This window comes from Arachis hypogaea, chromosome 19 (genome assembly GCF_003086295.3).
Source record: "Arachis hypogaea cultivar Tifrunner chromosome 19, arahy.Tifrunner.gnm2.J5K5, whole genome shotgun sequence".
Classification (NCBI taxonomy): domain Eukaryota; kingdom Viridiplantae; phylum Streptophyta; class Magnoliopsida; order Fabales; family Fabaceae; genus Arachis; species Arachis hypogaea.
Window position 1 is genome coordinate 158434358 of NC_092054.1, and position 72089 is coordinate 158506446.

A 72089-nucleotide genomic window follows, 5' to 3' on the forward strand; every position below is an offset into this window, starting at 1 on the left:
CATTTAATTTTGATATAAGTGCTTGCGCAATTCATCATGCACCATAAATTATCTATATGCACGAGTAGTAAGATCTATTTTGTAACATTAATTAATCTACTATGTTAGCTGCTAGACCAAATAAAAGTTGATAACCCCATGTTTTTGTTACTCACAAATCACAATCTACTAAGTACTAACTTCCCAACAACTCGGGCATGATATATATGTGTAACTAAACTAATTCCACTAACTGTAACTAACGCGAGCTAACTAGTTATTACAACATATGATATTTGAATATATGTCTCTCTATGACTACGAGCTGAAGCGTTGACCTGGGTGATATGTAGCATATATACGAATTATGGTACCATGCAAATTTGCTCATTACCATAGCTTATAGTACAATTAATAACTGGTTGAAACTTCTTATTTAACTGGTTGATTCCAAACATACAAAGAAAAAACACGGACCGGTCTTGGTAATTTCTGACAACATAAGCCGGCAGGGTGGATCTAGCAGCTAGTACGACCGTGCCCTTTTAACAGAAATAATAATGTTAGAAAGACAGGAAAAAAAAATAAATTTATTTTATTTTGTATTTATTAATTCTAATAATAATTAATAAATATTAAATAATATAAATTTTAATTATTTATACTTAATTTTTTTGTTATAAAAAATTAAATATTTTTGTAATAAATAAATATTTACATTGAACGATTTATATGTTTATATAGAGTATCAAGTCAATTAGCTCACATGTGTTATATGTTATTTTCTAAGATAAAATGACATGATCCACAGAAAAAAAAAAAAACCCTTCATCCTTCAAAATCAAACAAAATTATAGTTCAAAACTAATTAGTAATTACTTACCATTTTGCTTAACTTACGGATGGATTTTGAACTTTTGCTCTTTGATGCACAACTCTTTCCTTGAAAATCTATTTTGACCGCTAAACGAAGTGTTAGACTTTTTCTACATTTATCATATCAAATAATGGCAGGAGTACTTGATAATATTTCTATTGAAATTTAAAAGGGTCTTGTAAAAAAACGTATCAACTAATTAACCAAATTCTTTTATGAAATTTTAAGGTTAAAGAAGATATTTAATGAGTGGAAAAAGAGTATTTTAGTACATATCTACAAAAATAAAGAGGATATTTAAAGTTACGAAAACTATAGAGGAATCAAATTCATGAGCTATACTATTGTTATGGGAAAGGGTGATAGAACGGAGGTTGAAAAAAGAGACATAAGTAACAGATAACTAATTTGGATTTATGCCAGACAGATCTACTATCAAAGCGATATACCTGCTAAGAAGGATGATGGAAATGTATCATAGTAATAAAAGAGATCTACATACAGTGTTTATTAATTTGGAAAAAGCGTATGATAGGGTGCTAAGGGAGGTCTTATGGAAAGATTTAGAAAAGAGAAGAGCAAGGATCACATATATTCGTGCAATTAAACACATGTATGATGGGCCACAACTAGTGTGAAGACTCAAGGTGGTGTGACAGAAGAATTTTCTATTGGTATAGGATTACACCAAGGATCATCCTTAAGTTCATACCTTTTCACATTAGTCTTGGAAATACTCACAGAGCACGTTCAAGAGCCCGTGCCATGGTGCATGTTTTTTGCTGATGATATCGTCCTTATGGGAGAGTCAATGGAAGACCTAAATAAGAAGCTAGACTTATTGAGAGAAGCTCTAGAAGTGTATGGTTTGTGCATAAGCCGTAGCAAGACGGAATATATGAAATGTAAGTTCAGTATGAGAAGGAAAAACCCTAATATAGATGTGAAGATTGGAGAAAATATCCTACCAAAAGTTAAAAGTTTTAAGTATCTTGGGTGCATCATATAGGATAACAGAGAGATTGAATAGGATGTAAATCATAGGATCCAAGCAGGTTGGTCAAAATGGCGGAGTGCATCTGGTTTTATATGCGACAAAAAAATGCCTTTAAAACTTAAAGATAAATTCTATCGCACTGCTATAAGACCGACTATGCTTTATGGGACGGAGTGTTGGGCGGCTAAAGGGGAGCACGAACATAAGTTGAGTGTGGCAGAGATGAAAATGTTGAGATGGATGAGTGGTCATACGCGATTGAATAAAATAAGGAATGAATATATAAGGAGAGAATTAGAGTAGCACTCATTGTGAAAAAGATGGTAGAATCGCATCTCAAATGGTTTGGACATGTGAGAAGAAGATTGACAGAATATTCAGTTATGAGAGTGGATGAGATGAAAGATAGATAAGAGGTGAAAGGAAGAGGAAGACCTAAGAAGACCATCCATGAATTAGTCAAATGAGATCTATATGTAATCGGTCTCTTTTTAGACATGATACGTGACAGAATTTAACAACATTATTTGATTCATGTAGTCAACCCCACATAGTGGGACAAGAGTTTGTTGCGGTTATTGTATCATATCAAATAATAGTGTGGTGCACTAGTGCTGCGCTTGGATTTCACACATCAGACAATGATCTCTACTTAAAAAATTTTAATTTACTGAAAGTGTACATTAAAGTAAAATTATTTGAATTTAATAAAAGTAAAACGACTAATAATAATTGATTATTTTAATGAAAAATGTTATGATTATTTACATCTTTTATAAATAATAGTATAAGAATTTAATTTTAATATCCAATATAAAAAAATCATACATAATCATATGATTAAATTCATGAATTTAAATATACATATTAAGAAATTAATATATTTTTTATATTTATCATATATATGAGTTGACACTTGGACATTAGTTAGTCTTTCATATCTTTTATTAAAAATATTAGCTCATATATAGTATTTTTTAAATAATAAGTTAAAAGTTAATTAATTTTTATTGATATAATAACATACAATTGATATCAGTTTAATTTTTTTTTTCACTATAAATAAATTTTGTTACCACTTTCACATTGTGAATAATCTTACTAAAAACATCACTGGCGCACTGCTACTGATAAATAATAATCACTGCCAGCAGCCCAGCAAAGCCTAATGGAATTTTTTTAAATTAGTGCATGTATCATGTATGTATTCAGTATTCACGACAAAGAGATGTATGTATTTCTATTGTATTGTAATCCCTTTTGCATAATTGGAATATAGTATGATACAACAAAATATTTTTTTATTTATGTATGAATGTAAGACAATAATATCAACGTTGGCACAAAAAACATATTAAAAATATATAAAATATAAAAAATATACAATAATTAATTTTTAGTGTTTAGCCGCATTAGAAAAAATATAAAAAAATAATGTATATAATAAACAATGTAAATAATAGATTAAAAAAGTAAGATAAATGAATTTAGATTCTTAATTAATTAACAAATTATTATTAAATTTTAAAATTTAAAAAATAAGAATTTGCATGTAACTCTATTGTTCATTCATACAGTTATTTTATTGTCTCACGTCTGCTATTTACCATACATCTTTAATATTCGGTTCACCAGTCACCACCACAACTCGACATTGTCGCCAGAAATAGCTGTTCAGACGCAACAGAACGCTGTCGTCCCTCTCACGTCGTTCAGACGCAGCAGAACGCCGTTGTCCCTCCACTCCTTGCAGACGCAATCGAATGTAGCTCTCTCTCACACACGTGCCGTCGCAGTTGTAGTCGTTGCCTCCGCACCGCTCTCAGACGCGGCCATAGCTGCACCCCTATCCGTTTCCTTCATTGTTCTGTTGTTGTTGTCTCTTGATCACTGTTCACAATGGCTGCTGTTAGAAGTTCCAAGTTCATTATTGTGGTTGGTGTTGTAGGCGTGGTATTGGTATATGGATGGTTATTTTTATTTTAATTTGGATGTTTAGTTTTTTAGATTGGATTTAAGTATATATAATTAAATCATACTAGATGTTCATTTTACTAGATATGCGAATAGTCAATTTCATTTTTAATTATATGTTTAGTTTTTTTGCCGATGAGAGGGCTAGGTAGAGAAAAAGCGATGACGTTGATCCTTGTTGCGAGAAACGGATTAACGCCAACTAGTGCGACCAATAAAAAATGGAGTGCCTCCGATAAGAGAGTTTGAGAGTGTAGTGTTGCGATGGTCATCAGGATAAAAAAGGGATGGTTAAAGATTAAAATGTGAAAAATAGGAATTTCCAAGTTACAGCTAGTTGTTTACATTGTTCACAATATTTATTGTCTATCTATTAGAGCCGATAACATGCAGTCAACTTTACGTGAAATTGATACTTGAGAACCGTTAAATAATTTGACTAAATTTTTATCTAACGACTCTCAGCTTCACATAAAGTCGACTTCACCTGAGTTTTTACCTCGTTATAATTGTATGTATGAGAATCATATGATCCATGTGGGTATATAAGCAAGGTTGAGGCCAATACAAATGGGCCCCAAGACGGTGGGTTTTCACTCTCACCTGAATGCTCCGCACCGTTTTCAACTGGCATGTGCAAATTACAATTGTATTATTATATGGAGGAAACGGCGTCGTATTTGCAGTGCAGTTAGTGGACGGGGTCCAATTATAAATAGCGGTGCACGTGGCGGGACACTTGACGGCGACGCAACCGCAAACCGTCAAGACTGAAGACACTTGGTAAATGGAATTTCTCTCGAAGCTGCTTTCATGCTCCATCACCGATAACTGCGCCTCTCTCTCCGGTCCCCTTCTATGCAACCCTAACGTGATCACATGCCACTTCACCTTCACTCCCCCATATTAACTATGAAGTATTAACCCAAACCATTTACTCTACTCTTCAATCTTATTTTATATCCAAAAGCGAGGTTAAAACAGGTTTGGTACAGTAATACTGTAATAGTAGAATAGAGTAGTAGAATGTTATGCAGGGGTAGAGAACATGGATAGGCAACTCAATGGAAGCCACATGTCAATGAATATCTGGCATGATGAGTGTCGGTTGCCCCTGGCACCCAGTAAAAGTCCTTGACACGTGTCTCTCTCTTCCTCATCAATCAACATCATCATCATCCACCATATGTATCCTTTATCTCTGCTACTTTCCCTCAACTCACTGCATACTAGACTAGCAAACTCCACATACAAGCCCTCCGCCACTAACAACTCATTTCTCATGCTTCCCCATTCATCGGAACCCCACAGAAGACCCAAATCTCCCGAACTCTCCGATCCCAAATCCACCTTCTCCGCCCTCACCGCCGCCCTCATACACCTCCTCTCTCCTAGAAACCCTCGTTCATGGATTCTCTACATCATCCTCTTCCTCCAGATCCTCCTCCTCTCCAACCTCCGTAGCTTCCCCTACCCTGACGCCTTCCTTCACCCATCTACACTTCTCCATAACTCAACCAACGCCCACCATCCCTACCTCTCTATTCCTGCAAACGCTGTCGTTCAACAACCCACACTCCCCCAAAACGAAGTCATCGAGAACACCTCACTCGACCAATGCGGCTCCGGAAGGGTTTTCGTCTACGACCTCCCCAGAACCTTCAACAAAGAAATTCTCGAGAATTGCGACAACCTCAACCCGTGGAGCTCCCGCTGCGTCGCCCTCGCAAACGATGGACTCGGCCAGAGCGCTGCCGGTCTTGCCGGAATCGTGCCGGAGGATCTCCTTCCGGCGTGGTACTGGACGGACCAATTCGTGTCGGAAATAATCTTCCACAGGAGGATGCTCCACCACAAGTGCAGGGTAACGGAGCCAGAATTGGCTACGGCATTTTACATCCCCTTCTACGCTGGACTCGCGGTTGGGAAGTACCTATGGTCAAACACATCAACAGCAAAGGATCGCGATCATCACTGTGACATGATGCTGACGTGGCTCAATGATCAACCCTATTACAAGAAATCCAACGGCTGGGATCACTTCATCACCATGGGGCGCATCACATGGGATTTTCGAAGGTCCAAGGACCAAGACTGGGGTTCAAGCTGCATCTACAAGACAGGGATGAGGAACGTCACGCGCCTCCTCATCGAGCGTAACCCTTGGGACTACTTCGACGTCGGTATTCCCTATCCTACCGGATTTCACCCCCGATTCGACTCTGATGTAACTCGCTGGCAGCAGTTCGTCCGCGATTGCCGCCGCAGCTCGCTCTTCTGTTTCGCCGGCGCGCCACGCCGCACTTTCCGCAACGACTTCCGAGGGTTGTTGCTGAGCCAGTGCCGAGACTCCGGCGAGTCGTGCCGCGCCGTGAATTGCTCCGGGAGCCGATGCTCGAACGGGACGTCTGCGATCATGGAGGCGTTTCTTGAGTCGGATTTCTGCCTTCAGCCGAGAGGGGACAGCTTCACGCGGCGTTCGATCTTCGATTGCATGGTGGCAGGTTCGATTCCGGTTTTTTTCTGGCGGCGGAGTGCTTACTTTCAGTATGAGTGGTTCTTGCCGGCTGAACCGGGTAGTTATTCGGTTTACATAGACCGGAACGCGGTTAAGAATGGGACCTCGGTAAAAGCGGTTCTCGAAAGCTACAGCAAGGAAGAGGTTAGGAAAATGCGGGAGAAAGTGATCGAGTATATTCCAAGGTTGGTTTATGCCAAAAGTAACAATGGGTTGGAGGGAATGAAGGATGCTTTTGATGTTGCCATTGAAGGGGTATTTAGAAGGTTTAGGGATCAAGAAGATTTGAGTTTCAGTAAGTGGAGATGAAAATGGAGCTGGGTGTTTCATTCAGTAAAGAAAAGAAGGGGGTAGATAAATAAATAAGAAAATAAGAACACCATTTTTCTTGTAAGTTTGGTAGGATAGCGTTTTTCTTTTACAGGTTTTATTTATTTATTTATTAATGTATAACGGGATGTACCATATACCATATAATATAAAATGATTGATATTGGCATTCTTTTTAAACATAACTATGGTGATTTATTATCCACTTGATTGAGCAAATTAGGGTACCAGGGCATACATGAATGAAGGAAACGAGGTTGTTAATTACATTGTCCAATGGCATGTAGGATGCATAAATAAATGAATGAATGCTGTTACTTGTTTCTTTCTTTTCTATTGGTTGAGATTGGTGGACCTATCTGACTCTCTGATCAAACTCTTGCTCATAATAATGCTCTGACGTGTGGCTGTTAATGCTTCATGGTTTTCTTCTGTTCTTTCTCTTTGGAACGAGCAATCATTGGATGTCCACAAAGAAATGTAATATCACACAGGAAATTGCATTAAAAAAAAAAACTCATATGTTATTATGTTGACATCAAAGTCAAACAATATTGTTCATGAACTTGTTATAAACAATTGCAATTTTTTTGACTTGGGAGTTGTGAATGATTGCATGAATTTCACCAGGTGGCAAGGAAAACAATGGTAGTAAGAAAGTGATTACTTGCAGTAGCAGAATAGATATGAACAAAGGAGGCCCCTAAAAGGTTAAAATGTGTGGCCTCACCTCTTTCGAAAGACTGCTTTTAATTAATTAAGTGGGGAATCCATTCAATTTGTTGCAGTGGCCTTGTGGGCCTTCAAAGGGTAAATGACGCATAAGGTTAAGAATAAAGTTCTCCTAGATCCACATTAATTAATTTAAGAACTTTTAGTATTACTAAAGTCACATTAGGAAAATATAAACAAAAAGGAATCCAAGTCCAAAAAAAAGGAAAAAAAAAAAAAAAAGAATCCAAGAAACCTTCCTATTATTTTCATGGTATCGCTTTTGGGATGATGGCATCATGGTTAGTTGGTTACGGCAACAAGTAGGAAGGGACACAAGTTAAGGACATGCTAAACAAGAAAAGCACGGCGATGAAAATGACACTTTCTCTATTAAATTTTCTTCCTACTGTTGAAGATTTCTTTGGTAAAAGACTTCAATATGTGTTAGGTCATAGGTAGCATTTTTGTTTATGTCGTGGAGTTTATAGTTGTTGGATTTATTAGTGGAGAAAAAGTGCCTAATTTTTTTATCTGTATAAAATAAGGTGACACATTTCAATTATTTTCTTCCTTTAATTGACACAAAATAACGGATGCTAAGTCGGCACCATCGAATTATTTAACTAAGGTGCAAAAAACTCTTCTCAAATCTCAATATTGCAGCACACATTGACCGAAGAGAAATATAAACAGAAGCATACGCAGTGAACACATGTAGAAAATCACATGAATGGCATAAAATTCGACAATGTAATACATTAACTGCACATGAACAGAAACTAAAGCAAAAATATAGATAGATTAATTAACCTATTAGCTGCCAAGAACTATGATGCATCCTTGGAGTATAATAAATTAATAATTAACCATAGCGGGCATAATCAAAGCTGACATTATTGCTCGATAGAATCAACAGTAATATTACCTCTATGGCATATAATAATGTAGACATTATAGATTTCTTAAATGTTGATGGCAGAAACCGACACTTTTATCGTGTGCATGTGAATATTTTTAATTAAATTTTAATAGATGTAATTGCTTGGTCTATTAATTTGGTATGTGTTGAGTCAATAGTAAAAGTTATAAATCCTACACATAAGTAGCAATATACTAATTAAGATCATCAAATGAAATATTTTCACTATTTAATATTCTAATAGTGATTTTAATTTGGGTCTGACATGGTATTGAATATTGAATGAGAGAAACAAAACATCACATTTGAATGATTTTTTTGGACCGAAGCTTTTTGGACTATACATTATTGGGCTGAATTTTTTGCAGTATCTGTTGCTAGTAATGCTTATTGGGCCTCTAAGGTATCTGTGAATTACAATCCCCACCTTCCGGCCCCAGAAAAACAAAAAATCAACTTAATTTATAAGGTTTTTGGTGTCAAACTTAATTCATAAGTTAAGGAGATGAAAAAAAAAAGGTGAATATTTAATTATTTATAGCAAAATTAACCTTGGAAGTTTCTCGATATCCGTATATATATGATTTTTCTTGTTAGCTAAGTTTTTGTGACCTTCCTCTGTTATTTTATTCAACCTTCTTGAAATATGCTTATTTAAAATTGACATTTATAGTTTTCAATAATAAGAATAATATAGCTAAGAAGCAATATCTCAAATGACATAGTCTTTCCATATTCAATTAAGAGGTTGAGGGTTCGAATCTCCATATCTTCGGTTAAAAAAAAAAAAGAATAATATAGCCAATGAGTAATAACTCAAATGACATAGTCTCCTCTTATTCAATTAAAAGGTTATGAAAAAAAAAATAATAATAAGAATAATACGGGCATTTATGGGATACTCGCTCGCGCATCTCGTGGAAAAATAATCATAAAGACATGTTTGCCCTTCTCAACCTCGGCATCATAACTTGGCTTTGTCTTTCTAGACATAATACAATCTTAGTATCTATAGCATAAATTGGGGTTGGATTGCATATTCGTTGACACATTTTGTTTTTGTTTTAAAATATTCATATTTTTTGTTCAACAAGAGAGTGACACGTGCATAGGAAGAGAGAGAGAGAAAAGGTTGAATTTTTTTAGCCGAAGACATCTATTTCCAGTTTCCACACCACGCTGTTCCTCAACAACTCCACTCCTCTGCTCCTGTTTGATTCTGTTGTCTAAAGTTTCAGCAAAAAGAGGGGGAAAAAAATTAAAAAAGAAAAAAAAAATGAAGCATCATCATCATCTTGTTGTTCTTCTGCTCTTGTTGGTCTGTGGAGTGACCCTATCAGTATCTGAGTCGGAGTCCTATGCTCTTAAGCCTCATATTGCCGAGTCTTTCAATGTCAGCTATCTTCAGGTACTACTTCTAACTTGTAAGTTGTAACTACTGCTTCACTTGAACTAAACAAAAATTTAAAACCCCTTTCTTCTTCTTATACTTTTTATTTTTTAGAATATAAATAAACAGGAGACCAAAAAATATATGAATGAATATGTAGCTGAAATCTTGCTTATTTGTGTATTTATTTGTTCTGACTTTTGAGATTATTGCTTTGTTGAATAGCTGAAGAGCCAGGGGAGTTGCTCTTACACGGTGGTTATATCTACTAGTTGTTCTTCTCCTTCTTATACAAGGGATCAGATCAGTATTTCTTTTGGGGATTTTTATGGCAACCAGGTTTTGACTTTTATGCTTTTCCTTCATCCAATTCATTCACTTCTTTTCATATGCTTGTCTGAATTATTAGAGTCGATTAGGGAGGTGGATTTTACCATCTTTCTTGAATTCATCTATTTTGTTAGCTTCTTCATAAGTTGGTTCTGTATATTTTCATCATTTGTCTTTTTATGGAGGCTTTTATAGTGCATGAATTGATTCTTATATCTGTGTGTAGAAGAGAAAGGTTAGAAAGTTTTAGGCTGGAGATTGGAGTCTATATGACAAAACAATGTAACCTTATAGGCATTAAAATGTAAGAATAGAAACTTGGTCAAAAGTGTAATGAATATATTTCAATAGAAAAACAAGGATTTCAACTGTGATATCCACAACCACTAAGGGGTGTTTGTGAGTTTTCATTTTGGAAAGGAAGGGTTTGAAGTGTAAACTGTAAAAAACCTCCAATGTGCAAATATACCCTGAATAGATTGATGGCTTTTGAAGACATGCTTTTAAATGGCTTCAAACATGTTTGGTGTTAACTAATTAAGAAAGTGAAATTCATAGTTTTGTTTCATATGTTAAATTATATCAGATATACGTACCGAGATTGGACGATCCGGCTTCAGGTACGTTCGAGCGCTGTTCTTCAGATACCTTTCAGATAAAAGGTCCTTGCGCGTATCAGATATGTTATGTGTACTTATATAGATCCGGCCTAGACGGTTGGATGCCGGAGAGTGTGAAAATCAGTGGTTACTATGGCAAGCCTATTACTTTCTATTACAACACATTCATCCCCAGAGATACATGGTATGGTTTTGATTGGTGCAATGCTGCTTCTTCTTCATACCACCTCTCTTCTCAGAAATGGCTTCTATTTTTGGTTCTGGGATTTGTTCTTCATTTTTGGTTGTAATAAGCATCACTTGCAGAAGAAATAGTGAACCTATATATGAAAAACCTTTAGAGTTTGGACAATGCAGTTAGTTATATTGGCTTTCTTGTTTAAATTTGCATTTGATATGTGACCATGTGGTAATGTTTTTGAATAAAGAAGTCTCTATAGAACATTGAAGGATTTTGATAGTAGTAGAAATAAACTATCATTGTTACTGATAGTAGTAGAATTTGTAACCAATCAATTTTGTTTAAGCTTCTTCTGAATTTGTTGTAAGCAACCAACAACTAACATTAACGAACCAATTATGAGAATTCCCGGTCTAGGATACATAATAATAGTAACGAAAATATTATATAATCCAAAGTTTCGTGTTAAAAATTAAAATGATAAGATATTGATTAATGAATAAATTGTTTTACTTTATTTAGTGTTTAAATTAAAAGAATAAAGAAAAAGGAAGGATGTCCGAAAAGCGACAAAAGAGTTGTCTGTTAATATGATGAGATGACAGTTGCGAGAGTTTAGGAAGCATTGAAGGAGGAGAATGTTTCATAGAACCGAAAAGCTCGACACTCCTCCGCATCTTGTACACTTCACTGCCATACACCACCCGACGTCGTCATGGGGACCCCCAACGGGGATGTGAGGAAGAAGAAGGAGGAGGAGGAGGAGGCGGCTAAGTTGATGGAACAGGAATACCAAGACAAGAAGGAAGAGGAGGAGGAGGAGGAGGAGGATCTGAATGCAGTTTGGAGGTTTAGGATATCGGAGCCATTGAGGGAGAGGCTGAAGGGGAAGGGAATAGAGTCACTGTTTCCAATTCAGGCCATCACCTTTGATACCATTCTTGATGGCTCTGATTTGGTTGGCCGTGCTCGAACCGGTCAGGGAAAAACTCTGGCCTTTGTGTTGCCCATATTAGAGTCTTTGACAAACGGTATAGCCAAAGCTTCAAGAAAGACTGGTTATAGAAGGCCTCCAAGCGTTCTGGTTCTTTTACCAACAAGGGAATTGGCATCTCAGGTTCACTCTGACTTTGAACTTTATGGTGGCGCCGTCGGATTAACATCTTGCTGTTTATATGGTGGAGCTCCATACCAGAGCCAAGAAATTAAGCTCAAGAGAGGTGTTGATATTGTTGTTGGCACACCAGGCCGGATTAAGGTTCATTCCGAAAGTACTTAATTCATTGCCATTTTGTTGATTTAACTTTGAATGAATTTTCATGTTGCTTCTATTGGTATTGGTGTAGGATCATATAGAGAGGGAAAATATTGACCTAAGCCAGCTTAGATTTCGCGTCCTGGATGAAGCAGATGAGATGCTGAGGATGGGTTTTGTTGAAGATGTTGAACTTATTCTTGGTACTTTAATTGTTCCCCAATTCATTCATTGAGTTAATTTCACTTTCATTTGAGTAATATCAGATATTCATATTGGATTTGTCTCACTCTCTTGTAGGTAAGGTAGAGAACATTAGTAAAGTCCAGACACTTTTATTCAGTGCTACTTTGCCAGACTGGGTTAAGCATGTATGCTTCTATTTCTTTCTTTCTTTCTTTCTTTCTTGCTTCCTTTCTTATCATACTTGCATTGCCTCATTGTTTCTATGTCTATTATTGCCAGATTGCTGCAAAATTTCTGAAGCCAGATAAGAAGACAGCTGACCTTGTTGGAAATACAAAAATGAAGGCAAGCACCAATGTTAGGCATATTGTTCTTCCGTGCACTACTTCTGCCAGGTCCCGCCTTATTCCGGACATCATTCGCTGTTATAGCAGGTGAACTTCGTTGTGTTATGAGTAACCTTTTCCATGTTCATTTTGCATATCAAATTTGGATCCCTACTTAGTTATTGATACATAACATGGTTGTTCTGGTTCAGCGGAGGACGGACGATTATATTTACTGAGACAAAGGAGTCTGCTTCACAACTTGCAGGTTTCTTGCCTGGAGCAAGAGCTCTCCATGGAGACATACAGCAGGCGCAACGTGAGGTCAGCCATTCATGAATTTTCTTGATATCCTTATGTCTCAAGTGTGATGTTCCCCTTAACTACTCCTTCCTCTTTGTTGCAGGTTACATTGTCTGGCTTCAGGTCTGGCAAATTCATGACATTAGTTGCTACAAATGTGGCAGCTCGAGGTCTGGATATTAATGATGTTCAATTAATTATCCAGGTACTAGATATTGAACTGGACAATTCTTATTTTCATCACAATCTGCCATTGTGATATTTGTATTTTGGTTTATAGTGTGAACCCCCAAGGGATGTAGAAGCCTATATCCATCGTTCAGGGCGCACGGGACGAGCAGGTAATAGTGGAGTTGCTGTTATGCTTTATGATCCAAGGAGGTCAAGTATATCCAAAATCGAAAGAGAATCCGGTGTCAAATTTGAACATATATCTGCTCCTCAGCCTCATGATATTGCTAAAGCTATAGGTAGGGAAGCTGCTGAGATGATCAATCAAGTGTCTGATAGGTATGCTTGTAATTTGCTAATTGTAATTGTGTTCACTGCTCTCATTCACTGTTAACATATATATGAAATGAATGCAGTGTGATTCCGGCATTCAAGTCTACTGCTGAGGAGCTTTTGAAAAACTCCGGTTTGTCAGTTGTTGAATTACTTGCAAAGGCTCTTGCCAAGGCTGTTGTGAGTTGATTGAAAATGTCAAATCCTTTCTTTCTGAGCTGGAAAACTCTCTTTGGCTTATCATGTAATAATGTACAGGGTTATACTGAGATGAAGAAAAGATCGCTTCTCACTTCCATGGAGAACCATGTTACATTACTTCTTGAGATTGGGAAACCTATCTTCACTGCAACGTGAGAATTTCACTATAAAGCATGTCTATGAATTGTGACAATGTTTTTACCAAGTCATTGTTGGCTTTTGTCAGTTTTGCATATGGAGTGTTGAGGAGATTCTTGGCCGAAGAGAAGGTTGAGGCAGTGAAGGGTCTCACTCTCACCGCCGAGGGAAGTGGCGTTGTCTTTGATGTACCAGCTGAAGATTTAGATACATATCTTGCAGGTGCAGTTCTATTTCAAAGGAAATTATTTTCCTCTCTGCATTCTTTCAACACATTTCTTTCATACTTTTTTCCAACAGGTAAGGACAAGGCCTCAAGTGTGAGGTTAGAGGTGTTGACAGCGTTGCCACGTTTGCAAGAAAAAGACCAATCAAGAGGTGGAAGATTTGGTAGTGGTGGCCCTCGTCGTGGTGGTTTCGGAGATAGAAGTGTTGGGAGCAGGTTTTTGGGTGGAAGAGGTGGCAGTGGCAGGAATGTTAGATTTTCCAGTGACAGATTCTCTAATAATGGTGGCATTGGGAGAGGTCGTGGCATCAGGAGTGGAAAGAGATGGTGAAACAGATTGAGATAGGGACTTTTAGACATGATGATCACTACTCCATTATCATTGCCAATGAACCTGAACCTTGGTGATCCATTCATGAGTATGTTGAAGCTTTGGAGAAACTAACTGCGAGTGAAGCTCACTCTGATGTTTTGGAAGATACTAGTTCAAAGACTCCGTTTGTTTCTGAAAACAGGATAAGACAAGACTTAGAATAAGACATCAAACACAGAGATATAAAATTTTGTGTTCTTCTATTCTGTTTGGTGATAAATTAGAACAAATTATGAAAATCTAATTTATTTTCATTTTTTTTCATTTAAAAAATGAGACGAAAAATATAATTATGAAAAATTAACAAGAATAATAAAAGAAAAAATAAAAAATAAGTTGTGTCTCTTGTTAGTGTCTTTGTGTCATTCCTGTCAGGATGGACACAATGTCTTTGTCCATGTCTCTTTTGTGAAACACAATCTTATATCTCTTTGTTTTTGTCTCAGTGTCTTGTCTCTGTGTAGCTAAATAGATTCAATGTGATATATCCTTTTTATTTTTTTTTGGGTCTAGTGTTCTTTTTTCTTTTTTCTAATTGCTTTGTTTTCTATACATTTTTTTTAAAGGATAGTTGGATTAGATTTCTAAATGTATATGTATGGCTAAATATGAAGTAGTTTTTCTTTCCTTCTATATCTTTGATCGTCTCTCATTGATTCATGTCATGTATCTCATATCACATGTAGTGTACAAACTATAAGGCCTTTGTTAGGTGTAAATTTAGTGAAACTCATCAAGAAGTATTCATCTTCTTTTAAAGCAAAAAATACTTTAATGGTTCACAGGACTAGAGTAGACCCATGAACTTGTTTTCGGAAGCCATCATTAATACTAATGAGTAAAGTATCGTTTTTGTCCCCAACCTTTGGGGTAAATCCTATTTGTATCCCTAACGTTTAAATCGCCTTATTTGTATCCTTAACGTTTGTAAAAGTGATTCAATGTTATGCTGCCGTCAATTACACATCATAAACGCTTTAGTTTGAATTTTAAAAATCTCTTCTTGAAGTTAGAATACAAATGTCTGGAATAGAATCGATGATCTACTCCGAAAAATAACTCATCAAATGTTGAAACTAATTCCTATAATATTTACATAATTCACTTTTCTAGATACATAATTGAATCTAAACATAAATAGTAGGTATAATATTAAAATCGAACACATCCAAGTGAGATCTAATTGAGAATGAATACAGTGAGAATAATTGAAAAATATAATCTGATTTGTTAGTATAATTGATAGTAGGATAACATTGAATCACTTTTATAAACGTTAAAGATACAAATAGGACGATTTAAACGTTAGGGACACAAATAAGACTTACCCAAACGTTGAGGACAAAAACGATACTTTACTCAATACTAATTAAATAGATTTTGCTGGTTCAAAGGAGAGAGATATTTAAGTAATAGGTTAAAGTGATATTTATACCCAAAAAATTCTTGTCATATTTATACTAACTTATCAAAGATTTAGTGGAGATTAGTAGCATACTAGCATGTATATAAAGGAGATTAATATGATATCGAGTATCATATAACTTTTTCAGAGAAAATTAGTATAATTTGCACTAAGATGTGGTAATGTGGCTAAAATAATAGAATAAGATGGTACTAGTGCAAAGTAATGTACGCATATGCGTTCAATTGTTTTCTTATTGTTATTCAAATTTCAACAGCCTATGACAACAACATTGGAACTTGGAAGGTGCAGTTAAAATAATAAAAATAAATTGAAGCACATGTTTACATTGTTCTCCAACGTATTCATTCATTCTACTATGTTCTAGAATCTGGCTTTTCAGTTGGCAGTAAACTTAGAATGCCAATAAGGATCAAAATGCAATCCAATAGAAGAAATTAAGGGCAACCCTCTTGCCTTTGTGATCTTAATCCTCACAAGACGTGCTTGCACCACATCTACATCAAGCCTATGAAGCCTCTTGTATCCCACAGTTGTCCCTTGGATCATCAATTTACCATCCACATAGATTTCGTGCCGTTGGATCCGCTGACCAAGTCCAATTGCTTCCTGCACCCTAATCACATTGAATCTCAACCCTCCATCATTGGTCCAAATTTCAATCCAGTGATCCTTTTCACCATCATCAGCACTTGGTGCCCAATATGACCATAAGTGGTCCTTATCTAGCAACTTTTCTGGCCCAAATTCTGCACTCCTTTGACTACTAACCTTAATGTAAAAATCCTCAGCTAGATTTTTATTGAAGATTGTGTTAATTGCATTTCTAAACTCTTTTAATCTATGAGCATCATCATCAGATACAAGGCCAGTTGTATTTGGAGGTACATTTAGAAGTAACACACAGTTCCTCCCCACTGAATTGTAATAAATGTCAAGAAGTTCACTTAGCCTTTTTGGTGATTCTGATTTGTGCCAAAACCACCCTGGCCTAATTGAAACATCACATTCAGCTGGTAGCCAGTCTGTTCCTCTTGGATCACCAGTGCTTAAGTATCTGCATTGTTCATAATTAAGCAAGTTGAAATCATTTTAGTTCTAATTAACTAATTGATTATGGAACAAATGGGGGTCCAGTCTGTGTCTAAAAAAGAAAAAGAAAACCAGTAGTACTATGACATTATAGGTTTGGTAAGCCACACCATTCATGCTTTGGAAAATTTGGAAGCATTGTCATCTTTTTATTGTTGATTGAGACAGAAACACGAGCAAGGCTCACAAGTAATGCAGCTCCATTATTGTTTTTGCCTTTTTTGAGAGAAAGTGCACATTATTATGGAAAAGCTAGCACTCATGCTTCACCTTTCATACCTTATCATATCTTACAAGTTATTTACTACTTAGCTTAGCTTAAAAGGAAAACTTACTGAGAGATGTTTGGGGCTCCAATTGATAGAGAAGTTCGGTTAATGGTAGACCAACAAGTGTAGCCAGCACTTCCTGTTTCATCTCCCACCCACCTAACATCAGGACCAGCATCAGAGAAGATATTGATGGAACTCTGCAACTCCTTCACCATTGAGAACCAATCTGAGAAATAATATGACACATTCTGTGACTTTGGATCCTTTGCTCCATCAAACCATATTTCTCTAACATTTTTGTACCTACCAATTAAAAATCGTTGCAATGCATAACATTAAGCTTAAAAATTGAATCCATCAAACAAACAAAGTATAGTCAAAATCCAAAAGGAAAAGTCTAGAGACCAGCAATTTTATTGAATTTTGGCCAGTATGTAACCAACAGAGAAAGGTGAGTTATTAGATGAAATCTCATATCAATCTCACACCATTAAATCATCATTGATGGCTATTTGATGGCTACCAATCACAAAAATTGCTGGTCCCTATCATTGCTCAAATCAAAATAGAGTATGGAAGAGAATGAGAACCAACTTGTTGAGCAACTCTTGCAGTTGAGCCAAGTAGTATTCATTGTAGGCAACATCATGGCCGTAGCGCGGTTCGTGTCGATCCCACGGAGAAAGATAGATCCCTACATCGATTCCTTGCAGTGTGGCAGCATCAACAAATTCTTGAACCACATCACCATTGCCAGATTTCCAGGGACTGTTAATGACAGAATGGTCAGTGTACTTTGAAGGCCAGAGGCAGAATCCATCATGGTGCTTTGCAGTTAGTATCATCAATGAGATTCCTGCCTCTGCTGCCACCTTGGCCCATTGTTTTGTGTTGAGTCCAGAAGGGTTGAATACTGTAGGGTTTTCGTGGCCTGTTCCCCATTCTCTATCTGTGAATGTGTTGACTCCAAAGTGGAGGAACATTATGATCTCTCTTTGTTGCCATTTTAACTGTGAATATGATGGGAGTGGCAGAATTGGCAATGGTGGTGGTGTTGGTAGTTTATGAGAAAAAGAAGAAATAATGCTGAGTTTGATTAATAGTGTAACTAAGAAAGAATAGCACCATGCTGTTCTGTTTCTAGGCATGGTGATATTGATGGTTATGTTGTGTTTGTTTTTTGTAGATTTTTTTATATAATTGTTATGGTTGTGAGGATGGAATTGAAGAATCTTGAAGATGAAGGTAAGTAGCTAAGAAACAAGTGAAGAAAAAGGTGAATGGGATTTTGTTTTGTGATTGTCATCATCAATGATAATAGCATTCATCATGCATTCCAATAATAATTCACGGGTTGATTTTTCTGTTCCCAATTCCACTCCTAATGCAGCAGAGAAAATGTGTTTTCTACACGTGGATTTCACTTTCTTCCGGGAATTTTTGAGCTGCCATAAACTGTATTCTTTTTCACTTTTTTCTTTTCTTTTTCGTCAATGAATCTTTTCGTTCAATGTATCAATTTCGTTCAATAATATCTCATTTAACTCTGTTTATTGGATCTTAGACTGCATTTAATTACTAATATGGGATAAGTCAATATCCTGAGGATCGTTTGGATAGGTTTATAACTGACTTTTTTTTAACTTTTAATTTATGAAAAATGTATAATATTAATGTCTGGTTCAATTTTTAAAATAAAATTATAACTTTTTAAAAAGTTATTTTGGTGTTTAAGAAAAAATTTAAAAAAATTACTTTTCTCATAATAAAATTTTTTTTTATCAATTTTTTCTTAAAATAAGTACTTTTAGAACTAAAAAATCAAATACAAAATAATTTATTTATAAGTTACTTTTAATATAAGCATTTATTGTTTAACCTATTTCTTCAAAAGTAACTTAATTAAGTTGTTTATCCAAATTGGGCATTAGAATGAGATATCAATGGTAAATATAAAAATTAATGTTTTTTATTTTATTTAACAATAAATTAAATATAAAAAATAAATTATAAAAATTTAATTTATTATTTTTTTCATACAGAAACTTTAAGAAAAAAATATAATTATAAAAAATTAATAAAAATAATAAAAAATTAAAAAAAATGTGTTTTTATTAGTATTTTTATGTTATTTATTTTTATTAAAAAATATAAAATATATTAAATCAATATTTTTAAATACACAATATTTTTAAATACACAATATCTGTCTAATAATCTGTAAATAAAAGCAACCTTATAAATATTCCTTTATAATAGAGATTTAGTTTTGATATTTAGCTTCACATATTGTAATTAGTTATTCATTGCCATGTTATCTACTATGAAAATAGATAATAGAAGTTTAAAACGTAAGAAAATCCTTACGACTCAATGATATAAGTGAAATTAAAAATCAAAGATTTACTAAATCAAACTTTAACGATAAGAACTAAAATAACAATAATGATCATTCTTAAATATGTAGGGGAAATATATATAAATCCTCGTTATTATTATTAGTACGGTATATATTTATGTTTTAGTAATAATCTTGTGACTTTATTGGCATACTTTTTATGTGTCGTTTGATTTTAATAAATTTAACAATTTTGAGTGTCAATGGATTTATTGCTTAATAGCTTTCTTCCTTTGAAAATTTTAACAAATTCTCTCATAAAACTTATAAATTTCTAAGGTGATAATTATCCAAACCCTAAATATAAAGCCAAATAATTATACATATTAGATGCTTATCATGCTGATGATGATAAGACTCTAAATAGTTTACAAAATACCCTATAAATATTAAAATAATTGTCCCCGGTAACACACACATACACACACTAAAGTTATCATTTGAAGATATAGGCTAAAGATTAATATATAAAATTAAGGGTAAAGTATTAAATTAATTTTTTATATTTGAATGTAATTTTGTTTTGATTTTTAAGGTTTAAAGTGTTTTATTTGAATTTAAAAAAGTTTTATTTAGTTTTAATATAGTCTCATGGTGAGATTAAAGTTAAATAATTAATGGAATATTCTACATAACAGTAGTACAAAAATAAAGTCGATAATCTGGAGAACAAGTACAAGCTCCAGAGATACAAAATCAACCATAGATATATTAATACATTTATTTATTATTTTTTTTACAATTTAAATGAAATATTTTCTGTATAACTAAAGAGAATGATAAATAAATAAATTGATGCATCCACAGTTGATTTTGTGCCTCTAAAACTTATATTTGTTCTCCACATTATCGACCTTGTTTTTATACTTCTGTGTAAAATATTTCGTTAATTATTTAACTTTGATCTCACGACGGACTACATTAAAATTAAATAAAAAAAATTTAAATTTAAATAATACACTTTAAACTTTAAGGACCTAAAGTCTAAAACAAAATTAAACCAAACTTAAAATTAATTAAGAGGCATTATAAACCAAACTATACCCCATTGTACTCATAAGTCATAACTCATAAGGATGGTGGCATACTAATTAAACAGAGAAGAGAAAAATGGTTGTTTAGTAGCACATTAAAATTCTGGTAAGCTTATCATGAAGTACTACTATAACTGGAATTTGCACTTTCCGATCAATCCCACATTATTATTTGATATCCAAATAATCCTAAATGAATAAATATCTCTGTCCTGTTCTAGAACTACATATTATTACTAGCTTACCAGAATTATTCATATGTTATGTTTTTTCCATCTATGTGATGCTTTGATATAACATTTTTAATTATATATTCTAAAAGATGAACCACTAGACTATCAATATGGATTGATAAAGCTGCCATTTAAGTGTTGTACTATTAATATGAAACACTAGTATATATATGACGGTGAAAGTTCAGAAACTTCAAGAACTGTTCATACTTTATCTAAGTTGTTAGTTATCAAATTGGATTTAATTAAAGAGCCAATATATAAAAGTATAGTTTGTAAACCTTGTATTATGAAATAGATGAAGTTAGGCTTTAATTTGCGCCGCCTTAGTGTATAGTATACTATATAAGTAGGTGGGCGCCTCATTTGTTATATAGCATTGTAATTTCATTATTTAATTGTATTATTTTTATTATTATCAACATTAATTGATTCAATTTCACTATTTTCTGGTATACAAATTTTAATTGCACTACTACTTTAAATTCTGGTACCAACCTAGATATATCAATTGTTTTGAGTCATATTTCAGAAAATATGTAGAGACATACAATTCCCTTGGCTCAATGCCAAAATGAAATTACCATTATCATTAGTTTATTTTGTAAATTTAGCTAATATATTTTTAGAGTATAAATATTAACTAATACTTTTATAAAAGGAATAACGAAATTTAACTTTTTTATATGTTTGTTATATCTTTACTAAAATAAAAAATTAAAATATTTTATTAATAATAAGTTTAACATATGCTGTAAAAAACAGGTACGGCATTGATTATTAAGCTGCTTTGTGGACTCACTCTACAATACCTTAGTTTATAGATAAATACAGCATTAATTATCAGACTTGGTTTCTATCGGAATTATCATTTTTCTTTAGAAAACGTGTATCATAAATAACACCTTAATCCTTTATCGCCGTTTCATTTATGGTTCATTTGTACTGTCGCTTAAATTCTGTCTATATTCTACAGTAGTGCTGATTTTCACTTTGTTCCTCTTAATTTACAAATTACAATGCGATTTCATTCACATATATACATTTTTTTATTATTGAATCATATTTTAAATATCAAACAGATTTAGCTAACGAATATTTTAAAAATATATATTAAAATTACTATTAATAAAAAAATTTAAATTTATTTATTTTGTATTTTAATAATATATTTCATATTAAAAGTATAATAATATAAAAGTTTTAACTTTTTTATAAATTTAATATAATTAAACAAAAATATTAGATATATATCAAAATTAGTCACAGTATATATATTTTGTATAAATATATATATTATTTAATTTATTTTTAATGTATTATATATATAAATTATTAATATATATTAAATATTAGTGATTGATTTTAATATATATTTAGCATAGTTAATATTTAAAAAGTAAAAAAAAAAACACTCAGATAACTGTGAAATTAGAAAATTTACTGTCTTAGTAAAAGAGTTAATTTTATGGTATCTTTGAGTTAGGTGTCTAAATTTTATCTAATTTATCTTTTGTGGTAAGTTTTGATTTTTTAAAAATTATTTATTTTTGAGAAAATGACGAATAGGTCCTTGACGTTTTGATCCGTAGATATTTAAATCCTCGAGTATTTGAAAATAAATTTAAGTTTTTTACCTTTTTAAAACTTGGACATATCGATCTCTCATGTTCACTTAGGTTTATCAACCTTAACAGAAAAATTAAATATGACTCTTGTTGTATTGACTTGGTTAATACAGATGGATAAGAAAGTTTTTAAAATTGAATAAATTAGACTTAAAGATAAATATGTCTAAATTTTAAAGAGATCAAATACTTAATTGTATTTTTAATTTTTCAGAAATTTAAATGTTTATAGACAAAAAAAATCAGAGATTCGATTTATCTTTTTTTCTTTATTTTTATATCTTTTAAATTAAATATTAATTTTTATTTTTTTTTCTAGTAAATAAACACCACATTTTAAGCATCGTAGCATTTATCTAGTGAGAAAGTGGTTATTTCAGTTCGTTGGTAAATTAACTATGACATTGTAATGGAGGAGCAGCAATGTAGGTGAAGAAGGGAATACTTCAATAATGTTCAGAGTTGAATGTTGAAACCCCCTTCTACTTGTGGATTCTGAATCCCATTCACATCACAATCACATGCAGGAAACCGTGTAGTCATTAATTAACAGCACAATGCTGTCATTTATTCTTGTCTCTGCTTAAAAGCCCCAACATATACACTGACTAATCTTTGCGCATTTTTGCTAATACAACAGAACTTAACCTCTCCTTCATCATAATAATATATATCAGTATCATATTCAAATGTAGTAATACGTCTCCAACTTGAATTCCATTTGAGGTGATGCTATAGTATTCAATGAACTGTGTGTGACAACTCACTTCCCTTCTTTACTTCTTACTGTTTACTCTACTTTCCCAATGCCAGTATGATTTGCTATTAGGGAGAAACCCGAGTATAATTAATTTAGTGTGAAGTTAATAACTAAAAATTCTTAAATAATTTCACAGATTTAATTAAATTATTATTTAACGATTTTTAATTATCAATTTCACATTAAAATAATTATCAGTTAATTTTCATCTTGCTATTAATCACATATGTATACCCTTTCAACTTTTTTATTTATGATTTTAGAGTGATGAAGCATTAACCGTTTCAAAATTGATACACACCTATCTATAGTTATCTTTGTATGAAATAAATAAGGTAAAAACTTAGGTGAAGTCGACTTTATGTGAAGTTGATACCTGAAAAGAGGATCCACGGGCAATGAAAATGAATGAGAAGCTCGAAAAGTTGGAAGAAGAAAAATTTTTTTGGTTCGACGTATAGAATTAGCTAAACATTTTATCCGAACAAATATAAATCCGGAATGGATGGTTTTATGTCTCTTACCAATTCTTTTCCCCGAATTGAGACCCATTATTCAAATCGATGGGAGAAAACTAATGAGCTCAGATATTAATGAACTCTATCGAAGAGTCGTTGAATGAAAATTTAGTCAAATCAGTCAAATTATCTAACGGCTTTTAGATATTTGAAGTCGATTTTACCTGAGTTTCCACTAATAAATAATTAATAATTAATTAAATAATTTAATATATTTAATTAAATTATTATTATTAATTTTTAATTATTAATTTTATATAAAAATAATACATATAGAAATAATTGAATATAAATTTTTACTCAAAATTTTAAATTCTAAATAAGATGAGTTTTCACATTCAAAATTATAACATAACCTGCATAATAACCCTTGCCATTGTCAATAATGTTGGAAAGTTGGGGTTGACTAAATAATCTTTTTTAGTTACTTTGCTCATGTAACAAATAATAAATTACATGATGAAAAATTCCTCGGCTCTTCTGTTTCTGTATCTATACATAAGACCAAGGCATGCTTATATGTTTGTTTTAAAAATGGTACAAATTGATATAAGCTGCAATAACTTCAATAATAATCATCACTGAGTTTGTTTTCAAAAAGATACACGCTTGAAAATTACAGCCACAAAATTAATTAAAAAACCGTGCAAGTGTGCAACCCCTTTCTCTGTAGAATGCAAGAGACTATTCATTAATGAATCGAGGGGTCCATTCATATTGTGATATCTTAGCTTTGCAAACTCTAGCATGATCGTACTTTATGAAAAGAAACCATAAAAGGGATATGGTGGTCTTTTTCTTTTTCATGGGATTTATTACCACTGGAAAGAGTTTGGTTGAGTTACTTATGACTACGACCCATTGTGCTTCAACAGTATGGTTATGATTATGACCCTTTGGCCACAAGAAAATATACGAAGAAAAAGGATATATAGGCATTCATTGATTCTTTCTATGAGGTCAATAACTGTGTTGGGGTAAACCTCATCTGCCAAACTGCAAAATTTGAAATTCTTCACGAAAAATGTGCACACTAATGCTACATAATTAATACAATTTTTTATTTTTTATTAATATTTGGTTAATTTAAATGCTAAAATCAAATTTTAAATATATATGATAAGTTTATTATTAGTATAAAATTTTAAATATTTTTATTTAATAAATATAAAATAAATTTATTGAAAACTTCAAATTTTTATATTAATAATTTTTTTTAATTTTATAATCTTAACATGTGTACTAAAAATACAAGATAGATAAACTTTAAATTTTACTAGTATAAAAAATATTAATTAATATTAATAAAAAAATATATTGAATATATATTGTAAAAATAATAAATACACAATAAATATAAAATAAGATGATGAAAATTCAGGTGCAATCAACTTCAAATGAAGTTGATAGTTGAAAAACGGTTAAATAATTTAAATGATTTAACTAACAACAATGCTAGGAACCAAGAGGGTACCAGTCAAAAACCAACCAAATGTCTCTGGATGAATCCAAAACCTCTATGTGGATGGTGCTTATGCTAGGTATTAGGATGTTTCTTCTATTAAGTATCAGAATGTTTTTTTTTCATACTAAATAGATGTTCTTTTATATATTTTATAAATTTTTTTATATACTAAGAATCGAGATTGTTAGAAATTTCGTAATTCCCGCCCCTATTTCTCTAACGTATTATTCAAAATTTTAATTTGGGGTGAGAAGTAATTATAAATTAAAAACAAATAAAATTAATAAATATAATAATAAATTAGTTAAGTTGTTTATTTTTTTATTGATTACCTCTTGGTTTCATATACTTTTTCTTTAACTAAATTTTTATCTGATTACTCTCAATTATCAAGTTAATGTGAAGTTCACTGCATTTAAATTCCACCGAATAAGATCCTAAATAATTTTTATGGTTTTCTTCTTCTCCCACTTTCTATGGTCTCTATTTATAGCTAGTACAGTTTGGTTGTGTTAATATAAGGAGCGAAGGTAACTATAAGCTTAGGCCTCGGCACCATTGCTGAAACATTATTATATAGAATCATCATCACACATCACACATATCACACATGATAATGGAACCTATTTCCAAGCCAAGCCATGATCCTCTCTTATCAGAGCTTCTCTTCTCAAAACTCTCACACTTCCTTTGGTCTTGTATTCTCCTTCTTGTTGCATCTTCTGAACTGTTCTTACTCTTCCAAAACTCAGAACCAATGTTCCATTTTCTTCTTCTATGCTTCCTCCTTCTCTGTCTCCTTCTAAAGCACATTCTCTCAAGGTCTTCTCCTGTTTACCTTGTTGACTTCTCATGTCTTAAACCGCCGGGATCTTGCAGGGTGCCATTTGCGGCATTCCTTGAAAACGCTTCCATGTTTGAAGTCTTTGACGATGAAAGCTTAGCCTTCATGGCCAAAGTTCTTCAAACTTCTGGTCAAAGCGAAGAGACTTCCCTCCCTCCTTCACTGCACTACATTCCTCCGAAAACAGACCAAAATGAAGCCTTAACAGAGGTTCACATGGTTCTCTTCCCCATCCTTGATGACCTCTTTGCAAAAACCAATGTTTCACCCCTTGACATAGACATACTCATAGTTAACTGCAGTGGCTTTTGTCCCTCTCCTTCTCTGGCCTCCATTGTCATCAACAAATACTCCATGAGAACTGACATCAAGAGCTTCAACATCTCCGGCATGGGGTGCAGTGCAAGCGCACTATGCATAGACATGGCACAGAATCTTCTGAGAGTTAACAAGAACTCAAACGCCATTGTTCTCAGCACAGAGATTCTCTCAACAGGTTGGTATTCAGGGAACGAAAAGTCAAAGTTGGTCATCAACTGCCTCTTCAGGATGGGAAGCGCCGCCATTCTTCTCTCGAACAAGAAAGAAGCAAAGAAGCACGCAAAATACAGGGTGCTTAGGACGCTAAGAACACAAAGAGCCTTCGAAGACAAAGCTTATGTTTCTGCCATAAGAGAAGAAGATTCAGAAGGGAAGCTGGGAGTTACCCTGAAGAGGGACTTGCTTCAAGTAGCCGGTGAGACCCTTCGTTCAAACATCACGATTCTTGGCTCTGAGATCTTGCCTTTGTTTGAGAAGTTTCGGTATTTTGCTTCCCTGATGAAGAAGAGGTTCTTGTTGACAAAGTCTGAAGGGATCTACGTTCCGAACTTCAAGACGGTGATACAGCATTTCTGCATGCCGTGTTCTGGGAGGTCAGTAATCATGGAAGTGGGGAAAGGCTTGAAGCTTGGGGAGAGAGAGATGGAACCGGCATTGATGACTCTTCACAGGTTCGGGAACCAGTCTTCTTCATCTCTCTGGTACGAACTTGCTTACTTGGAAGCCAAGGAACGGGTTCACAAAGGTGACAGAATATGGCAACTCGGTATGGGTAGTGGGCCCAAATGCAACAGTGTTCTCCTCCAATGTGTCAGGCCCATCATTGCTGAGTCCAACAAGGGCCCATGGGCTGACTGCATCCATCGATACCCCTTATGGGTTAATGATTCTTCAACACCTTAGTGTCATTTATATTTATCATCATCTTATTATTAATGTTCCTATATTATATGACTATGGGTGATACTGATACATATAAGGTAGACCCACCTTAAATACTTTTATAATGTTTAGCATTTTATGTGTTTATTATTCATTAATTGTAGCCGTAGCGAATCAAAGAGGGGCAAGCTAAGTGGGGGGAGTGAGTATACATTTACAATGTCAAAGTAGTATTTAATTTTCTCATCTGTAGTACAGTAAATGAAAGGGGGGCCCTGAAACAGGTTTGAACTTTGAACTAAGAAGGTTGGTTCCTCATATTAATTGCTTTTCTGCATGCATTAATGCCACTGTTTTATGACTGTCTCCACTTTCCGGGTACATATATTCATCTTCTCACCTCTACCCCTATGCCAAATTCATACTTCTTTTTCTTTCTTGAAGTGTTCTATAAATACTTTTTAAGGATATTTCAATAAAAAAGCTTAAATTGAAAATATAAGTTGAATATAATTTTTTTTTATTTTTCTTACTTATTCCTCTTAATATAAGTCACCAAAGAAAAAGAAAAGGAAAAATCCTATTAATATAGAAAATAGAAAATCCACTTAATCCTATCTAATGCTTTTAGAATTTTTTACTTAAATATTGTTTGTTTTAATTATTAACTCAATATATCTAAATATAAATTGTATTTAAATGTACTAATACAAAATCTCAGCTAATATATATATATAAAAGATTAAATTAAGAATAAGTTTTTGCATCTGACAGGATCCTTGACATAGAATAAAATTACAGTAATTCAAGAAAGAAATATTTATATATTTAAAGGTAGAATAACAAAACAGTAAACAATTTTATAAAAGCTAGTCTTTTGACAGTGTTTACAAAATTTATAACTAAAAGTTGCTTGTATGCATCTTTGTGCATGGGATTATCCACATATTAATAGGTGGATGTTGAAATTCTTTGTCGAATGGACAAAAAGTAAGATTATGACTCAATTTTTAGTAATCCTAGCATTAATCAATTTTCAAAGATATGCAATTAAGTTAGTATCCTCTCTTCTGAGTGGTTGAGGAGAAGGTGCCGGGAACGCTAAATTGAAAACCTCACTTAGGCCTTTAAGAAGCTATTTTTTTTTTTTTACCAAAGATAAGAGATTCGAACCTGTGACCTCTTAATTGAGTATGAGGAGATTATGCCATTTGAGCTATAACTCATTGGCTTCTAAGAAGCTATTTAGGAGTTTATAGAAAAGTTAAAAAGAAATGACTTCTCTCATCATACTTCTACTTTTCATCACATTTCTATAAAATAAACACTTTTAGAGTTAAAAATCTAAACATAAAATAACTTATTTATAAGTTACTTTTAACAGAATCATTTATTGTTTAAGTTATTTTATCAAAATGAGCTTAATTAAGTTGGTTACCCAAACTGAGCCTTAGTCACGTTGAATTAAGTGTGAAAAATAATTGTTTAACCTTTTTTTTTAATAAAAAAAATTCAACATAACAAGGTGAAATAAAAGAAAAAAAATACATTTTAAAATTGTGTTGATTTTCCTACAATGTTAATGTATTTCACACTCATTCAAACCAAAATTGGGTTGATTTTTCCTACAATGTTAACGTATTTCACACAATTAGGTTGCACTCAAACACAGACATTAGCTTTTTGACAAGCATAACTTCCTCTCTCTGATCTTCTTTCTTTCTCACTTAAAAAGATGGAATACTTACCTTGACATTAATTAGTATATTTAGAAACAAGAAGTTCATCCGACTTCCTGATGAATAATAGTAGCATGGGAAAGAAACCAAATAAAATTTGTCCATGAAAAATTGAAACCTAACTTAGCCCATGAAAAAATTGATCTAACCCAAAATTTTATTATATATCATTGTTACGATGGGTAACCGGAGATGGTGGGCTGGACTTGCTAGGTTGGCCCAATCGTCTGAGGAAGGAAGTCTTCGAGCGGGTCTACGCCTTGAGGGCCTCCGTCCGATTTGTAATTATGAACGAGCGGGGGATGGTACCTGCAAAGACACTCCGATGCCTAAGTCAGCAAGGGTGTGAGCAGGTCTAGAGAGTATTGGGACTTAGAGATACCTGATAGGTGTCAGTGTATTTATAGTGGTGAACCAATAACCACCGTTGAAGTAGTGCCATCTTTTTAGGGTGATAACCGTCCCTTTATCTTAGGGAGGTTAAGATATGGCTCCTGGAAGTGGTTAGAGAGATTCTAAGGGCAGTTACTCATTTAAACGAGTGATTATCTGCCAGCTAACCCTCGTCCCCGACTTCTTTAGGGCAAGTCGTGATAAGAACCGACTTCGCAGGAAGAAGGTCGGTGCTAGGCGAGGCTCAACCCTTCGGATTAGACCTTTTATTTGGACCTGGGCCTTATCATTGGGACAGGGTATGAACAATCATTTTTTTCCATCCAACCCAACCTAACCCAATAATATTTGTCCAAATAATATTTTATTTAATATATATTCAAATTATTTATTAACAATACTGTTTACTACAAAGGCAAAAAAAGTTTTACTACAAATTATACTATTAGTTAAATAATGAAATAGATATTTATCAAAATTAAAAAAATGCACTCTAACTTAAAAAAAATTATATTTATCATTTTAAATTATTTTTGAGAGGACCATTGTGCATAATTTATATTAAAATGGAAAAAAAATGGAAAAACCCAATCCAAGTATGATTTATGAGGAGTTTAACAAATTTAGTCTATATATTCATTACAATAATTTTAAATATTAAATTAAAAACATGGTTTAACCTATGAAAAACTTAGCCTAATCAAAAATTCATTATATATATTATTTTTTTACCAACACAACCTTACCCAACCCAATAAAAATAGTGTTCATTGGAGACAAAAAAGTGTTTACTATAAAAATTATACTATTAATTAATTAATAGATTAAATATTTATCAATATTTAAAAAAAATACATTATAACTATCAGTATAACGTAACAAGTTTGAAGTAAATGACATACTAATGTGAAGTAAAACATAATGAATAGTGGCTTGATAAAAGCTGATATTGGTGTTGCCTTAGAGGATGGCACCTTGTTGATACCTCCTATGGCTATTCAAGTCACTATCTTTCCCAACTCTGGCTTCACTATATGCATCAATTTCAAGTGCAGTTTGGAATAAACTACGTGTAAACATTATGTCTCTCTTAAAAACATAACTGATAACATATTAGAAAAAAACATATGAACTCTTATATGAATTCCCATCACATAATATGTTTAATTTTCAAGAAATCGGATGGTCCGGATTGTTTATCTGAAAGTCCTGATGTTGATTGAGTGAGTCCGGGATTGTTTATCTGAAAGTCCTGATGTTGATTGAGTGAGGTTGAGTTTGGTAAAATTTTTTTATAGAGTGTTTGTACTTTTAAAAGTACAAGCATCTCATTTTGTTTTTGATAAATTAAAAAGTTCAAATACTTGTGCTTGCGAGCTTTTCAAAGTTAGGGGTGTTTTTAAAAGCACGTAGCGAAAATTTTTTAAAATTGGCTTGTGCTTATCAAAGTTTATTTATTTTACTGTACATATTTCCCGCTATTATATTGCCATTAAAATCCTCGTATATTTCTAACTTCTCATCCTAACTTTCACAAATTTTAACACAATCTTCATGTATTTTTTATTTTTCAACCTAATCTTCACAAATTTCAACACAAATATATCTATATCATAGGTATAAACTTCTATCTATTTATATTATTTTTTTTGTGTGTTATTTTTGTATTTTTTCAGTAGATCTATTATATTTGTTTGTTTTTTATGTGTTCTTTGAAATGTGAAGAGGTTGACTTGGTTTATGAAAACCAATCATAAAATTTTCCTTGCATGAACATTAGTCAAAATTATAATAACAACATGTATATACATATATAAATATAGATATATAATCATAAGAGTAGTTTATTTGAGATATGTGTCTCATTTTTTGTGATCTGTATATATAGGTGGGTAATTGACGGTACTAACATTGAATTACATACAAATTTTATTATTGACTAATAATAACTCTATTTATATTAGTACAATCAAGTAAATATTTAAACTATTAGTCTCTAAAATTTGAGTTAGGTAATTTAGTATTTTTAATGATGATGTTTAGAATAAAATAAATTTTTATGATACTTATATAAAATTTTAAAGTTAAAAAATAAAAGAGTATATTTATTATATTTATGTTTATTATGAATTTTTTATTTTAAAATTATTTTATTTTAAAATATTATATAAAATTTTAAAGAATTTAAAAAAATAAATTTTTCTTCGTTATAAACATGTTTATGTTGGAAATGATATTAAGCTGGTATCTAATGACTCACAAAAGCAAGCTGTAACTGTAACTGATTATGGTTGAATAATAGTAATTACCTCATAACCATAGTTAATTTATTTACCATGAGTTAGGTTTTAGTAAGGTTAATTTTTTAATAGCTACAAACAGTGGATAACAATATGTACTCTGATGTACTCTGTGGTTTTTCTTTCAATTTTAGATTTTGTATTTATTCATATGACAAATTCACTTTCTTTGAGTTTTCTTCCTCCACTTCAATCTTATTTTCTTCAATAAATTATATCCAGATAACGATTTTATCAGTTTATTATAATTTTTTTAAGTTGTAAAAGTTGTTTTACCAAATACAATTGTGGTGTTTGTACTTATTAAAAATCATTTTTAAGTTGATTTTAACAAACTCAAGTGCTGCAACTTTTAAAAAGTTGTCTTCTAAAAGATAACTTTCATAAGCTACTTACCAAATCAAGACTGAGTTGTCTGCTACCTCCTTGAGACGTGAAGAGTGGTCGATGAAAACAACCATTGCAGTAATGTCGTCATGAAATTCATGTCTTGATCCACCTTCAAGACGAATAATGCGATCATAAAGCTTCTTCAATCGCATGTTGAAGCAATTTCCTGGCCGCCCCCTATTAATAATAAGAGGAGTGTTTAAATATATATTAGGGAAAATTGTGTATTTAAATATATATTAGAGAAATTAGTTACCCTTCCATTGCGGGCTTCATACACAATTTATTAAACCACTTTTTCACCTTAGTCTATGACAACAATAAAGACGTTTAACAGCTTACAATTTTTCAATCAAACAACAATTAATAAAATTTTTTTACCTTCATAGTTTTCTTTCATTATTCTTTCACAATTTTATTATCTTTGCGTACTCTTTGTGTACTCTTTTCGTTTTATTACAATTTTCACAGCTTTCACCATTGATATAATATTCCATAGACTAGCGGATGCAAAAATAAAATTCAGCAAGATCATTGTGTACACTTTTTTTTAAGAGCCTCGGCAGATGAGAGAAGTATGGGCGTGCTAATCTTTTTTTCTGGTATTTTTCATAAATACCAGACTTATTCAATTTGTATACAGGTGAAGTAGGATAGTATGATGCTAGAATTTTTATTCTAATTGTGGTCTAATTTGTTAATATAGAAATTAGTTTGGATGATGTTGTAATTATTAATTAATTATATTGGTAATTGGTCTGTTTTTTTGATGGAAAGAACACGACTATTCATAAATTTTATAAAGTTTGGATCCCCAATTCTGATTACATAATAACAAACAAACACACTTTGATTCCATATGAGTTTGTGATTCAAGAATTGGAAGTTTCCAAATTAAATCAAAGGATTTATTGGTGATGGCTGGAGGTACGCAAATTACTGATTTTATAAAATATCTAACATATGGTATAGAGCCAAGTTGTCTCTGCCTTGCCATTTCAAAATTTAATTACTGTGCATTATTTTGATAAATTATTTTCAAAGAAGTAAGAAAAACCATTGAAATTAAAGTTGACATACCATAAAAGGAGGGAATAATAAATAATATTCCAAAAATCTTCTAAATTTGTGTCGTAGTTGTTCTTCATAATAGTATAATTTTCCATGATTCACATAAGTTTTCTTATTTTTGAATATATAAAAAAAAAGAAAAAAAAAAGAGAGAAGAAAAAAGAGAAGTCAGTGGAAGAGAGAAGACAGAAAGAACTTATTTCAATTGATGGATTTTGTTTGTTATATAACAAAATTTAAATTTGTTATAAAAATTCAAATTTTGGTTGGAGTGAGGTTTAAACCTGGATCTTCTAAATATTGGCAAAATAGTTGTCCACTAAATCATCTTCACTTTTAATATTAATCATGTTATTGAATTTATTTATTTAATGATTATATTTGCATGCAATATAAATTCTTCCGTTGCATGCATATCATATTGTAATTAATATATGATTTATTGAGGAGTAGCCACAGCATCCTTGATAATAATTATATTTGAAGAAATCACATAAATATTAATATGATAAACTTGTAATTGTTGTGAACTATATAATAAACTTACCCACAGAAATTTATTATGTTATTCACATATAATTAGATTGAAATAGAAAATATTTCTTACTTTTTAATTAGCCTACAGATATTAAGAAGTAGTATTTTATTTTCTAGTTTCAATACTTTAGTTAATATAGTGAATATTATGTGTGTTAAAATCTTTGCCTACAAGTAAATTTTAATGACACTATGATACATATTTATTTTGATATGACTTGCATTGGCATGTATTATCATATATTATGGATTTTGATGTCCCTATTTAAAGTTGAATAATGTTAGCATGATTTATTATTTGTAGCAATAATGATATCTGAAACTGTATCTGAAGTTCATTTGTTAAGTGGTGACAACTATAAAGAATGGAAAGATAAGATTCTCTTTCACTTGGGGTGTGCAGATCTTGACTATGCTCTTCGTAGGGAAGAGTCTCCAACACCTACTGATGCTAGTTCTCAAGCCGAGGTAGCATTATACGAATGGTGGGAGAAATCCAACCATTTAAGTATGATGTTTATTAAGTCTCGTATTTCAGCTAGTATCCGAGGTTCAATTCCTGATTGTAGGAATGTCAAGGATTGTATGAAGGCTATTGATGAACAATTTGAGTCTTCTAGTAAGGCACTTGCAAGCACCCTAATGGCACAATTGTCATCTATGAAGCTTACCGGCATAAGAGGTGTGCGTGAACACATCATGAGGTTGAGAGACATTGCAGCACAACTGAAAGCTTTAAAGGTTGAGATCTCTGACTCATTTCTGGTGCATCTTATTCTGAATTCTCTTCCTGCCTAGTACGGACCATTTAAGATTTCTTATAACACACATAAAGAAAAATGGTCCATTAATGAATTACTGGTGATGTGTGTGCAAGAGGAAGGAAGGCTAATTCAGGAACTTGGTGAAAGTGCACTATTAGTGACAAATGAGGGCAATAAAAAGCAAGTTCATAAGAAGAAAGGAAAGGGTATTGTATCCCATCCTATGAAGAAAGAATGTGCACGGTGTTTCTTTTGTAAAAAGAAAAGACACATGAATAAGGAATGCCCAAAATTTCAAGTTTGGCTTGAAAAGAAAGGTACTAACCTTTCTTATCTTATTCCTTCAGTGTGTTTTGAATCTAATTTTGTTGAAATATGTCATGATACTTGGTGGATTTATTCTGGTGCTGAAATTCATATTTCAAATACCATGCAGGGTTTCATAAGAAAAAGGAAACTGATAGGAAGTGAACTAAGCATCTATATGGGCAATCGGATGCGTTCACGTATGGAAGCTGTTGGAACATTTAGACTTGTATTAAGTACTGGTTGTATTTTAGATTTAGAAAAACCTTTTATATTCCAGATTTTTCTAAAAATTTGATTTCTTTTATCTAAGCTTGTAAAACAAGGATTATGTATAAATTTTTATGATGATTCTGTTGACATTATTAAAAATTCTAATATTATTGGACGTGGTACTTTAATTGGTGATTTATTTAAAGTCCATTTAGCTAATATTGTTCCAGCTAATCTTATGGTTATGCATGGTAATGGTATGAATGAAAAATCCTCCATGTTGTGGCACCGAAGGTTGGGACACATCTCCATTGAGAGAATAAAGAAATTAGTAAGTGATGGAGTTCTTGAAACTCTAGACTTTACTGATTTTGATACTTGTGTGGATTGCATTAAGGGAAAGTAAACCAAAAAGTCTCAAAAAGGTGCTAAGAGGAGTTCTGACATATTAGAAATAATTCACACTGACATATATTGTCCTGATATGTCCTTAAGTGGTCAGAAATACTTCATCTCATTTATTAATGATTATTCACGATATATGTATCTCTATATGCTTCATAATAAATATGAGGCATTGGACGCTTTTAAAGTTTATAAAGCTGAAGTAGAGAAACAATGCGGAAAGAAAATTAAGATCGTGAGATCAGATAGAGGTGGAGAATTCTATGGGAGATATACTGGAAGTGGACAAGCACCTGGTCTATTTGCAAAGTATCTTCAAGAGCATGGTATTGTGGCACAATACACCATGTCTGACACACCAGATCAAAATGGTATAGCTGAAAGAAGAAATAGGACTTTGGTGGATATGGTGAGGAGTATGTTTAGCAACTCCAATCTTTCTTTATCTTTGTGGAGTGAAGCCCTTAAAACAGCTGCGTATATATTAAATAGAGTTCCAACAAAGGCAATTTCTAAAACGCCATTTGAGCTATGGAAAGGTTGAAAATATAGTTTGAATCATATACGTATTTGGAGTTGTCCTGCTGAAGTTCGGGTTTATAATTCACAAGAAAGGAAGTTGGACCCAAGGACGATAAGTGCCTATTTTATCGGCTATGCAGAAAAGTTTAAGGGTTATATATTTTATTGTCCTTCCCATTCAAGTAAAATAGTTGAATATAGAAATGCAAGGTTTTTAGAGCATGATATGGAAAGTAGGAGAAATCATCCTCTTAAAGTTGTTGAGAATGATAATGTTTATCAAACCTCTCTATGTACAAGAATGATTGTTCAATACAATGCCCATACAGATAGGGTCAATGTAGAACAACCTATTACTAATGTTCCACATCATGAAGATAATGTTCAAGTAGATCATATGGTGGAGGATCAAACTCTTCATAATGAAAATGTTATTCAAGAACATATTGCTCAAGAGCAACTTCAAGAAGAGGGAGAACCTGTTATGCCACTACCTTTACAAGAGGTTGATGATGCAACATTAAGAAGATCAACAAAAATAAGAAAGCCTGTAATTTTTAGTGACTGTAGTGTATCTTGCTGAGTCTAACTATGATGTTTGTAATGAAAATGACCCAACGACGTTTTCACAAGCAATGGAAAGTCGTAATTCCAATTTTTGGCTAGATGCTATGAAGGATGAAATAAATTCTATGGCGGATAACCAAGTTTGGGATCTTGTAGAATTTTCTGATGGGAAAAAGGCCATTGGTTGTAAATGGGTCTTTAAGATCAAGAAGGATTTCTCAGGCAATATTGAGCGCTACAAGGCTCGACTTGTTGCTAAAGGATTTACTCAAAGGGAAGGAGTTAACTACAGGGAAACCTTTTTTCCTGTTTCAAAGAAAGTCTCTTTCCGTATCATTATGGCATTGGTAGCACACTTTAACATGGAATTGCATCAAATGGATTTGGAAACGGCCTTCCTTAATGGAGATTTGGAAGAAGAGGTCTATATGAGACAACCGAAGGGTTTATCTCAAGTGCTGGTAAGGAGTTAATTTGCAAGCTTAAGAGAGCAATGTATGGTCTTAAGCAGGCTTCCCGACAGTGGTATTTGAAGTTTCACAATGTGACTTCTTCATTTGGGTTCATTGAGAATATTTTTGATCAATGTATATATCACAAGGTTAGTGGGAGCAAAATCATATTTCTCATCTTATATGTAGATGATATTTTGCTTGCAACAAATGATTTAGGGTTGTTACATGAAGTGAAACAATTTCTCTCTAGACATTTTGATATAAAAGATATAGGCGATGCATCTTATGTCATTGGCATAAAGATTCATAGAGATAAACATAAAGGAATTTTAGGTTTATCTCAAGAAGCCTATATTAATAAAGTTCTTGAGAGGTTTAAAATGCAAAATTGTTCACCAAGTGTTGTACCTATTGTGAAAGGTGACAAATTCTGCTTAGATCAATGTCCCAAAAATGAACTTGAAAAGAAACAGATGCAAAATATTCCTTATGCTTCAGCTGTTTGAAGCCTAATGTATGCTCAAGTCTGTATAAGACGTGACATTGCTTTTGCTGTTAGCATATTAGGAAGATATCAAAATAATCCAGGAATTATCCATTGGAAAGCTACAAAGAAGGTCTTAAGGTACCTTCAAGGGACCAAGGATTTCATACTTACATACAGACGAACCGACAATTTGAAAATGGTTGGATACTCAAATTCAGACTTGGCGGGATATGTTGATCCTAGGAAGTCAACGTCAGGATATATCTTTATGCTTGCTGATGGAGCAGTATCTTGAAAGAGTGCAAAACAATCACTTGTAGCCACTTCTACCATGGAAGCCAAGTTTATTGCTTGTTTTGAGGCTACATCACAAGGTGTTTGATTAAAGAATTTCATCTCTGGGTTTAAGATTATGGATTGTATCTCTAAGCCATTGAGAATATATTGTGACAATTCAGCTGCTGTATTTATGGCTAAGAATAATAGAAGTAGTAGTCGAAGTAAGCACGTCGATATTAAGTACTTAGCCATTAAAGACTGAGTTAGGTCTAATGAAGTACAGATAGAGCATATTAGTACTAAACAGATGATAGCGAATCTTTTGACAAAAGGTATGCCACCAGGATTGTTTAAAGATCATGTTACTAGTATGGGTTTATGTTATGTAACGTCACTTATGTGACTTATGTTATATCATAAGACATATTTGGATATGAAATTCTTATTATTGTTTGTTTCTCATTCGATTAGTATATATGCGCATATATGATTGCGAATGACAAATAAAATTCAGTGAAGGACCTAGAATAAGCATTGGGCTTATTCCTACAAAAATACCATATAAAGAGTTTATTCACTTAGAAGATGTTACATTGTAATACATAGAAGGTAATACTCGATTAATGAGAACCTACCGCGATGATTCGTGTAATTTATTTTAATTGTTTAAGCATAATATGTAATTACAAACTATATGTAACAAATGTTGGACCAAGTGTGAGAATGTTAGAATTTTTATTCTAATTGTGGTCCAATTTGTTAATATAGAAATTAGTTTGGGTGGTGTTGTTGTTCTTTGGTGGAAAGAACACGACTGTTCATAAACTTTATAAAATTTGGGTCCCCAATTCTAATTACACAATAACAAACAAACACATTTTGTGATTCAAGAATTAGAAGTTTCCAAATTAAATCAAAGAATTTATTGGCAATGGCCGGAGTTACGCAATTTTATAAAATATCTAACGTATGAGTGTTGAAATAGGGTAATTTAGTGTTGTGAGGAAAAAAAATTAACATTCTTTTGACTATGTAAACCACTTTAAATTATAGCGTTTTATTAAATTACAGAAACAGCTACAAACTGCAGCACACACAATCTCAGTCTGAATAGTGGTTTACAATAAAAACAAAAAACAAAAAAACAAAAAAAACTACTACAAAGTATAGTGAAGTACTGAGTTGAAAATATCAAAGGGTTAAACTGCTTTGAGTTGTAATGAATTAGATGAAATTTGGTTTGGGAAGAAAAAAAATAATTTATTTATAGGAGATAATAATGTGATTTTTATTTTAATAATGTCATTTTTTTTTGTACAAATTCATATAAAATATAATGAAAAAAATCATGTAAAGAATGACTTTATAAAAAATACAAATTTAATTGATTATTGATTTTTTATATATATAATTTTGAATGAGTAGTAGGTAGATAGTGTGAACATGCTAATTGCAATGATCAATTAAAAATGGTAGATAGTAGTCATACTATTTAATTGATCAATTATAAATGGGAGTTAGTAGACATGTTATTTAATTAATCATTGTCTACCTTGCGAGCGGCTTTTCTTTTTTTTTTCAATGAAATTTGAGGCCTTAAATCTTAGTTATCCAAATCTAGTTTCGCGTATTGTTGATTACTCAGCCCATGGTCCTTTGTTGGGTCACAATATATAGGTCCAAGACGTTTGGGCACAGTATCACGCTGACGAGTCAAAACAAAAAGCAGTGTATGACAAAAACAAAAAAACCAGGGTCACACTGTCACCTTTGTGAATCATTTCCTTAGCTTCAAAATAAGCAAGTTCGCTAGGTCCATTTGACGTACCTAAGATTGAAGGTTGTCCAATCTACCGACAAAAAAAAAAAAAAAAAAACAAGTTCGCTAGTCCAATAATAATAATAATAATAATAATGATAAATTGATAATAATAACAATTGTTTTTTTTTAAGCTGTGTTAAGAGACTAGGGTTCTTCCTTATTAGCTTAGAAATGGTTTCCATTTTTGTACATTTGAATCCCCTACTTACAAGTTAATTAGCAATAAATAAAGACTATATAACACAATAGAAAATATCAAAGAGAAGAACATAAAGGCTTTTCATGAAGATAATGACCGAAAATGGTTGGATAATATGATATGTTTTATTAAATTATTTAATATAATATATGTCTATATCTTAAATTGTCATTTTTTTTAGATAAATAGACATATGGGTCTACTACAAGAATTATAACTAGTGGATAGATGATATTATAATAATTAGCATGATGTACATTAGTTGGTAGTTAATAAATAATAACTTAGCATTTATGATATAGTTGATAGTTAAAAACTTAGCATTTATGATAGTAGTTTATTGATAATGCTAGAAAAAAAAAGAGAATTTATTTTATTTAGTATTTATTAATTGTTATAATAATTAATGAATACTGTTTCAGGAGTTACCTCAAACGTTGATTTGAGCTTGAACGCAGCGTTTGACTGATGCACTGTTCGAGTTCTTCGTAAAGAGATAGGGGTGGTACTTGCAAGAAATTCCGATACTTAAGTTAGCAATGATTTTGTCAGTGTGTATATCATAGAGTGAGTAACCATTTTTAGGAGAGTTCTACATTTGTAAGAGATAATCGTTTCAGGTAGTTACTTATTTAAATAAGCAGGCTTTGGACCTCCTTATTGTACCGACCTTATAGTAGAAGATGTCACTCATATTCTTTGTCTTTATTAGGCATGGCTTTATGTTTTTGAGTTAAGGTACGAACAAATATTAAATAAGTTAAGGTTGATCTGTTTTTGACTAATTTATTTTTGTTATATATTAAATATTTTTGATAGTTTATAGATATTTTTAAATATATTGTATTATATCACGCACAATTTAATTACACAAAAAACCTCTTCTCTACTTCTTTCTTTTTTTTACAATAACTTTGATTCTATTATATCATGCAATTTGCAATTTGTTCATGTTTATGTGCATGGCTAGTAATAACTTTTTAAATCGCCTTTTACTTTTCATATAAAATTATACTTTTCACCTTTGATGAGAAGAATCTCGCACTAAAACCATCACGTTATAATTTTCAGTCTTGCAGTACTATATCGACGAATTCTTCTTTTCATAGTTATAGATTAATGAACATATATTATAAGAAAGTTTTCAAGTATACCGGTACACCGGTGTTTCAGTGATTTTTAACTGTTAATCTTAATTATATATATTATATATACTTTTTATAATTATAATCAACGGTTAAAAATTACTGAAACACCAGTATACCAGTACACCTGAAAATTTTTCTATATTATATACATGAATTCTTCGATAAAGCAAAGGCTAAAGGTAATGAAAAAAGGTCTTGATGGAGTAGGGTGAAGGAGGGGCTTGTTGCCTTTTTTCTCGATTAATTAATTGAGTGCTAAAGTGATTTTCACAATCAAATAAAAAATATTTACTTTACATAATTAGTGAACACTTTTATTTTTTTAAAGAAAATTATTGCACATCTGCTACTTTAAAGATCATAGGAGTGGAACAATCTTAAAATTTGAAAAAGTTCTAAAAAAAAAAACATGTCAATTTGATGGTGTCCAATCAAATTATTCAAATTAAGTATGTCATTCATTGAATATAAGTTTGTAGAACCCCCAACGTATATCACCATATAAAAATATCTTTTTGGGTGGTCATTAGTATAAAATTATTTTATGCAAAAATAATAATAAAAATTATTGGATAATAATTTAATTAAATCATATAACAATTTTATTTACTATTTTCATAAGAATACAATCTTATAAAAGCGATATCATGTTTTAATACAAATTTTTTTGTGAACAATATATTCAAGGTGTCTTTCTTGTTATTATTTACCATATGGGTGAGTATAGGTCGGTTTGGTTCGGGTTTAAGATAAAATTAAAATCGAATCGATTAAAATATAATTAGTTCGATTTGGTTCAGATTTATATTTTTTTGTGTATGTATCCGAACCAAACCAAATCGATTAAGAACGGATTGGTTTGGTTCGGATAATTGGGTATCCGATGACTTTAAAATTCATAAAAAAGCTAAATTTTTATCTTAAAAATTCAATAAGTACAATAAACATATAACATTAATATAAATAATCTAAACATGTTAAATACTAAATACATTAAAAACTAAACTCATTAAAATTCAAACATATTAATAGTGAATAATCTCACTAAAAGCCACTAAAAGCCATATATATATTTTTATTTTTTTATTTAATTAATATATGATCGGGTTTACGAGTTGTTTCAGATTCCGCACCCCTAAAATCGATATCCGAACTAATCACTAACAAAGGCCATTAGTTTGGTTTAGATTGAACCCGATTACCCGTTGGTTATAGAACCAATTTAATTAATTCGGTTCAAGTTCGGACAAGTAGCTACCCGTGCTCCCCCTAATTCACCATACGCTACAAAGTACAAACCAATTTATTGCTATCTGTGCAACTGTCTCTCTGACTCTACGCTCTCATTTAACTTTTCTTTTGGTTCCATTCTACCATGAAAATGTATACAGAGAGAGTGACTTCATCATAATAATTCCACTTTTAAGTCCCAACCGTTATACAAAAAAAAAAAAAAAACAATTATTTTGATATGTATCTATAAATAAAATTAAATAATCAAAGGTTATGCTTTCTTCTTTTGAAATCCACCAAGAGATGTCCCCTTCTCTTTTCAACTGCTAAGGCCACTTAGCACTAAATAAATCAAAGATGCAATTTCCTTCCCCTTCTGCTTTTTTAGATAGTAGTGGATACATACAATACTATAAACATTAGCAATAACTGTCTACGTACAGTACTATACATTCAGTTATGATATGTTACATTCGTTCGAATTTATTATGTGCCAACTACTTCAACTGTGGGTAAGTTAGGTAATAAGTAATAACTCCTTAATGAAGGCAACATAATATTTATTTCTGTAACCTTTAATTATGGGACCAGTACTATCCCACAATTTACTGCTATTATATATTTAAATAAATAAATAAAACAAGCTAAAGTTGAAGTGTTGAACATGAATGTAACGAACAGAATGCAAGTTAAGTCTTGATTGATCTAAAGTACTTAGTGTTTAGAAGTGAGAAGATATTTTTTATAATGAATTCAAAATTACTGAACATATCTTGAGAGATATTCGATTTCACATAAAAAATTAGATTTGTTTATGTTAAAACAATCACACGAGCAACTTGCCTATGCCCCGTAACTTGTTCTTAATAAAGAAGATATATATTTTGGTGAAGTCTATCATACTTTCTCTCTAAAATAAAGGATAAATTACCCCTCGTGACATATACAGTAATTATTGATAAATTATTCTTTCATCATAACTTTAAGATTCACATTATCTTCTTGTTTTTTTTTATGTTTCTCTTAAAATTTAATAACAGTGTCATTTTCATTATCTCCACCAAATACATCTCTTCCCTAATTTAAAAAAAAAAACTAATGTATTAGTTGGAGCATATTAAACTATTATATTGTCACAAAAATATTAAATTATTATTCAAATAACAATAAGATAAAATGGAATAAGTATTTTAATATTCACATTCGTCTCAAATATTAATTAATTATTTTATTATTCATGCCATTAATTACTTACAAGAATTTTATTTATGGTGCAAATTCATATCTGTCATACAAACTCATACCCTCTTGCTTTTCTCCGAACGTAATATCTTCTAATACGAAAAAAAATCTTAAAAAGAAGAGAACTGACAAATTGATAGTTGTGCTCGTTGAAATTGGAGATTAAAAATATAAGAACAAGTTCAAAATTCTAACTTAATTGATTGAAAATGGTGATTCAATTTAAAAGGAATTAGAATTTTAAAATTGAAAAAGAAGAAGTGTATTTAGTGAAATGATAAAAATGACATTGTTATCAAGTATCAAGAGAAACATAACGTCAATTGAAAATAAAAGAAAAGATAACGTGAATCTTGAAACTCTGGTAAAAAGATAATTATCAATAATCACTGTATATATCACAAGGGGTAATAATTTACTCTTTATTTTAGAGAGAATATAGTAGAATTTACCATATATTTTAGGTAGGTTTATTTGATTATTTTAAAAAAATAAATTTCCCTTAAATTCATTTTTTAAGCATCATTTTTAAGAATCACCCTTCATTCACTAGCTTAGCTTTGCATATTCTTTGCATTTGATAGGACCAAGTGTTTTTGCTACTTCATTTGCTGATTATTCCTTATTTCATCTAATGGAGCAAAGAATTATCACGAGGAGTTACATTCATTAGACATTTCCTTTACTTAGTTAAAAGTCATGAGTATCACATTAAATCTAGAGTGAGAAAATTTTATCAGAAAATGAAAATGGCGAAGGTCACACCCTGACCCTATACATTTTGCAGAGACGAGTAGTATATATATATTTGTACTACAACTACAAATAATTGAGTTAAGTGGACGAAAAAATTGACCACTTTGGGAATCTGATCTCAGCGGTGCTCAGATTTATTACATGCATTCTGTGAAGGTGGGGACGACCCGGGAGTAGGGACCCCATAAGCAGATATTACTACACTATATATACCTTGGTACTTTGATCATTTCATCAAATATTCTAATAACCAACACTTCTTAGTTCATTGTTAAGACTTAAAGAGTAATAATGTGAAATAGAGTAACTCTACGAAGCCCTCAATAAGTCTTTAAAAGGACTATCATTTAATCATGTCCTCTAGTATTGTACTTTTTGTGTTTAACTTTATCACAAACTTGATGCATAAGGAAAAATGAAGGTGAGAATGATAGTTGTTAATGTTATATATATAGTAGTAAGTATTATTACATGACTGTTATTATTCTAATTCGGTGGTTTGGACACGTGGAAAGAAGGTTAGAAAATATCTAAGTAGGAAAGTGAATAAGTTGAAAATTAGACACGGAAAAAAAACTCTAAAAAAATTATACATGATGCAGTAAAAAAAAAAATCTACTAATTTTACTGTAAATATAATAAGGAATAAAGTATCATTTTTGTCCCTAACGTTTGGGGTAAGTCCTATTTTTGTCCCTAATGTTTAAATCGTCCTATTTGTATCCTTAACATTTATAAAAGTGATTCAATGTTATCCTACTATCAATTATATTAACAAATCAGATTATATTTTTCAATTATTCTCACTTGGATGTATTCATTCTCAATTAGGTCTCACTTAGATGTGTTCGATTTTAATATTATACCCACTATTTGTGTTTAGATTCAATTATGTCCTAGAAAAGTGAATTATGTAAATGTTGTAAGAATTAGTTTCAACATTTGATGAGCTATTTTTCGAAGTAGATCATCGATTCTATCCCAGACATTTGTATTCTAACTACAAGAAGAGATTTTTAAAACTCAAACTAAAGCGCAAATGATGTATAATTGATAGCAGGATAACATTGAATCGCTTTTACAAACTTTAGAAATACAAATAAAACGATTTAAACGTTGGAGACACAAATAAGATTTATCCCAAACGTTGGGACAAAAACAATACTTTACTCAATAATAATACATGACAAGACTTAATAGTGTTGTTTAGTCCATAACTCCATACAATTAACTTCATCTAGTGAGATGATAAGATGATTAGAGTTAATAATATGAGGCGATAATACTAATACTTCCATAATACACCCTAGCAAGAAATTAAAGGGGTGGTAATAAGAATTACCCTAGCATGCATAGAGACAGAGAAGCACACACTGTTGAGGATTAATTTCTATGACCAACCACTAAGGTAAACTCTTTTAACCCTCTCATTCGACTTAGCATGCACGAAACAAGTCACCTTTAATGCCCTGCTGGAGTGGTGACAGAGTAGTAACCTTCACTCTATCTCTATCTCTATCGCTACCTCCCATCCTCTTAAATATTTCAATTCATGCCTCAGAATACGCACTACACAATTCAATATCAATAAAAACAATGTACCCTTATTAAATTCTCTTCACTTTATAACCTATACTATAGACTATATGCTTCAAATATCTTAGCCCTTCTTTCTTCTTCTTCATCATTCCTAGCACAGCAAAAAAATGGCTAACAAGCTAACAATGGTTGGATACTACATTATTCTAATAACAAACTGTGTTCTCTTGAGCACTCTCTGCTTATCATCATCTGCAAATGCTAAATTTGCAAAGAAGACTTACATCATTCAAATGGATAAGTCTGCAAAGCCAAACACATTTTCCAACCACCTTGAATGGTATTCATCAAAAGTGAAATCAGTTCTGTCCAAATCTGATGATGAGATACGCAACGAAGAAGAAGAGAGGATCATATACACTTACGAAACAGCTTTTCATGGCGTGGCTGCAAAGTTGACCGAAGAAGAAGCAGAGAAGCTAGAATCAGAAGAAGGAGTAGTGGCCATATTCCCAGAAACAAAGTACACGCTTCACACAACAAGAAGCCCAGGTTTTCTGGGCCTTGAACCATTGGATAGCACCGACAAAATCTGGTCAGAGAATGTTGCTGATCATGATGTCATCGTTGGAGTGCTGGACACAGGGATTTGGCCCGAGAGTGAAAGCTTCAACGACACAGGAATGAAACCGGTTCCTTCTCACTGGAGAGGAGCCTGCGAAATCGGAAGAGGATTCAGGAAGAGCAACTGCAACAAGAAGATTGTGGGAGCAAGAATATTCTACCGCGGGTATGAATCCGCAACAGGAAGAATGGACGAGAAAGCAGAATACAAATCACCAAGAGATCAAGATGGTCATGGAACTCACACTGCAGCAACAGTTGCAGGTTCACCGGTGCGCGGTGCTAACCTTCTCGGCTACGCTTACGGCACCGCGAGAGGGATGGCACCGTCGGCAAGAATCGCAGCGTATAAAGTTTGCTGGACCGGTGGATGCTTCAGTTCTGATATTCTCTCAGCCGTGGACAGAGCCGTGGCTGACGGAGTAAACGTTCTATCAATCTCTTTAGGTGGCGGAGTCTCCTCTTACGACCGAGATTCTTTATCCGTTGCCGCATTTGGAGCAATGGAGCACGGAGTTTTTGTTTCTTGCTCTGCCGGAAATGCAGGCCCTGACCCTGTGAGTCTGACCAATGTTTCACCATGGATCACCACCGTTGGAGCAAGCACAATGGACAGAGATTTTCCTGCTGAAGTGAGGCTTGGAAATGGAAGAACCATAGCCGGTTCTTCGCTCTACAAAGGAACAAGCGTTCTCTCGTTGAAGAAGCAGTATCCTCTGGTGTACTTAGGAGGCAACTCATCATCCCTGGATCCAAGATCTTTGTGCTTGGAAGGAACCTTGGATCCTAAAATAGTGAAAGGGAAGATTGTGATCTGTGACAGGGGAATCAGTGCAAGAGTTCAGAAGGGGCAAGTAGTGGCATCAGCAGGAGGAGTTGGAATGATTCTAACAAACACCGCCACCAACGGCGAAGAGCTTGTTGCCGACTGCCACCTCCTTCCGGCGGTGGCAATCGGAGAGACAGAAGGAAAAGAGCTCAAACGTTACGTGTTAACAAAAAAGAACGGAAAAGCAACTGCAACTCTGGCTTTCATGAACACAAGATTGGGAATTAGGCCTTCCCCTGTGGTGGCTGCGTTTTCTTCAAGAGGGCCTAATTTCTTAACACTTGAGATTCTGAAACCTGATCTGGTGGCTCCCGGTGTCAACATTCTTGCCGCGTGGAGCGGCCTCATTGGTCCATCTAGCTTGCAGACAGATCACAGAAGGGTCAAGTTCAACATACTCTCCGGAACTTCAATGTCATGCCCTCATGTTAGTGGTGTTGCCGCATTCATCAAGTCTAAGCATCCTCAATGGAGTCCTGCAGCTATCAAATCTGCACTCATGACAACCGCTTATGTTCATGACAACACAATCAAGCCTCTCAAAGATGCATCTAGTGCTGTTCCTTCCACTCCTTATGATCATGGTGCTGGCCACATTAATCCAAGAAAGGCTCTTGACCCTGGCTTAGTCTATGACATTAGTCCACAGGATTACTTCGAATTCTTGTGCACACAGAAGCTAACTACACCACAGTTAAGAGTTTTTGGCAAATCCTCTAACAGAACTTGCAAGCACTATCTTTCAACTGCTGCTGACTTGAACTATCCAGCAATATCTGTGCTGTTTCCTGAGAAAGCTTCTGTTTCTTCTTTGACTGTTCATAGAACTGTTACCAATGTAGGACCTGCTGTTTCCAAGTACCATGTGATGGTGTCACCATTCATAGGTGCTTCTGTGAAAGTTGAGCCTGATGTGTTGAATTTCACAACCAAGTATCAAAAATTGTCTTATAAGGTTACGTTTACTACAAGGTCTAGGCCTAAGGAACCCGAATTTGGAGGTCTGGTTTGGAAGGATGGTGTGCACAGGGTGAGAAGCCCCATTGTCATAACATATATGCCTCCAATATGATGAACAATGATTATGAACTTCTCTGGAACTAGTTCCAAATTTTCACCTGTTTTTTATTTTTATTTATTTTGTTTTTTTTGTAGTAAGCAAACTTTATGTACCAAGAAGTGCATGCAGTTTTATTACAGAATATGCTTTGATGATGTTGGCTGCATCTATCCAATAATGACCTTTCATTTCATTTCATCATTATTATTCCACACTTCAACCAACTTATAGATCAATCTATTCCAGTTGTGAATTTCATTTCAAATGTTGTTGTTGTAGCATGAGCTCTATTGTTTCCTCAGTCACATCTATTATTAATACTTAGCTTTCACAAACAGTCATCTTAAAAAGTATTTTTTGGCTATGATACAATACAAGAGTACAAAGCTTAGTCCACTTAGTGAAGGTCTTAGCATAAGTTAATCATTTCCAAGAGGAATTAAAGTAGTATTAGACAAATGTAAGAGGATCATGTGGATTGGTGTATGCTCCTCCAAAATTCATACACAGATTAAGGAATCTTGTCGGAATCTTGTCTTGGAGACAAGAATTAAGGCAAGCGTGGTCCGTGTTTAATTTTAATTTGATGAAGAAACTGTACTGATAAATTTTAGAAAATTAATATTTTTATTTTCTTTTATAAAAGTTTTGAAAATGTAAACAAAATAAAAATATTTTCTCAAACGAAAAAGGCTTTAGAATTTATTGACTCATACATCCACGATACATCTACAAAATTTTAACACACAATTATAATAAGGAGTGAAAACTCATCCGGCCTGACAATTATCTCGAAAGGACAACAAGGCTCCTAAGAAAAAAAAACACCCAATTCGGTCCCTGATAATTTTTTTTGGGACTGATTAGCCCCTGTGCTAAAAAAATAACATTGATTTTTTTTTTGCACAGGGACCTCGTTGTCCTTTCGAAGTAATTGTCAGAGACTGGGTTGGATTTTTTTTTTGTCAGGAGCCGAGTTGAGATTTTTTTTTGTCAGGAGCCTCGTTGTCTTTCAAGGTAATTGTCAGGGGCTGATTTGTGTTTTATTCTTATAATAAGTAATTAATTTTCCTTCTTAGTGAAGTAAGGATGACCCAAACGGATGATAAATAAAATAAGAGTACTCTTCAAGAATCCTTTGACCATTTTGAAACTCTAAATTGATATTACACGAGAGAAATGGGAAGCATTTACACAACAAATATCTTCATATTTATTTTCTAAATTTTTTTTTTTTTTAAATATCTATCTTATTCTATTGAATTCATTTTGGGCAAGACAGACACAAGGTAGTACTCCTTGCATGTGAGTATCTACAGAAAGCTGGCCCCATCAATAAATATATAGTGGTCCAACTTTTATTACAGGTGTTGATATTTTTCATTCTGAGTCACAGCAACTTTCTATGAAGAACCACTATTTAATTGTTTTTCAAAGACAGGAACATTGCTTATGATTGTTTCTGATTGCCGTAAGAGTAGGGGTGAAAACAGACTTTACTCTCAATAGATTAGATTTGTCATTTATAGATTTTTTTTAAAATATTAAATTTAATCTATTATTAAGTTTGAGGTGATCTTTAACCTGTTAAAAGACTTTTTTTTCTTTTTTTTACAAAAGTAAAATTTAAAAATACTATTCATAACAAATATTTTTTAATAAAAATTACTTATATATAATATATAAATTTAATATTTACAAAAAATTATAAGTTTTAAAATATTTAAAAATATACAAAAATATTTATAATAAAATATAATAAATTTAAAAATATCTAATAACTTTATTAATAATAAACGATTATTTATATTTTAATAAGTCTAGATAAATTTAACAAATCAATAAAGTTAATTAGTAAATTTGATTTGACTTATTAATACATTTAAGATTTTTATAATAATTGAAGCTGAATCTATTTTATAATAGATCAGGCCAAACTAAATTCAAACCAAGTTATACCTGAACTATTTCTACCCTTGCGTAGGAGTAATTTAAGGCCTACTCTAGTGTTTGTTTAAGCATGATTATTTTATATAGTAGACAGATTAAATGGGAACCGGGTACAATGGTTAAGATTCAATCACAATTCACAAACACATGTACTTATATAACTATATATAAATAACAATATCATAAGAAAAATCATGCAGTAAATTTTGTAACATTAATCTTCTGGATTTCTATATGGTCATGTTAAAGAAATTAACATGATTAGACGTAAATCCCCTAGAATTAGGTTCTTTCTGACCTGGAAAGAAAGAGGAAGTAGTAGAGAAAAACATTCCTATAGATAGTCTTTTGGGTCGGGAACAACATTTTAATGGATGGCAAACTTTTTGGCCCTACTCATTTGGGCCAATCACTCGAAAAAAGGAGATGATATTCAAAGCCCAAAATCTGCTGCAAACCTGGTTAGGATTTAGGTTTTTTGGTTTGGTTGGGATTTACCCATCTAGGATTTAAATATAAGGAGAAACTCACTTGCGGTTAATTTTACGTGAAGTTGATAATAGAAAATCATTAAATTATGATAAAAATTCAGGTGAAGTCGAGAAGTTGATACCTGAGAGCCGTTAAATAAAAATTTAGTTAAATTATTTAACGGCTCTCAGGTATCAACTTCACGTAAAGTCAACTACACCTAAATTTCCACCTTAAATTATTTAACAAATTTAATTAAATTATCATTTAACGATACTTAATTATCAACTTCACATAAAATCAATTTTCACCTTACATGTGACTGTCTCTCCAAAAGGAACAATATCAGATTAAGAGGAAAGAGAGTAAAGTTTCAGTCAAAGGTGAACTACACCTTGAGGATAACAATTTTATTGTTAAGTGGCATAATAACCAACTAACCGTAACATGGTCCGTTGACGCTTGCTTAGCTTAGGTGGAACTTCAAGTGCAGTCGATTTTACGTGAAATTATACCTGACAATTGTTAGATAATTTAATTGATTTGACTAAATTTTCATTTAATGACTCTTATATATCCACTTCACATGAGTTCTCACCAAATTCTTAATCTATATCATAATGAAAATGTCTTATATACCGTGTGCTCTAATTACAGTTCTTTTACTGCAATGTCGGTGACACACGTCTCTTCGCGTGGTTACTAATTGCCATATATATAAAGTAGGGACGACATTTTCATTTTCATTTTCAAACTCACATGTATTCTAATCTTATTCAAGACAATATTTATTCAACTGTTAAAATTTTTATAAAACCATGACTGTTATAGTTGATAGTTTATATATTGGTGATGGCTTAGAATTTAAGATTATTATTAAGAGAAATAATTAAATTTCTACTCTTCTAATTGACGTGTGTTAGTAGCTTTTTAATCTTTTATCAATTGAAACAATTATCTTTAAGTTTGTTTTCGAAGAAGTAATCTATCTATATATATACGTATCAAAGAAAACAGATCAGAATTTTGTACCCTAGAAAATTTATGTCCCATTCTTCCTTAAAAAAAAAAAAAAACTTAAATCACCAAATTGTAGAGCAATATAAGTCGGCTAAAAAGTTTGAACGATCTACGATTCTACTGTTTAACTTGGATATATACTTGCTGGTGGTATTTGAAGTTCGACTAATTTTATGCATAAGACTTCATTTTTAAAAAAAGAAAAAGCAACTTTAATAATAATAATAAAAAAAAGCTATTAATTTAAGCATAATGCAGAGCCGGCAGTGTAAGGGAAATTGTGGTTGTGATGGTTACTTGCAAAATTGTATAATTGAAACTTGTAAAGCGAATCATACAAGTGGCACTAAATTAAAAAGAGGAGCTTATTCCATACACAAATAAACTTTGATATAAGAGGTTGACCTAGTTCTCTCGCGTGTCGTCATGCATTTAGCAATTTAGCAATATCCAATCTAGAAGCTGCACATCTTTGAACTTGATTATTAATTTATTATATATGCTAATCAACCAAAATCTCCAGTCTAAACTACCATTAGAGGATTTGTGGTCCCCACCTTTTTTGTAAGCACACGTGTGTCCATAAATTACTATGCTTTTGCGTCTTGAATGGGAAAATTATTTTTATATATACACGTCGGTTTTTTTTGTTTATTTCTATATTAAATAATTTTGATTGTCAAGCCATGGCAATTAGATTAGCCCTCAAGAAACGAAAAAACAAAATGAAAAGCAATTGTGTTTGCATCTAAATATAGATAGGATCGGATAACGCATATATGTGTGGTGGTGCAGAGTAATAAAGTTGAATAGGCAGAAAGCAGAAAGAAGCAGTGAAGAAAGCAGACATGCATTGCTGTGTAATTAAATGGATGGACAAGGATCTGGTCATGTCTTAGTCCAATAAGGGAGAGTTTCCTTCCTTTTGAGTTTTATCTGATACATATGTTATATGTATATGTACCACGAGGCTTCACTACTCCGTCTTGTCTATACCATTACACCAACATGCATACCCCACACATACGGTGCACCACCAACCATCTATTTGTAAATGTGCATCAATCCATTTCAAATCTCACTCTATTAAACTCACCTTTTTTTTTCAAAAAAATATAATGATATATATATATATATATATAGAGCAATGCTAGGGGGCAGCAATTTTTGTGATTGTTAGCCATCAATGATGATTTGATGGTGTGAGATTGGTGTGAGATTTCATCCAATGGCTCACCTTTCTCTGCTGGTTACATGCTGGCCAAAATTCATTAAAATTGCTGGCCCCTAAACTTTTCCAATAAATATATATATATATATATATATATATATATATATATATATGTTAATATTAGTATTGAACTTATCATAGTGTAGATATATACAAGGGTAAAGTATACTTTTTGTCTTTAAAATTTAATAAAAGTTTTAAAAATATCCCTAAGTTTTATTTTGTTTCAATTTTGTCCCAAAATTTTTCGATTTGTATCAAATATATCCTCGACGGTTAAATTTTCAAAAAAAAATTAAAATCAATCTAACAATAATGCATGAAAATTATGCTTGATTTGCTTGTATTGAGGGTTGTTCTTATGAAATTGTTGTTGAATTGGTCTTAAATTTTTTGAAAAATTAGCCGTCAGGGGTATATTTGATGCAAATAAAAAACTTTTGGAACAAAATTGAAACAAAATAAAACTTAGGAGTATTTTTAAAACTTTTGTAAAACTTTAGGGATAAAAAAATACTTTACCCTATATATAATGTAATTAAAAATTCTAATTCTCTTCTTGATCCTAATTGTAGGGAGTTTTATTAAATTTTCTTTAATTTTTATCTAATTTTTTCTATTTTTTGATATAATATCGTATCAGTATCAAACTACTCATATAAAGATGTGCAAAGATGATAATTTAGAATCGTTAAATGATTTGATCTATTTGATTACACTGCTTAACATAACGTGTGTTTATATTTTAATTATTATATTCACTTAATCTATTATAAATTTTTTATTTTTTCTTTCATTTCTTATCAATTATTTTCAATTAAAAACATATGAAAATATACACAAAGTAAATGCATAAATATTTTTTTGATAATTTAATGCCATGCGAAAATGAATATTGCTCTATACAAAAATAAGAAAAAGAAAAAGAATATTGCTAATCATAGTGAATGACTTCTCCTCAGTCTGTATCATCATGCCTTATTTATTAATGTATGTATTTAAGGAGACATAAAAAATCAACTTATAATCAATAACAAATTCATGGTCCAAAAATGTACAAGTTAATATATCCAAAATTTGTCATTTGATTACTTGTTATTTTTCATTATTTCTCCAAAGAAGAGTGCTAGGAGTCAGCAACTTTTGGTATTTGTAGTCATCAAATAGTCATAAAAAATGATTTTAATGGTGTGAGATTGGTGTAAGATTTCATCTAATGACTCACTTTTCTTTACTGGTTACATGCTGGCCAGAATTTAGAAAAGTTGCTGGCCCAAAACTTTTCCTTCTCGAAATTTATCCATATATCACCGTTGCTAACAAAAGCAGAACAAGCAAAATATATTTATATAGAAGAATATGTTATTCATTTCACATATGATATGAATCACGTTATTAGGATCAACATTTTTATCATTAATATAAAAAAGAAATAACAAATAAGTATATTCTCTATACTTTTTTGTGGAAGAGTAAGAAAAGAAATTGATTTGTTAGTTACTTTACTTATTGATTAAAAAAATTATTGTAGTTGCACGAATAGAAAGTCTAACAAGAAGTATACTAATAATTCCAAATTGGTGGATACTACAATGAAGATGGCAAAAATATCTTCTCATGAAGATGCTTTAGTTAAAAGTGTGGTTTATTTATTTAGCCACACTTTAAACAAAAACAACACATTTATAAATATCAAAATCTAACCATACAATCCATCATCCAAAGGTCAAAAAGAAATATACTCATATGAAGACAATTATGCCACCTTCATTGTAGTATCCACCTTCCAAATTATCCACCTAAAAAGGGGTCAAAGAGAAACGAGCTACCACATGATCATATATAAGCACGGGGATGCGGGTTTGTCTCAATTCTCAAGTTTGAACCGGCATGATAAAATTAAATCAAATTTCATTATTTTTTCCTACAATAAGAAACTTTATTTGCTATTTTTACAATCTTCAATTCTTCATGACGTTTACATTTTATTTTATTTCGAAACTATAGTAATAAGAATTTGCTTCATGTATTGTTTTTATATTGCTAATTAATATACAAGTACTTTTTAGATAGTTATTACATAATTAATGACATATTAATTCATAACTTAATTTACTTGTACAAATATGAATCCATACTACATGAAAATTGGATATATAATGTTAGGAAAACAAAAAAAAAAAATTGTTAAAATTGACCTTATTTAATATTTATTAATTATTGTACAATAATTAATGAATATTAAATAAGATAAATTTTGACTGTTTTTATTTAATATTTTTTGTTATTAAATATTTTTTATTTTATAAAATAGCGTTTGTTTTTAGAGACTAAAATTAAAATTGGAAATTATAATTCAATATTATATTTGGTGGTAAAAAATTGGAATTAAAATTTTAGTTTTAGATATAAAATTTCAAATTTTTAAGTACTTTCAAAAAGTCGAGACAAAAGAAATTGAAATTTCTTAGACTAAAGACTTAAACTATAACAATATTTCCTTTTAAAAGTATTCTTATTTAATTTTTTAAATTATAAATTTATTTTTCAATTTTAATATTTATTAAAATAAAATTTTAATTTAATTTCTATTTCTTATTTTTTTTCCTCTCCGTTGCAGTCTCTCTTTAAAACATAGCCTAAAGGTGTGAAACCGCGATAGATAAGATCGAGTTGCAATAATTGGTGTTTCTTTCTAATTTGTCTTGTAATGAAAGGAAGAGTTGAGTCAAAAAAGCATTATAAAGTATGAACATATATAGAGCATGTATTATGAATCTTAGGCAATGAATCTATCTTCTACAATATTCATATGCAAAGCATGAATCATAAAAGGCTAAAAAATAAGTGCCGCGTTTACAGGTAGACAATGAATTGAAGTAACTAATACTACTAACTATAGTCCTAGCCTGTGCTATACATATATGTAGGAATCAACACACATAATCACAAATGTATATTACCAATAAACACCGCCCATCAATATTTATTTATATCGCCCCATTTTCCCCCTTGGTTACAAGTTAACTCATCACACTTGCTATGGACTACTAAGGCGGAGTATTTAATTGGTAGATCAAAAAAACAGTTCTTATAAAAGTAATTAATGTCATTGTTTTAGCCTTGCTTACTCAAAACACATTTACAACAACTACCTATAATTTAAAGAGACTTAATTATCAAAGTACTAACTAGTAATAAAATGTAGATGGAGTTGATAATGCACCTTTATTTTTCTAAAATACTAGTAACATAGACGTGATTTTTTTTTTTTTAAATAAAGATGATGCGGTACTAAAATTGGAGGTAGCTATATAAGTAAAGAGGGTTATGGAAATGGAAGTAGCCAAGTAGAGTAGAAGAAAACAATAAATGAATAGATACATAGTGTAACTGTATTCAGTATTCTTCTATTCTCGAATATCCAGAGACGCATTAAAAACCCCCCTCAGAAGACTAACAAACTAGTTGGCAATTCACATGAAAAGATGCCATCACGCCACCTGTCCACGTCATCGCCACCAAACAAACCCCAAAACCATGTCTTCTCCTCCGCCTCCTCTTTCTTCGTCCTCTTCTTCCTCTGCCTTCGAAACCCAACAAGGAAGAAGAACCGGACAACTCCTTCTTCTGACTCCGACTCCAACCCTCCTCACCGCTTCTCCTACTCCCTCCTCCGCCGCGCCACCAACTCCTTCTCCACCATCCTCGGCCATGGAGGCTTTGGCCCTGTCTTCTCCGCCTCCCTCGCCGGAAAACCCCTCGCCGTTAAGCTCATGGACTCCTCTGCATCCCTCCAAGGGGAGCGCGAGTTCCACAACGAGCTCCTCTTCGCTTCCAGGCTCCTCCGTTCATCCTCCTCCTCCACGTGCCGTCACGTGGTCCCTGCTATAGGGTTCGCCTCCGACCCCAAACGGCGCCGTTTCCTCATCGTGTACGACCTCATGCACAACGGCAACCTCCACGACGCACTCCTCCGCCGAAAATCCCCTGAGCTCATGCGATGGCAGACGAGATTCTCCGTCGCACTGGACGTCGCGAGAGGGTTACAGTTTCTTCATTCCTGCGACCCTCCGGTGATTCACGGCGATATCAAGCCCAGTAATGTTCTCTTGGACCGGTCCTTTGCGGCCAAGATAGGAGACTTTGGACTTGCGAGGTTCAAGACGGAGAACAGGTTGGAAGCTGAGGCTTTGGGGTGCGAGAGTGACGGTGCCTCTGTTTTTGAGGAGCAATCTCCGGAAGGACCAATTCCATCGCCTGATGCAGTTGTGAAGAAAAATGGGAAGGGTGTGGGGGGCAATTTGGTAAATGAAGAGAACGGAGGTTCATCGGGTGCTGTGTTGAAGGATTATGTGATGGATTGGATTGGGAATGACGTTGGAATGCAGAGACCCAAAGCTGAGTTGACTGCTTCTGCTTCTGCTGCTTCTACCAGTGCAAAGGATGAGATCAACAAGAAGAAGAAGAAGAATAATAGCAGTAGTAGTAGGAGGAAACTGGAATGGTGGGAATCTATGGATGAGGACGGTGATGTTTTGAAGAAGCAGAGAAGAAGGCCTGTGAGGGAATGGTGGAAGGAGGAGTATTCTCAAGAGCTTGCTAGCAAGAAGAAAAAGAAAAACAAAAAGAAGAAAGAAAAGGATAGAAATGGTGCAGAGAGAGAGAGTGATGAGTGGTGGTTCAGGGAGATTAAGAAAAGCGGTAGCAGGAACAGCGTAGATTCATGGGTAGATGATGGTGAAATCCCCAAGAGTGGCGCTATGAGCAGCAACCAAAGCATGAGAGGGACGGTGTTCTATGTTGCTCCAGAGTGTGGTGGCGATGCGTCGGAGAAGTGCGATGTGTACAGTTTCGGGGTGTTATTGCTTGTAATAGTGTCTGGGAGGCGTCCATTGGAGGTGACTACTGGTTCACCATTGTCGAGCAGTGAGTTTCAGAGAGCGAATCTTGTGTCGTGGGGTCGCCATTGCAGCCGCAAAGGGAAGCTGCTTGATCTTGTTGATGAATCCATTCAGGGTTTGGATAAAGAGCAGGCTCTGCTCTGTATCAAGGTTGCGTTGCTCTGTTTGCTCAAGTCACCGTCTCGTCGTCCTTCAATGAAAGAGGTTGTTGGGATGCTTAGTGGGGAATTGGACCCATCTCAATTGCCCCTTCACTATTCATCTTCATCATCCACTCAACAGTAGCAATTCTACTTTGCTGTAAATTTCCCTTTTAGTTGCGTTGACTCTCTTTTGTTTTCACTTTTGCTAGTTTTGATTGATTTCTCTATTTCACACTAACTTTGAGGCATGCTTTAGTGGAGAGGCCATCTTTGTAGTTCACAACTTTTGCTAATCAGAAACCCTTCTTACTTTTGTGTAACATCTTTTGGTAATTGATTGTTGTCGTTTTTCTGATTATGCAAATTGACTTGGACAGTTGGACATACATACAGTTTTCCACAGATCAATGAAATCATCCGAGAATATTGGATAAAAACCCGTCTACGAATGGAGAATGGTGCAACGCCTTACGACATATGTTATATTCAACTATACTACTATGCACTTTGCTTTCTCCATCATACTTCTAATTCACTAATAAGTATTAAGTAATAACTACGCTATAGTAATGGGCCACTAATGGGTACAGTTAGGGCTGGCAAAAAAATCCAAATCTTGGATTTTAAATCCAATTCAAACCAAACCATTTTAAAAAAATTAATTTTAAATAAAAAAATTCAAATCACATTATATTAATTAAGTCCTGCTAGGAGCCAATGGACTATTTGTACAATGTGTACAATGGGCTATTGAGTTACAAAATGAACATCTCCCATATTATCTAAAATAACCATCCGAGTACTAGGGATAATAAACATTTTCCCAAAAGCTTAAACTGATTTTTGGGTTTACCAAGGATCGAACTCTTGACCTTTCGAATCTAGAATTCTAATACCATGTCATGATGAAAAAAAGTAATTTTAATGGTTATATCTCTAATACTTCCTAAACCTCTATTGTACACATTGTTTGCTTGTGTGAAAATTTACTATTTTATTGTAAAATTGCTGAAATTGTTGCTGAAACTATTGAGATTGTGTAATCCTATTGAGATATTGCTGCTGGAATTCTTGAGTTTGAATTGCATTTTGATTAATTGATTTTCATACTTAGTTCTTTGTCCAACCATTAATCAAAGAAAATGAATAAATAAATAAATGAAGCATTTACTCATTTGTGTGAGTGGGAATGCAGAGAATCAAGGAAGCAACAATTATACAATGGCGACAGAGTTAGCCGCTGAAGTCAGATACATCATATATCATCATTCTGTGACATTAGCTTTTTATTTTCTCACCTTATTTTTCATCAAGTCAGAAATTAATCTATTATAACTTTAAAGTTTGTTGCTGATGGATAAATTGGGTTATGTCTTGTGTGTAGGACGATAATATTATTGGAATGATCCATTTAGATCAGAGGACTTGTCCTCAAGTGCAATATAAAGCTTTTCCTTAAATTTTTGTTACAATCTTAAATTGTAAAGACTTTTTTGGCAGTAGCCTTGTCATAATTTTCTGTTTTCTTTTTCCAATTTCAATTTTCTGAACATTTCACCAATGATTTTATTTATGTTTATATTTAATTCCTCTAAATTTTTACTTAAAACCTACTGTTGATTGAAATATTATGCAGCTGCAATTGCTTGGCATGAGAATAGAAGGAAGTGGATCGGTGATAAGTCTCAAAATCAACCAAGAATAGCTAAGGAACCCGTTATTAGGTATACCTTATAGCCCAATTGATAATCTTGATAACTAGGTATGCTTAGTATTCTCATTTAGTTTAATACTTTCATTCTAAGATTTGTTTTAAAATGACAAAGGTATATTTTATTATTTGCAGATATATTTTTTTCAAAGGTTGTGGGTGTTTGATGATTTTGTTGGCAACTTGGCATCTTTTGATATTTTGTGGTTCTTGTTTTAGAGAGATTTTTCGGTGGTATCCTCTTGATGTTTTGAGAATAATTAAATGTTATATAGATTAGCTATTGTTATTAGATTTATAAAGAATCAAATTCTAGTTGTAATGAACCTATACACTTTAAAATGACTTTAGTATTAATTTTACTTTTAAAAAAATTATGGTTTGAAAATTGAATTTCTAAAAATTGGTTTTAAAAGTGGATTTTTTGTTAAAATATCTGGTTTGGAAATTAGATTTTTAAAAACTAGTTTGAAAACTGAATTTTTGGTTGAAAAAACTGGTTTTAAAACTGGATTTTCAAAAATTGGTTTTAAAATTGAATTTTTTGTTTAAAAATCTGGTTCTAAAACTGGATTAAAAAAAAACCAAAATTTAAATTTGGAGATTAAAAAATCGAATTTAAAACTGATTTATAAATAAAATCGAATTTAAAATTGAATTTTTTGTTTAAAAATCTGGTTCTAAAATTGGATTAAAAAAAAACCAAAATTTAAATTTGGAGATTAAAAAATCGAATTTAAAACCGATTTATAAATAAAATCGAATTTAACTTCTAAAACTGATTTAAAATCGGTTTTTTGTTTTTTCAAATCGGTTTAGAACCAATTTCTCTCTTCAATGTTCAATCTAATTCCGCTTTGGTTTTATAAACCACAAAACTGATTCTAAAATGGATCCAGTTTAGATTTTTAAAAATTCAAACTATGCCCACCTTTGAGTGCCAGTGATTTTTAAGAAGAGCCATGCAAGCAAGCAACCAAAATTCTCATGTTATTTGAAAAGATGATCGGGATTTCACAAGTACAATGTTCAACCACACTAATGCTTGGAAACTAATGTTTCTATAATGTTTATAAGAGAGTAGAGACCACTTGAATCTTGATTCGCTAGAATCTTTATGTTTCCAATAGTGCAGGATGATGCCATTATTTTAATTATCGACAAAAATACAAACAGGAATCCAATAAAGAAAAAAAAGAAAAACCTAACAAGAAGAAAAAACATTGAGTATTGAGACGAGGAGTTCATAAAAAATACGAACCATTCAAATGAAAAACAAAAAAAGAAAATTGAATAACTCACTCATAATGCTGTTAAAGATTGAATAATTCATTTATAATGCTGTTAAAGAGGTTTTCTGCTACAAATTTTACAGCTATATTCATGGTTACATGTCGGTTATATAAACCAAAGAAGATTGATTATCTTCCCCTTTCAACTGAATTGTTGGACAACTTCGTTGCATTGAACGGCAGTGTAGGAGAATTTTCCTGCCGAATGGTCCTCAGGTTCCATACTAAAAATATTATGGTCGATGGCGTTGAATTTTCTTTCAAGAGAGAAAGGACTAACACAAGAACGATATATAAAGACCCCGGTGACCAAATTTTTAATTTTCGAGAATGGTTGGTTAACATAAAAATGTAGCTCTCAAACTGGCCAACCCGACCTATTTAGGTCCAGTCGGTTTAAGTTTGCGTGTTAAATGGCCGGGCTCATTTAACTTGCTTCATTCGCAGGCCATAAAATTTTAGTCCGATCTGTTTATGGTCAATCCAATAAATTAAACGAGTTGTCTTATTTATCTTTTTATTTTATTTTTTAAAAAATATTTTGACTAAAAATATCATTTTTAGGTTAAAAACTTTTAACAAATAGTATTTTTTTAGTTGATGGGTCAAATCAAAAAACATATTGGCAAAAAGGGCTATTTAAAAAGAATGTAAAAAAAATAAACGAGCTTAATTTTAGAGGCAAAGTCCCGCCCATTAAAACGAGTTGGCCCCATAGCGACAAAATGGCCAACAGTAAATATATATTTTCAAAAAATGTCTTAGAAATTGAATTTTGATGTGATTTTTTGCAAGCATGATTATAAAAATGAGATATTATTATCTTTAAAATTTAGTGATTTTTCGTTAAGTATATATTTTTTTTGTTAACAACCAATAATACTTTTAAAAAATCACAAAAAATATATACGTAACAAAAAACACCAAAATTTAAGAATAATAATATCTCATTTTTCTAATCATGCTTGCGAAAAATCGCATTAAAGTTCAATCTCCAAGACATTTTTTGAAAATACGTATTTAATATTTTTGTCGTATTTTTAAATCATTTGAAGACATTTTTATTTGATAGTAAAATTCGGGTGCATTTTTGTAAACGTTTGAATAATTTGAGAGTGTTTTTTATAATTAACCCTTTGCAGAATATATCCATTAAAAGAAACAAAGAAAAAACTGCTACAAGATACCCTGAATTACGAGTATGAAATATTAAAAGGTTAAACCACTTTGAGCTGCAGTGAATTAGATGAAATTTGGTTTGAGAAGGAAAAAAATAATCTATTTATATAGAAGATAATAATGTTATTCTTATTTTAATAATGCCAACAATTATTTTGTGTACAAGTTCATACAAAATATCACGTAAAAGAATCATATAAAGAATGACATTATTGATTTTCTTTACATATAATTTTAAATGAGTGGTAAGTAGATAGTGAACATGCTATTACAATGATCAATTAAAAATAATAGATGATGATCATGCTATTTAATTAATTATTGTAGTTATCCTTTTCATTTTTTTATAAGATCTTAGAAAAAAAATTAAATAATGCTACGTATTTAAGTATTTTTATTAATTAAATTTAATTAAATTGATCTAATATCAACAAAAATTAATTATAAATAGTATTATTTTAAATTTTATTATTTAACTTAATTAGATTTAGGTCATAAAAAAACTTAAATGTATAGCATTACTAAAAAATAATTAAAAATAAAAAAATAAATCAAATAAATTCTATATTTTTAAATAAATTCTATATTTTTAAATGATTATAGTTATTGTAAAAAGTAGTTATTTTTTTTTTATTTGAACAGAGTCAGAAGAATAAAAAAAACTATCACTTAATATAAAGTAAAAGGATCGATTTTTTTTTTCAGTAAATAAAAGGATAGATTTAACTCTAGCCAGGGACGGATCCAGAAATAGTATCATGGGGCCAATAATATATATAATATTAAAAAATTAAAAAATTATGCAAAAAATTATATAATGTAAAATGCATTACAAAAATATACTGATAGAGAATATATTTTAAAGTGCAAAAAATATATATGTACTTTTTATTAACGAAGTGGTCGATTCCTCGTTTCATAAAATTCATTGATAATAGAATTTGTGTCAAATTTTTCTGCAATTTTCTTTTCAATATAATTAAAAGACAATTAGCAAGAAATTTATCTTTTATTTTGTTTCTGAATTATTCTTCACAATATTCATAGCTGAAAAAGAACTCTCAGTTGTAGTAGTTGAAACAGAGAAAATTAATACCAAATGAATAAAAAAGGACGCTCACAAGAAGAAAAAAATCTACTTTATAAAAATTGAAAAATTTTATTTAATTAAAAAATATTAGTAATAATATATTTTCATATTTTTTTAATATTGTTACTTAATTTTTAGATATTAAAAATCATTAATATTTAGATTAGACTAAATTTTTATTTATATTAGATTAAATACTAAATAAATTTTAAAAAAAATTAAATCGTACTTAATAACTTATTATTATTAATATTTTTTTTTTAAAGTTGGGCCGAAGCCTCCACTAATCCGTCCCTGACTCTAGCCAAATCTATCAATGTTGTATTTTCTATTTAGATGATCAAGTACAATATTACTACTAATAGACATTTAATATTACTGATAAAAGTATTTATTTTTACTGATATAATGTTATATAATTAAATATATTTATTGAATTATTTTATAATAATAATATATTAAAAATAAATTTATTAAAAAAAATATTTCGCGCCGTATTAGATAGAATTTGACCACTCAGTATAACCCAACAAGGTAAAGGATCACTCAATAACCTCTATGAAAGCATTCTATGTTGACAATCGATCCGCTCGATCACAAGAGAAATTTTGGAAAAGAACCAAGTGGGTCACACTAAGATTGAGTCTAACTCAATAAAGTTTGCGTCTTATAAATTTTATGTCAAATAATTATAATGCACTTATTTATAAAAAAGAAAAAATACTTGTTATCGAAAAGTTAATATTCATATTTAAATTATAATTTTATAGTTTTTTAATTTATATTTTAGTTCAAAAAGTGTGATTAAAAATAAAATAAATTTTCATTTTAAAAGGTAAAGTATATTTTTTATCTTTGAAATTTGTCAAAAATTTCAAAAATATCCTTAAGTTTTATTTTATTTTAATTTTGTCCATGAAGTTTTCAATTTACATCAAATATACTATTAACAACTAAATTTTCAAAAATTTTAAGACCAATCTAGTAATAATGCATGACAACTATGTCTAGTTTGTTTGTAGTGAAGGTTGTTCTTGTAAAATTGTTGCTGCATTAGTCCTAATTTTTTTAAAAAATTAGACGTTAAGAGTATATTTGATGCAGTTAAAAATTTTTTGAGACAAAATTGAAACAAAATAAAATTTAAAAATATTTTTAAAATTTTTAACAAACTTCAAAGGCAAAAAATATATTTTATCCAATTTAAAAAATATATTTTTTTAGTCTTCTTAGTAGAAGAATATAAAATAAAAAGACATCACATCCAGCTCAAAATTTATTAAGTTAATAAGTCTCTCGTCTTATAAATTTTCTACTTTTCTTTATTTTTTTATATTTTTTTTGATATGAGACTAATTTCATATATTTTTCACATTTATAACATTATGATGCTAATCTCTAAAATCATCTCCATTAACAATGAGATATAGCTCGTACAAAAATAATCGAAGTTAGTAAAATGTTCAAATGCTTGACTACTTATACTATGAACTAACTCGAATGATAAATGGAAATTTAAGAATTATAACTGGGTCAATTAATTTTTTAAAAATTAATTTAAAATTCGACCTAAATTTCATATATTAATCTGAATATAAGAATATTTATTCTCCACCATAGTCTATACTTCTCTAGCACTAAATGAATAAAAATTCTTAGAGAAATTACTCTGGGTCACGAAAATTTAAAAATTTGTCAATCATAAGCCAGGGTTGTGTGAGCATCTAAAAAACCACGGCCAAAAGTAGTTGCAGCATTATTAAAATAAAAATAAAATAAAAGGTGCAAGTAGCTGAGGAACTTGATTATTGAAGATCTCGTTTCCAAATCTTAATGATCATCTTTGGGTTTCTCCTTTCCATCTGGACAAGGATCTGCTTATGTTTATTAATCACCAAGTAGAAGATACGAGATCTGAATTTGAGGCAACAATGGGCGAAGAAAATCAGCATATAATCTGTTCACAATTATAAATTTTAGTTATACTATTGGTAAATATGTATGCGAAAGTATTACTCTATGTTTGTTTGGATTTAGTCTTTTGAAATTTTGATTTTATCTATTAGATTTATTGCATTCTTGTGTAGTTGTGTATCATTTAATTTATTAAGAAGTATAACAAATTAACTTTTAAATAATTAATATTAATTTTTTTTAGTTACATTTTTTAGAGAATTTAATATCTGTAATTAAAATTTTAGATTTCTTAAAATTTAAAATTTAAACAAATCAGTTCATGTTAATTGAACTCTTTATTTACAATAACATAACTTGTAAATAAAACAATAAGGATAAATATCATTGTTTCTATTTCTATATGAAAGTTTAAAAATTATTGATTGATGAATTGAAGTGCAATAAGTTGCAACAATTTGATGCGTCTATATATGATATTACATGAAATTGTTGAACACACAGGTGGAGGACTTGACAAGCATTGATCTTACTACTTACTAGGCTGAAACAGAAATTAAATCATGCAATCTTGCTTCATGCTAATTGTTCCAACTGACAGAGCTCCGTCCAACGTCAGAGCCGGACTATGATCATTCCTAATCTCAACTCTCACAACTTTCCCTTATTTGTTAACTTAATTATATGTAATTACTAGTACTTGATCTATATGTTAAATAAATTTCTGTATAGAGTGTGTGCAAGACTATGATGATCATCGTGCTTGATTAGTTTTTTTTTTCTTTGTTTTAAAAAACTTATATAGTGCTTAATTATGTAATATATCCTATTGTTCTACTTTACCTTCTCTCTCATATGTGTGTCCTTAACCTATCTTCTTCAGTTTATTATTTAGGGTATAACATTATTTTTGCTTAATTAGTTTGGGTGTATGGTTCGTAATTATCTTTGATGGATATTATTTTTTTGTACTGTGCTCTTAATACTTCGGAAGAAATAGATTATATCTCGGCATGATTAAATAAATTCAAAAATGAATAACTCCTTATTCCTATGCAACAAACTTTTCTCCCAAATCTTGTCCTAAAGTCGGCCACGGATACTTCGACTCGTCAAAGTAACTGAATAATTTAGCCCAAACAACTATAAATTATAGTGGAGGCCAACGATAAAGGACAAAACAAACAACAACACAACACCAATATTATACTCGCTTTCTCAAAAATTTTTTACTGACTTAAGTATGGGAATCCTTTTTATAGATACCAAGCTTGGGTCCGAGTTCACAAGGATACTTCAATTCTAGTCCAAAAGTTATTGGACATCTCGGAGCAGTGTGAAACCAATATATAACGCGGAAAGAGTATCTTTGCCGGAATACTCTTCATTGTTATATGACGTTAAAAAATAGGGGATTCTATTTACTCTTTGATTAGTTAGTTGCATATATAGTCTCATATGTTCTTATTTTCTTTTAGGTTATTATTATTATTATTATTATTATTATTATTATTATTATTATTTATTTTTTTGTACGCTCTTGCTCTATTTTATTGTTTTTTCTTTTATTTTTAGTGAATCTGATCTATTCACTATGAGTAATTTTGTTAATAATTGGTACTGATAGAAGAGGCAGACTCGGAGTAGAACTAGTGACCAATGTTCATAGCGTGACCCGAATGTTAGAGAGGAATTTGAAAAAGAACACGGAAATATTATTTCTGTTACATCTATTAATGGCACTTTTAATATTAAAGAAATGATCTAGGTAAACTGTAATTTACATTATGAAAATAAAATTGTATAACTTTTACAATAGTTTTTTTAAATTACACATTACTAAACTTTAATTAATGTTAACTAGACTATACTAGTTGTCTTATCATGGGGAGAGCATGATGTTCTTGAGGGAGATGCTAAAAAGCAATGAACCACGAATTATCAATCATGAAGGCGAGTCAAGACAGCAATTCCACGAAGATATTACGGTGGTTGTTATTTTCATTGACCACTCATTATTATGCAAGTTAAAGGATCACTCAATACGAGTAATTTGTTGTGATATCATTGTTTTATCTTTTCTAGACTGTCCGAATTAAGGGTATTTCATACTAAAATTATCGGATCGAATTTAATATCCCGATTTTTAAATTTGGATCCGATCCGATTCGCACGTTCGCGAATCGGATCGGATCTTGGATATATCTGCAAAATATATAAATATTTTTAAAAACTTATTTTTATTTAAAAAATATTAATAAAATACTATTTTCAATTCTTTTAAAGATATCTACTCTTAAAATATTATTAAACATACTTTTTTTAAATAATAAAAATAAAATAATACAACATATATAATAATTATTAGTTGAAATAAAATATTAAAAAATATTTACTTATTTATTTATTTATTTTTGCGGATCCGCGAATATACAAATCGGATATACATATACCTATATAAAATCTGCAATCCGATCTGATAAATACCACAAATATGCGGATTAGATTCAATCCATAAATACCCCTTTTTCGAATGAAACTGGAAAGTAGAAAGTTTCTTAAATTTCACTCACCAATGTTGAATCAAAAGGGATATTGCCTAAGACAAAGAACAAATATCCAAATAATTAATGGTGTCATTATCATTTTATATACATGACACACATTTTATATTTATTTTCTATTTTCACCTACCATATCATACACAATAAAATATCAAATATTAACTACACAATAATTTTTTTGATATTTTCATTAAGATTATTGTGAATTAAAATTTTATTATTATTCACTACATAAAAAAATTGTATTTTTTGTGTCATTTATCCAAATGCTATATATAACTTTAAAATAAGTATTTTTATAACTAAAAATTCAAACACAAAATAACTTATTTATAAATTATTATTAATAAAAGTTCTTGTATTTTAAACTTTTTTTTCAAAAAAAAAAATTATTTAAATTGTTACCCAGGACTTAAATATCTTTATGCAATAATTTAACTATTTCTAAAGGAGACCACTTTAATAAAGACACTAAAAATGTCTTTTTTTTTTTAAGATATTTATATGTATCATGTTATTATTGGACATCTTTATTAAACCGGTTAATAATTTATTTTTTAATAAACCAGAACAAAATCGGTTTATTATACCAACAATAATAAACCCAATTGTCTGCATTATAATTATTAGACCTGATTTGATCCGATCGAATTACACAATCTAAATCAAACATCTTTAAATTTTTTGATAAAAAGACAAATATATATCTAACTTTTTGTTTTGTAGACATTTAAATCCCTAAAAATTTAAAAATACAATTAGATCCCTAAAAAAGATTGGATTTATTATTATTGTTATAAAAAAATCGATTTTATTTTAATTTGTTAATATATTAAAAAATAACCGGTTCATTAATACATCCAATAATAATACGGCACTTAAGCATCTTTACAAAAAGATGTTTTACGCGTCTTTATGAAAGCACCCATTTCTAAAAGCTAAACACACATAATTGTTCACATATAATCTTTATTACACACTATAATAAGTTTTTTTTATTAAATTAAATAATTTTATGTTCTTTGAACTTTTTTAAACATGATTTTTTTTAAATAAAAATATATTTCATAAAATTTGGTAAATTAAATAGAGAGTCCATATCAGACAAAAAACATTCGACTAGATGTTCATCCAAATTACTATTCAAATATTTTCCAAAAACAAGTTATAACTCACGCTCAATTGTCAGAAGCCTACTATGTTATGCAACACCTATGACCTAAGCTATGTGAATGTGAATACTTGATATTCTCATGAATAACATCACGTATAACATGAAAAATATTTTGTATTCAATACAAAGAAACTAACATCCATATACAAAGGACCTAAGCAAAAATTCTATCTGTAAATTAATATGATATCTTTTATTGATTATACAATTTTATATGGATCACCTTAAATTCTGAATTTTTCATACATGCAGTATGAATTATTCTTGAACTAGTAACAAATTTTTACATTTTTCAAAAAAAAAAAAAAATTAAACAACGTTTGTTCCTATGTGAAAGTGAGGTATAGCTCGTTCTGTTGATACTTGAACTAACTTTCTTTGGTGTAGAGAGGTGGAACGTTGTCTTTTGATGGGGAGGCGGCGTTGGACACCTGCAAAGGGACTCCAACGCTCAAGTTAGTAAGAGTAGAAGATATACGAAGTTATTCAGAATGAATAATGTACCTCTTTCATGTCAGGAGTGGATGTATTTATAGAATTGTTGTGGTTACTTAGTGGGTCTAATATTGTGGTAACTGCTCTTTAGTGAGCTTGTTTAGAGAGATTTACAGAGAGATTCCTGTGCCGATTTGGGTTGGCACGTAGTTGTTTGATTTGATAGGATAAGTCTGTTAGAAGTCCAAAATACGTACTCTCCACGTATTCCTGATGTAGCATGTGGTTATTTAGTTTTAAACATATTCCGATGTATAGTTTTATCTGAGGCGAATTATAGCCAACGGATCATAGCCCCCAAGGTCGACCTGTTTGAAAGTTTGATTTATAAACGGGTTGAGCTTATTTTTGTTAAAGCTCGAAATCAGAATCAGCGAGGGAGCCCCCTAGCTCAACTTGTTTATTAGAGTCTTCGAACTTTGCTGACCTTGGGTGTCTGGTGTCTGAGGTATAGATGATCTTAAGCTTGTTCACGTATACCTCGGATTTGTAGGGCCCTTATAGTTCAGCATTTTTTTATGAAAATTTTCGGGAAATTCTGTGTTTTGGCGGTTGATTTTGAAAATAATATATGATTTGGATTAAATTTGTTGGGAAATGGGGAAAAGACATCTGATATGACTAATGCAGTTAATGCGTGTTGGGAAATGGAACGATTTTTCCCTTGCAGTCCACTAGTTTTTCTTTTCTTTTGTGATAAACGATTCTGATTTGGTTAGGGTTTTGGAGGGTCGTGTGTACAGTGGGCTTTGAAAATTTTGGATTTTGGCTTTATTTCAAGATTTCGATTGATTTTCTGAGAATGAGTAAGAAAGGTTAGTCATTTCTTCTTATCTTTTTTCCTTCTTTCTGTTTCGAATTCTGTCTTTTGGTGATGGAGAAAGGGAAGAGTGTCGTGGTAGGAAAAAGGAAAAATGTCAGGGGTCAGGGTAAGGGAGTGTTGGATGAAAAGAAAGATAAAATTGTTGAAGAGGTTTGGGTTTGGGTCTTTGGGATGCTAACGATCCTTTTGCGTGGGTAGCTGAATCGGTTAAAGACTACGATTCTGTTTTTGATGATGATCGAAGTATTTGTCAGTCAGGTTTGCCATCTTCATGGGTGAGGGAGGGTTGTGGTATTACTTTGAAATTTTTGCCCTGTAGTGCTAATGATCGTGTGTCTCATCGTGGTGAGGACTTCGAGTCATTTTTTGTTTACAATTGCATTTTTGTTGACCTTGGGGTTAAATTTCCTTTTACTGAGTTTGAGCAAGGGGTGTTGGTGCAGCTTAAGTGTGCGCCTTCTCAAATGCATCCCAATTCATGGGCTTTTGTTAGGGCTTTTGAGGTGTTGATGGGATATCTTGAGTGTGAACCATCGTTGGAGGTATTTTTTGCTCTTTTTCAGTGTAAGGGTGTGAAGAGAGGGGGTTGGTTGAATCTGGCGAACGCCCCAGGCCGAGCCATTTTTAGTTTGTATAAGTCGTCTTATAAGGGTTTCAAGTCGATGTTCTTGAAGGTGGGTGTTGCTGATGGTGAGTTTCCATGGTATGTTGATGAGTGTTGGCTAGAGAAGTTTCCTTTGTTTTGGGTCCCACATCCTAGACAGATATTAGGCATGGACAGGATGGAGTATAGAAATGAGATGCTTGTTGAGTTTCTGGTTAATAATATATCTTCATCTTTGTTATTATCTGTTATGGATCTCCTTGATCTTGAATCTGATAAAGATGGATTGGCTGAATATATAGGTAATGGTTATATATCTAGGATTTTTTTTTTTTGGTTTTTTTTTTATAGTTTGTTTGACTTTGATTATGTTTTTTGCAGTGGAAAGGGCTCCGAAGGTGACCTTGAGTGGTTTGCGGGCATTTTTTCGTACCAAGAATGTGGAAAAGCAAGGTTCGAGTAGTCATACTATGACTGAGAAAGATGCGGAAGTGGATCAGCCGTCGCCAGTGAAAAAGGTGAGCTATAAGAGAAAAAGGGACAGCAAGAAAGAAAGGGGTTTGGGTGCAGCCGGGGATAGATTTGGTGGGAAGGAGATTGACATAGAGCAAGTAAAAAGGTTTACTGACAACCAAAGGATTCTTCATGGGTATAGAGGTGACGATGACTTAACGTCTGTTTGGAGTGAGCATTTTCCTTTTTCTCTGTTTGCTGATGAGTATGGGCAGAATCCTGCCGATGTTAAGCTTATACATGATGCCGGTGATGTTGGTCAGGTGAGGTCTTTGGTTTGTGTTTGTTTTGTGAGTCTTTTGTGTTCTTTTGTTTTTCATGAATTTGTTTATTGTGTTGTTAGGTAATGGGTGCCCGTTTGTTGTGTATTGGCCGAACACAAGAGCTTAAGTGTGTTCGGTCAGTATTTGATAAGGCTGCTATGGATCAATTGCTTCAAGAAAATGATGAAAAGGGGAAGAAGCTTTGCGAGGCACTGGATTTGGTGGACTCTCTGCAAGGGAAACTGACGGCCGCCGAGGATGCTGTAAAAAAGCTTGGTGGAGAAAAGACTGCTTTAGAAGCTCGTTTGGTAGTTCTTGGCGTTGAGAAGAAGCAAGCAGAGACTGGGAAGGAGGATCATGGTACAGAAATGTTTGCCGCTGGGTTTGATGGGGCGGTGGAGAAGGTGAAGCTCCTAGCTTCGGAGGTGGATTTGTCTGCTATGGATCCTTGCAAGGTTGTCGTGGATGGTCAGATAGTTGAGGATGAGGATGATGACATTGAGGAGGAGGGTGAGAACCCAATTGTTCTATGAATTTGTAATAGTTTAGTTTGGAAACAATTTATGTTTTATATTTGGATTTTGTGCTTGTATAGCACTTGTTTGTTTTTCTTTGGGTAGGAGACATGTGAATTTGGATTATGCTGTGATGGTT

General features: G+C 31.8%; 7 protein-coding genes across 7 annotated transcripts; 6 read left to right on the top strand and 1 right to left on the bottom strand.

Annotated features, from left to right (window-relative positions):
• Positions 1-4342: 4342 nt before the first annotated feature.
• LOC112777553 (xyloglucan galactosyltransferase XLT2) lies at positions 4343-6860 on the top strand. Its single transcript, XM_025821959.3, has one exon. The coding sequence runs from the start codon at positions 5014-5016 to the stop codon at positions 6652-6654; it is 1641 nt and encodes a 546-aa protein (XP_025677744.1). The 5' UTR covers positions 4343-5013; the 3' UTR covers positions 6655-6860.
• Positions 6861-9247: 2387 nt separating this feature from the next.
• On the top strand, positions 9248-11140 carry LOC112777554 (embryo-specific protein ATS3B). Its single transcript, XM_025821960.2, has 3 exons — positions 9248-9716; positions 9924-10037; positions 10615-11140. The coding sequence occupies exons 1-3, from the start codon at positions 9585-9587 to the stop codon at positions 10936-10938; spliced, it is 570 nt and encodes a 189-aa protein (XP_025677745.1). The 5' UTR covers positions 9248-9584; the 3' UTR covers positions 10939-11140.
• A 239-nt stretch (positions 11141-11379) lies between these two features.
• Positions 11380-14974, top strand: LOC112777552 (DEAD-box ATP-dependent RNA helicase 7). The gene is made up of 11 exons (XM_025821958.3): positions 11380-12087; positions 12176-12287; positions 12385-12455; positions 12550-12704; positions 12809-12920; positions 13003-13104; positions 13180-13409; positions 13487-13583; positions 13662-13756; positions 13831-13964; positions 14043-14974. Exons 1-11 carry the CDS (start codon positions 11545-11547, stop codon positions 14297-14299), a joined length of 1908 nt encoding a protein of 635 aa, XP_025677743.1. The 5' UTR covers positions 11380-11544; the 3' UTR covers positions 14300-14974.
• Positions 14975-15962: 988 nt separating this feature from the next.
• On the bottom strand, positions 15963-18654 carry LOC112777195 (alpha-L-fucosidase 1). The gene is made up of 3 exons (XM_025821499.3): positions 17726-18654; positions 17195-17434; positions 15963-16824 (listed from the first exon to the last, which is right to left on the bottom strand). The coding sequence occupies exons 1-3, from the start codon at positions 18277-18279 to the stop codon at positions 16146-16148; spliced, it is 1473 nt and encodes a 490-aa protein (XP_025677284.1). The 5' UTR covers positions 18280-18654; the 3' UTR covers positions 15963-16145.
• Positions 18655-25667: 7013 nt separating this feature from the next.
• LOC112779903 (3-ketoacyl-CoA synthase 6) lies at positions 25668-27534 on the top strand. Its single transcript, XM_025824261.3, has one exon. It carries the CDS (start codon positions 25778-25780, stop codon positions 27233-27235), a length of 1458 nt encoding a protein of 485 aa, XP_025680046.1. The 5' UTR covers positions 25668-25777; the 3' UTR covers positions 27236-27534.
• A 17635-nt stretch (positions 27535-45169) lies between these two features.
• LOC112777325 (subtilisin-like protease SBT1.3) lies at positions 45170-48359 on the top strand. Its single transcript, XM_025821675.3, has one exon. It carries the CDS (start codon positions 45749-45751, stop codon positions 48104-48106), a length of 2358 nt encoding a protein of 785 aa, XP_025677460.1. The 5' UTR covers positions 45170-45748; the 3' UTR covers positions 48107-48359.
• A 7370-nt stretch (positions 48360-55729) lies between these two features.
• LOC112776083 (receptor-like serine/threonine-protein kinase At2g45590) lies at positions 55730-58133 on the top strand. Its single transcript, XM_025820059.3, has one exon. The coding sequence runs from the start codon at positions 56255-56257 to the stop codon at positions 57953-57955; it is 1701 nt and encodes a 566-aa protein (XP_025675844.1). The 5' UTR covers positions 55730-56254; the 3' UTR covers positions 57956-58133.
• Positions 58134-72089: the final 13956 nt, after the last annotated feature.

What these genes read in the sequence shown, in the direction of transcription:
- LOC112777553 (XM_025821959.3), top strand. Translation starts at nt 5,014, where the DNA reads ATGTATCCTTTATCTCTGCTACTTTCCCTCAACTCACTGCATACTAGA.
- LOC112777554 (XM_025821960.2), top strand. Translation starts at nt 9,585, where the DNA reads ATGAAGCATCATCATCATCTTGTTGTTCTTCTGCTCTTGTTGGTCTGT. An exon ending in TCAATGTCAGCTATCTTCAG is followed by an intron (nt 9,717 to 9,923) that starts GTACTACTTCTA and finishes TTTGTTGAATAG; the next exon opens with CTGAAGAGCCAGGGGAGTTG. An exon ending in GGGATTTTTATGGCAACCAG is followed by an intron (nt 10,038 to 10,614) that starts GTTTTGACTTTT and finishes AAATTATATCAG; the next exon opens with ATATACGTACCGAGATTGGA.
- LOC112777552 (XM_025821958.3), top strand. Translation starts at nt 11,545, where the DNA reads ATGGGGACCCCCAACGGGGATGTGAGGAAGAAGAAGGAGGAGGAGGAG. An exon ending in ATCATTCGCTGTTATAGCAG is followed by an intron (nt 12,705 to 12,808) that starts GTGAACTTCGTT and finishes GTTCTGGTTCAG; the next exon opens with CGGAGGACGGACGATTATAT. An exon ending in AGGCTCTTGCCAAGGCTGTT is followed by an intron (nt 13,584 to 13,661) that starts GTGAGTTGATTG and finishes AATAATGTACAG; the next exon opens with GGTTATACTGAGATGAAGAA.
- LOC112777195 (XM_025821499.3), bottom strand. Translation starts at nt 18,279, where the DNA reads ATGCCTAGAAACAGAACAGCATGGTGCTATTCTTTCTTAGTTACACTA. An exon ending in CTGCAAGAGTTGCTCAACAA is followed by an intron (nt 17,435 to 17,725) that starts GTTGGTTCTCAT and finishes TTTAATTGGTAG; the next exon opens with GTACAAAAATGTTAGAGAAA. An exon ending in GGAGCCCCAAACATCTCTCA is followed by an intron (nt 16,825 to 17,194) that starts GTAAGTTTTCCT and finishes TGAACAATGCAG; the next exon opens with ATACTTAAGCACTGGTGATC.
- LOC112779903 (XM_025824261.3), top strand. Translation starts at nt 25,778, where the DNA reads ATGATAATGGAACCTATTTCCAAGCCAAGCCATGATCCTCTCTTATCA.
- LOC112777325 (XM_025821675.3), top strand. Translation starts at nt 45,749, where the DNA reads ATGGCTAACAAGCTAACAATGGTTGGATACTACATTATTCTAATAACA.
- LOC112776083 (XM_025820059.3), top strand. Translation starts at nt 56,255, where the DNA reads ATGCCATCACGCCACCTGTCCACGTCATCGCCACCAAACAAACCCCAA.